This window comes from Solanum lycopersicum, chromosome 11 (assembly GCF_036512215.1).
Source record: "Solanum lycopersicum chromosome 11, SLM_r2.1".
Taxonomy (NCBI): Eukaryota; Viridiplantae; Streptophyta; class Magnoliopsida; order Solanales; family Solanaceae; genus Solanum; species Solanum lycopersicum.
In genome coordinates this window covers 57,092,782-57,149,063 of record NC_090810.1, presented here as the reverse complement: position 1 = coordinate 57,149,063, position 56,282 = coordinate 57,092,782, and the positions used below count along the sequence as shown (strand labels likewise).

Here is a 56,282-nt window from a genome sequence, read left to right as displayed (position 1 = left end):
TTCTCGTGTCAATATAATAAATATTATATTATTAAATATTGTTTATATAATTTAAATCTCGAAAAATAAATAATACCACTAAAGAAAGAGAGTTGGAGTATAAAAGACATGCATATGATGCATTATTATACATAATTTTTTTATTTGTACATCCAATAATTTCTCCACTTAATCAATCTAGAAAAGAAGAACGAAAAAACACGGCAAAAAACCTTAGGGAAACTAAAAAAAGCATGTTGAAAATATTCTGTCATATTTAGCTAAGGTATCACCAATATATGCATAAAATTTCAGAATTTTCACTAAAAAAATAATATAAAAATCATAATTATTATTCATTTTTTTACCTCTGAAATATAATTTTAAAAATGCTAATTTTTTTTCTTTTATATGATTTATATTCATTTACAGATATTTGTATTGTGCAATTAACTGAATTGCAAACTTGATATTAATAATATGCTGGCAAGAAAATAAAATAATCTGATACTGTATTTTCATTAAAAAAGTTTCGCTAAATTGCATCTGCATTTGGATTCAAAGGCAACTTGGTAAACTATTTCTACAAATTCAATTACCTAGGCCGAATCAGAATTAGGAGTTTGAGTTCTAAACAAGTTGATAAGGAGATCTGAACCACAACCCTTCCGTAGAAAGCATTTTCACAGTCCTTTCCTTACCACTAAGGTATCAATCAATTTTGTTAGGAGCTCACGAGTTAACATATGTAACAAAGTACTTTTACTATAAATACATAATGATCTATAAAAAAGCTATTGAATTTGTCTGAATTCACAAACCTCCACCTATCTCTGTCTCTGGCCTACGAGATGGGGTCAAACGTGGCAGCTATAGGTAGGTAGGTAGCTATATATATAAAATAAAATAGAGACCACAAGAATCTAATGAAAGTGATAGATTGATAGAAGACTGCCTCTCTTGTCGTTACCTTTGGAGGCTCTTGGGGACCCTTTTATCACTTGCTTCAATATGGCTTTTTCAACCATGCACCCCACAAAACCATAACCATTATCTTATCACTTTTTTCTTAACGCGTTTGCATGTCTCTTCTTATATGATTCAAGGATCATGTTAAAGAATTTAACATCTATACTAATAAATAATTATCTATATGTTACAAACATGCATGATGTAGTAACTTTAAAATAAAGTACTAACCTACCAACAATAATCATATGCTAAAATGTTTGCTCCCTTACATCAACAATAACAATAAAATACTCATCAATTAAATCTTACAAGTGAAGTCTAGTGATAATAGAATGTAAGCATATTACTTTGTAGAGGTAATAAAGAGACTGTTTAGAAAGACCATGAGATCAAGTGCAAGAAATTTCGATTTAAAGAAGATGGAGACAATGAAAAGAATATATTAAATAACAAGGAAACCATGCAAAAATCTACCAAAGAGGAGCCAAAACAATGATAAAATCATGTGATAATCGAAACTCCATAAATAAATAATCAACAACGATTAAAACAACAAAGAACTACATGAATATAACTAGATACTTCAACCTATCTCCCTTGGAGATATCTTGTGTGTCGAGCTTCACTTGCACGCCTACCTCATGCATCATTAAATTTTCACTCCACATATTTTGTCTTGATCCGGCTCAACCTGAACACTCTAGCATTCAAAGTTTGTCTACATACCTCTAACTTAACATTAACTTCATTTTGTATATCATCAATTAATACTATATCATCTACAAATAACATACACCACGACACTTCATCCTGAATGTCTCACGTCAAAAACATCTATCACTAAGGCAAATAGAAATGGACATAAGAGTTGACCCCCGATGTAATCCCATTTTCAAAGGAAAGTTCTCTAAATCTCCTCCCACCGTTCTTACCCGCACTTTAGAACCAATACACTGAAAATAATTACATGTACCAGGCATGGTACACGAGCTAATCAATATTAAACATTTATCATGTGTGATACCTGAACCAAGCGATAGATATTCCATACATATATCATATATGGTATCAGAACTAACTAATGTATGCACCACACATGATATTCGAGCCAATTAAGAGATATAATGTACCAGACATGGTAACCAAGTCAACCAATAAGATGTACTAGGCGTGGTATTCGAGCCAACCCAAAATCACACTTTAGACAATTAATAATATTTACAATAAATACAATCGCACTTGTAAAACACAATCGAATAGGACAAATTCATTGCATAAGATTGATGACAAAATATCATTTCAGTTCATTCGTTCCCTGTTAAGGGTCCAGCCCATTGATGGGTGACCCATATATTTTGGGCTTTGTTGACTTCTTCTAGAAGTCTTGGGCAGCTGATGTTGGGGGCTGGGGTTTTTTTGTTTTGGAAGAAAAAAAAAAGAAATAGAGAGAGGGTTTTGAGAGAGAAAAGGGTTGCTGGTTTTTCTGGACAGCGAGACAAAATTTCAGATTGCAAGAGATCCGACCGTTGGATCGTTCTGAAATTTTCACAGCTAGTTCACAACACATAGCACTACATCTTGACCGTTCAGATCGTCAATCGGAGTTCTTGATCGTCTGTTATCGCAGCTGGCGTAACCTGCATTTTTTTGGTGATATTTCTCAATTTCTCTTCTCTTTTGTGTTGGCTCTTATGTATGTTGTTGTTGGTGGGCTGTGACATCCTTGTAGACTGATTTGGGTGTTTTTACCCTCAATTTACATAATAAGAGAAGAAGAAGGGTGGACTCCTTCAAGTCCCGTGGTTTTTATCCTTCATACCGAAGGGGTTTTCCACGTATAAATCTTGTGTGTCACTTGCGTATTTATAATTCATATTTGCTTGTGATTCAATTGATGTGTTGCTGATTTGAGCTTGGTTAATATAGTGGTGAATTTCTTTTGGTAAATTGGTGAAGTATATTTGGTTGATTGTCTTGAAGTCGATCCTTGTAGGTGTTGTATCCTACTTGTGTTGTTTTGTGACTCCCCTCACATTCCCAACTCTCTAACCAAGTATTTAGAAGAAGTACTAAAGAAACAATTAACATAAACTAGAAACAATTTTAATCAACACCTACCTCGGATCAAGCCTAAAACCTCTACTGCACCTGAGTCTTCCCCCTTATTTTGAAGTCTAATTTATTCTTGGTCTATAAACAACAATATATCCCAAAATCAATACACAATTGCCTAAATATATCAAAATTATATCCTAATCATAACCCTAGTCCAATCTCATGAATACTCCATTCAAATTATGAGTTTTTCACCATTAAGTCAACTCAAACCCTCCTCTAAGGCCACTATCACAGATTTAAAGCTTAAGAATCGAATTACCAAGTTTTGTTTTTGGGGGGAGGGGAAGGGGTCAATTTACTTTCAAAAAGTCTTATGGAATCCTTGGTATCTTAGTAACAAGGAAAATAAACTCTACTTAGGCATTTCACTCAATTCTTTTCCAAATTGCTCTAGACTTCATCTTGCTCAGATTTTGTCCAAGTCTAGCCTAGCCTGAAATTTTCAATTCTTCAAATCCAAAGTTTTCTCACTTATTTTCTTTTACAAATAGCTCACTCATAAAGACATAAAAGGATCTTTATAATCACCCTTGTTTTTGTATAGAAAGGATACTAAAAGAACACACTTTTTAATTAGTACATTATTATGTCTACAACACATCCGTTATTTATGGACCTTGATTCATTTTATTGGATCAAACACAAGAATTCGTTCTAATAATGAATGACGGTGACTCGAATTGTAAAATTCTTTTATCTACTGTGATACCATATTGAATATATTGTTATTCTTTACTTGAAAACTTATTGTTACGAAGAATACACTTTTAATAACATAATTACGTCTTCCACCTAGATAGAGAATATATTATTGATGACTTTATTTGCATCCATAACCTACTAATCCAGGAAAAAAAGCTCAAGGATCAAAAAACAATAATGATGACATACTTTGAGGAACAGTGTGAAATAAATAATCTCCTCTCATACTATTTCAAAGTTCAAGGCTAAAAAAAGTCACATAAGTAATTGAACACTTAATTAAGACTCAATTATTTGCAATTAGAACTCACATAATGGTTGAGTTTGTTCCACGTGTTATTTCAAAACCAAATTGCCATGGACATACAAATGGAACGATATTAAAGTAAAATTAGCCATAAACTTTATAAAAATCATAAATAGACAAGAGCAAAAAGAAATAAAAAAAGAAGATAATGAGAAGAAGAAACCTAGCAATAGTGTGCTATTAGCTTTTACCAATTAAGGTACCATTAAAAGTAGAAATAGTACTATAGTATAGTAGTGAGGTAATAGCCATTACTTATCCCAACACAAAGCTAAAAAGGGGGTCCAAAGAATATGATCTATAATTTGTTCACTCATTTTTCTGCCCCCTTTGGAGTTTCAATTACGTAACAAGATCCCACCATTAGTTAATTGATAATGTGCACATTTTTTTTTTATCTTTCTTTCTTTATTCATGCAATGTAAGTGAGGAGTCACAACTCTACTTTTCTCTAGCACTACTATTATGAAAAAAGTTATATATTTGGCCTCTATTTAAATATAAATAACTAGTATGTGTAAAATATAAAAAGTGGAAAAGGATAGCTGAGTACGCTAAACATTTCATTGTTCGGAGTTTGGGAAAGAATCGGATCATAAGAGTCTATTGTACGTAAATTTACTCATATTTCTTCGAAGGTTGTTTCCACCAATAGAACTTGTCAAAGACGGATTAGATTTTGAAAATTTATGGATTCGAAATTCTAGAATCGGGATATAAAATGTTAGTAACTAGATCTCGACTTAATTAATTTTTGTACATAGTGAATTCGTTGACACAATACAGGGCTTGGCCTAAAGCTACTAGTTCAACCGAACTTGTATGTAACCTTATAGGTCGTGCCATAGAGCTCGTGATCTCTTGAGTACATGATCATAACTTTACCAGTTATATGTATTAATATAATACAAAATACATCCGAGTAGTATTTTAATGGATAACTATAGAGTATAAAAGTTTCCTATTATATATAAAGTGAGTAGTCCAAGGGCATCATCATCAATATAGAAAGCTTCAAAGTGAAGGAACTTATTCTCCCACTCAATTTTTACAAAACCCTAAAAAGATATAGTAATAAAAACAAAAAGAAAGAGATAAAGGAGAGAATGTGATGAAGGAAAAATAAAAATTAAACAAGCTAAAGTTCCTCTCTTCTTTTAATTCCTTCATCTTCTTTCTTCTTTTTTTTTCTCACTCCTTTCTCTTTGTTGGGGGACTCTGGTATTCCCTTCTTCTCTCTTTATTGTGATTCTCCACTCATATATTTACAAAAAAACTCAATCAACCTTTATTAAAGATAAAGAGTAAAGAGATATCAAAGAAAAGAAAAAGAATTAAAACCATGGCTTTCTCTTCTTTTCCAATCTATTTAGATCATCCTAATTTGCACCATGTAAGTATTTTAATCTTCAATTTTCACCTTTGATACATCAAAAAGAGTAATATTCATATTCATATTCATATTCCTCTTTCTTTTTTTCTCTACTAGTCTTTTTGTTGGATATACTATACCATATATATAGATGACTTGAGTTGTGAACAAATTCCCTAACTTGTTTTTTTTTTTTTTGGGTGTTTTTTTTAGTTACAACAACAGCCAGATCATCATCAACAAGGAAACCCTGGACTTGACAATCCTCAGCTCCTTCCACCACCCACTCAGGTGGGTGGCGGGCCGGGCTCAATCAGACCAGGTTCAATGGTCAATCGAGCCCGAATAGCCAAGCTTCCGTTGCCGGAAGCTGGGCTAAAGTGTCCGAGGTGTGATTCCTCGAACACTAAGTTTTGTTACTTCAACAACTACAGCCTCTCCCAACCGCGCCATTTCTGTAAGAATTGTCGCCGTTATTGGACAAGAGGGGGTGCCTTGAGAAATGTGCCGGTGGGAGGTGGCTGTAGGAGGAATAAAAGAAATAAAAGCAGCAGCAACAACAATAGCGCAAAATCAGGAGGCGGAGGAGGACTAATGGGTAATTCTAATAATGCTTCAACAAGTGGAATTCCTTCAATTAATTGTAGCATGGAAATGATTGGTCACCACTTTTCACAATCATCTACTCAATTCACATCACTTATGGGTGCTTTCCAAAACCTAAATAATTATGGAGGAGGATTAATTCAACCTCCTACTCATCAATTAGTTGGTGAAATGGGATTTCAAATAGGGAGTAACAATTTATTACCATCTTTGGTAGCTTCTAACAACTTTGAGCATCCAACAAATTTGTACCCTAATTTTCAAAATGAAGGTACTACTACTACTACAACTACAACTATTGAAGCATCAAATGGGGTTACTCAACAAGTGAAAATGGAGGATAATAATAGACAAGGTATGAATTCATCAACTAAACAATTTTTGGGTACTCTTGAAAATAATAATCAATATTGGGATGTTGCAAATGCAAATGCAAATGCAAATGTAAATTCTTGGATAGGGTTTTCTAGTGATCTCAATAATAACTCCCTTAGTACTACCAACCATCTTCTATGATCATATGTTAACTTCAATTCTTGAATTGAAATGATTCATGGATGGTAATTGACTTCGAAATGTTGAGCCCCTAAAGTTATAAGAAGGTGGAGATTCGCGGAGTCACAATGCTAGATATAGATTGAACAGAACTCGATCATAAACTAAAAGTTCTAGCTCTGCCTCTCCTCTTGTGATCTTGTATATCATCATCATCATGTTGTTGTTAAGGATGCAACTAGAGATGCATTGCATGGTAGGATTTGTTTTGTATTTCATGGCTCTAAGTTAAAATATCTTTGTGTTGTTTGTGTGTGTTGTATTTTTTTTTGTTTTTGGGAGGTTCTTTTATAATGTGTGAAGTTATATGAGTTTTTGGTATCTGACATTATTACATTTGTACTGTCCTTGATAAGTAGTTATTTGTAATAGTAACTTATTATTTCCCAAATTCCAACCCTAGCTACTGCAAGTTCATATATAGATATATGTTTGATATTCCTTTTAGAATATTTATGAAGATGCATTTATTTTTTATGTATATATATGAGATCAACATCTTATATGTTCAAGCTGCATGAGTATTATATGATTTACCTCTTTCATGGAAGATGATACATCCTCTGTGCACTTTTACTAATTTTCACGTCTCATTTTTTACGAGTCAAAACGATCTAGATTTTGATCAATATTTTAAGATATAATTTCTTCATATTAATGTAAAAAAATTGTAATTTATAGTTTTTTTCGTATAATATATACGATTATCCAAATTTTAAAATATTAAATTAGTCCTATTCAATTTAGTTCCAAAGATAAGTAAAATTTACTCTTGTGGATAGAAACGTGACAAGTAAAAATGCAGAGAGTATCAGATTTCTAGTACTATATGGAGGGAGTATCATATTTCTAGTTCTACTTGCCAGTTGATGCGCGTGGTATCAATCCCTGTGTCTTAATTTATGTAATCAGTTTGACTGAACATGAAATTTTTTTTTAAAAAAAAAGAACTTTTGAAATTTAGAATAAGATACAAGCCATAAATACAATTTTTATGTGTCATCCCATTAAGAATAAAATAAGAAATTTAAAGTTAAAGTATTTGTATATATAAAGATGTTTACAAAAATTTGGTGAACATCAGAATTTATCTTTGGAGAAAATTAGGAGTAGTATCTTTAAAAGTAAGGTCAAGAACCAGAGACATGTGGTTGTGTGAGTTTGAGAGATTCCCACTGCTAGGTTATATATATATATATATATATAACGAGAGATGAAGTTAAAATTTAAAGTTTATAAATTCTCAACTTTATTCGAAGTTTCCTAATATGAATACATAATTAGAGCAAAAGCTATCGGGTCATTGAATTTGTAGTTAATGCTCTAGATCTGTCTTTGTATAGGGTGACACTCACTCACGCTTTTTCGATTTTGAAAATCAAACTTTTTAAATTTAACCGTGAATTTGAATATAGAATATTAAATTCTTTTGAAATAATTTTTTTTATAATTAAAAACTACAGCAAAAAACTATAAGTCACAATATACAACAATTTAAAATACTTAGATAATACACAAGGTTGGAGGTGAAAACCTATAGATGGATGTGGATTCTATCAAAAAAACAAAAATTATTCTACCATTACTAGTAGAAAATATAAATTAGCTAAGAAATTTAATTTATTAATACTTAGTTAATATTTATCGCTTAATAATTAGTAGTTAATTAGATTTTCATACGATCCATAACTAAACAAAATTGCAAACATAAAAAATCTAATATTTAGCTATAAATTATAACTTTTTATTAGTCGTTAATTTCTTATTTTTCTATCACCTTACATCAAAAGTGAAATGAGTACACCTAAAATAAAACATAGTACTTGTATTACTACGTAAATAAACTCTACTAATAGTAGAAGAAAGGCATAATACATATATTTAACCTTAAACTTGACTTTAAATTTTAACTTTGACCTTCAACTTTCATAATGCATAAACAGACATTTTAACTATTCAACTTTTAAATAAATAAACACATGAGTCCTACATGGTACAATACACGTAGGACACCACGTAGGACAAAAAAATGACATGTAGGACATGTGTGTTTATTTGTTCAACTTTATACAAGTTTAAGTATCTACTTGTGCACAACCAAAGTTGAAGGGCATATTTATGTATTATGCCTAAAAGAAAATTTTTAGGTATATAAGTTAAATTTTTGTGAAATTCTATTATATGATGAGATTCTATTATATACTCTTTACTTTTAAAAAAGAATAACCTCCTTTTCTTTTTAATTTTTTTCAAAAAGAACGATCTTTTTCTTTTTTTTGGTAATATTATAACTTTGCACGTGACATGTTTAAGTCCACAAGATTAAATGACAGTTTTGTAGATTTTACATAACTTTGCTTTAAGACCACAAAATTCAAAAATTTAATTATTTTCTTAAATTTCATACCAAATCAAACTAAACCATTATTTTTAAAACGAAGGAGTATCTATTTTTTTTTAAAGTAAAAGACAAAAGAGATAAGATTAGTAGTCAAAAGAAAGAAGAAAACGCCAAAGTTCCACTAAAAACAATGCAACTGTTTCTTTTAACTAACTGCATTGCATGGAACCATAAAAACATATATAATGAGAGAAAAGAAAGATATATTTCTTATCATATTTATATGTAAAAAGATAGTATAATAAAGAGAACAATATTATCATGATATGATGACACCACTACCTTATTCTCCACACTCTACGTCAATAATATTTCAACTTTACATTCTCTTCGTCTTAATTTATACGAAAATATTTAAAATCACAAAAACTTAATAAAATATATTTTAATACTTTCTTAAATTTTTTTTCAAGTTAGTATCAGATACGCAAGTCAAAACAAAGAAAATATCAATTTTTTATATTGACTAAAAAGAAAAAAAAAACATCACATGGCATATAAATATTGATATTAATTAAAATTTAAAATGAAATAATTTGGAGGCAAAATTTTAAAGATTGATGATTACAATGTATGGAAATTACATCACAAAAAGGAGTGGTGGTCTAAAGAGAGAGAAAGAAAAAAATAAAGAATTGTGAGAGGATATTAAACTTTATGTAAGGACCAATGTTACATGTAGAGAAATAATGAAATTGATTAAAGTATATAAGAGCATATAGCTCTATTTATATACATGAGGTAAAATCTAAAAGTGACACTATCATCACAATAAAGCAACCCTTTATACCTCCTTTAACTCCTCAAAATACTAAAACTATTTTTTTTTTTAAAAAAAACTATTATTTGTTATTTAAAGAGTTCAGTTGGTATTTATGAACTTTAACTTTAAATGTGTATAAATACATTTAAACATATATAAAATTAAATAAATAAACATATTTATCTTATGTAACATCTTACATGACAATTATGTGTTTCCGTGTCATCATACCTGAATACACGATTTTTTTGGGTATGGCTTCAAGCAAAGATTCTTTAAGAAAACTACATGGAAATACTATATTATTCGTCCAATATATCTTCTGGTATTTAACTGAACAAAAAATTTAAAAAAATAAAGAAAAAAAACTCAGAGACTTAGCATATAAAACAAGTCATAAGTATTTCTTTGACGGTAAATAATCATTTTATTAAGATCATAGTAAAAATTTCAAAGTAAGTTAATTTATTTTTCAATTAAAAACTATGACTTTTTTTTTAACAGACAAAAAGTAATAATTTATGTAAACTAAATTGAGAAGGAAGCTGTAGTCTAAAAGTTAGCATTTATAGTCAATTAATTCAAACTATTTACAACAAAAATTGAAAAGAATATAATTTTTAAAAAAATATTTGATTCCCAAATAATATACTCATAAAATAATATAGTAGTAATTGTTCTAATGTCATTGTTGTAATTAATTAGATTTTAATATATAATAAATTTCATTACGTTATAAACACTCGTGAATTAATTATTGCTCCTTTAGCAATTCCACCATAAAAGTCATGAGTTACTTTCTTTCGCACGTTTTTGTATGATTTTATTATTGTTACAAAGAGATTGTATTTTAATTACCATCCAAAAGTTTTTTACTTAATATTTTTCACTTTTAGTATTGAATTTGGTCAAAAAATCAAAAAATTATTATATTTTTTTAATTTTAAAATAAATTAATCTTTTTTCTATTTCTTAGTTAAAAGATATTAAAATTAATATGGTAAAAATATTGAAAAAGGTAAAAAATATAAGTAAAATATTATTCTGGCTAAATTCTCACCATATTTTCTGACAAAAAGGATTTTTCGTTTTAGTAATTTATATAGATAAAATAGTATTTTAAGAGTATTGTTTGCTTCCAAATTACTACTACTTCGTAATAAGTGTATGTAAAGAATAAAGATAATTTAATTAAATTTGTCTTGAAATAAGTACCATTAATCGCTAATTTTTAATTTAGACAAATAATTATGTGGATAAATGTAATTAATGAAGAGTTGCAATTAATGTTTATATACTCTATTCATTTTTACTTCTACTTTTTCCTATAAATCTTCTTCAAGTACTCATGGTTTATAAGTGAAAAAGGAGAGCAATATTCTTGTTCTTCTAATTTTCTTTTGCTAAGTTTTCTAATTTTTTTCTCCTTTTCCTAAACCTCCAATGTGTAATTATTTTTTTTTTAAAAAAAATCCAGCATTCTTGTCTAGTTTATACGAGAAGCTAATCTCTTATTTTTTTCATTATACTAGGTTTGACCATAGATTTTAGATAAGATTTAAATTTTTTTATTTTCAATATACATTTGACTAGTATAAATTTTGAATCTCATTTTAAAAATCTATCTACAAATATTTCAAGTTCCAAAAACAGTTTCTAGGAGAAATTTACTTTCACCTCACAAAAGTGCAATTCTTCCCAAATAAAATCACGTCGGAAACACAATTTCAAAACTCAAATATTTGGAAAAAATTGTATTAAAATTTCGATCGGTTAATAACATAGTAATTCCCCTCGCCCAGTATAGGAAGTGATAATAAAAGTCGGAATGTTGTTACAAGAACGGATTACACAAATAGAGGTGATCTATGCATAGTCTTTCACTTTTGCCAGATCTAGAGAGATATTACAAATCCCCGTCCCAGATTACCATTTCCCCTACCAGGAAGTGATAGTAAAAGTTGAAATGTTTTTACGGATTGCACAAATAGAGGTGATCTGTGCAGCCTTTTGCTAGAGAGATATTACGAATCCTCGTCTCAGATTCCATAGCCGCGGGTTCTACCAGAAAATCTCATACTTACGTTACTGTTATTGATGTTAAGCTTCAACTTCAAAGTCAATGGTCACAGGAGTGCTAAGAATTAAAGGAAAATGTACAAAAGGTGAAAGCATTTCCTTCGATAAAAACTGAGGAAGATTACACTTGTACAAGTTTTACAACTTACAATGATACATCAGACATTTTGCACATCAATTTTCACTTTCTGTATGTTTTCAGTTCTTACCTTCATTACCATGGCCTATTTTCATGACACTATATGCTTCAACACCAAGAAAAACAAATAAAATAACTTAATGAACAGGATTGGTGATCTTCCACCTTTCCCTCACCCCACCCCCCATTCTCTAAAGCCATGTTAAATGTCATCAAATGCTTCGAAACGAACCAAGAAAGAAAACAACACGCGAACTAGACAATACAAATGAACATTTAGTTGTATTTAGTCGACATACCACAGCTTGTTTGGATGCATTCAACTCTCAATGGCATTAGTTGATGAGGCTGGTGACCGCGAGACCTGGTTTTGAGTTTGAGACTCGGCTTGCGCCTGGGGCTGTTTTGTCTGCTCAGCAAGTCTGTTCATTCTTTCAAGCAGTTGGGTAGCTTTCCTTCTGCCTCTTTCGGTTCCATTTTGTACTAAATCCATCAAAGGACCTATCAAACCAAGTCGCTGTGCTTCGACCAGATGATGTTGGTCCCCAGAGCAGAGGTGTACTAAAACTGCAGCAGCATTTTCTTTGTTTCTGGGAGAACCATTTGCGATCACGTCTACCAAAACAGGAACCGCGTCTGCAGCTCCGATAGCTGCCTTCCCTTCTGGATGACTTGACAAGATTGCTAATATAGCAAGTGCTTCATCAACCATACCACCTTGAGGTTTTGTGAGCAGCAGCATCAATGTAGGTACAACTCCAGCCCTTATTGCCCTGCCCTTGTTCCCTTGATAAATGCATAGATTGAAAAGTGCTGTAGCTGCGTCTTTCTTTCCCCTTTGTGTACCTTCACTTAGTAACGCCACAAGCGGAGGAATCGCTCCTGAAGAACCAATGGTGACCTTATTTTCATCGATAACTGAAAGGCTGAAAAGGGTGGCTGCTGCATTTTCACGTGCTTCCATGCTCCCCTTCCTGAGTACATGAACAATACCAGGCACTGCCCCTGAAGTTACGATGTGTCCTTTATTATTCTCACATATGGAAAGGTTGAGAAGTGCTGTAACAGCATGCTCTTGAGTTCGAGAATCTGGTGTGGATAGAAGATGGACTAGCAGAGGAATGGCACCAGCTTCAGCTATTGCAACACGATTATCAGTATTACGCTTAGCAAGAAGGCGGATTTCACCTGCAGCAGAACGTGCCTCTTCGGGGCTGCCAGATTTGAGCTTTCTCAGGAGATTCTCTATCATCGAGTGCTCAGCAGGAGTGCATGCAGATGCAGACTTTTTAGGTGGAGCACTACCTGGTCTTTTAGGTGGTTCAATCCCATTCGCTTCACACCACTGTGCTATAAGGCTACGCAACACATAGTTGGGTGTCAGAGATTTGCTTGTGAGGGCTTGTTGAGTCTTGGGACAAGTGCTATGTCCAGCTTCCAGCCACTTCTCAATACAAGAACGTTCATAGGTCTGCAGTAAAGTAAAATATTAACCTGGTAAAAATAATGATATAGAAATTCGAACTCCACCTTTAAATGAAGTACTGTTATCTAGTGGAAATCATATATGTTGTTTCTAAGGACATGAATGAAGGAGCCGTCACTAGCGTGAGAACCGTAGTAGGAGATACAAAGGAGTTTCCTATATCAGTGGGTCTGCACCAAGAATCGACATTGAACCCTACTTGTCCTTAGTTATGGATGAGCTAACCATCAAGATACAAGATGAGGTTCCATTACTATTTGCTGATGATCTTGCGTTGATTGACATGACTAGTGACTGCTTCAACCAAAAGCTTGGACTATGAAAAACTACTTTAGAGAGTATGGGTTTGAGTTTAAGTAGAGGTAAGCTTGGATACATGCACAACAAGTTCAGTCAACACGAGAAGAGGAAAGTTGAGGTAAGACTACACAGTATTGCGGTCCCAAAATGTATGCAATTTAGATATCTAGACTTGTTATTTCAAGAGAATGGAATGACAGATGATTTATAGAATTAAAGTCGGATGATTTAAATGGAGAAATGTTATCGGACTGTTATGTGATAGAAAGAAGCCTACCAAAGTCAAAGATAAACTCTACAGAATAGTTATAAGACCGGCAATGTCATATGGTAGTGAATGTTGTGCCGCTAGAGTCTAAGATATCCACAATATAAGTGTTGCGTAAAAGCAAATGCTAAGATGGATGCGTTCAAGATTAGATAAGATAAAATGATCAGCCAGAAGGAGCAATTAGCAGATATTAAGGATAAAATGAGAGGTCACTTGAGATAGTTTGATCATGTCTTGTGTAGAACTACAGATACACTGGTCGTAGGTATGAAATCATGGTGACAGAAGGTATTTAAAGGGAACGAGATAAAACTAAAATCACATGAAAATGAGTAATAAGACCTATAATTTCTTGAAATCAATGCAAACTTAGGTAAAGACAAGGCACAATGGAGAAAAAAGATCCATGTTAAGTGAAATCTACTAGTTCGGAATAGGTTCTAGTCTTGTTAGAGGACTTTGAATAATAACAGCATGATTATTATTACTATTACTACATTTACTTGCATAGGTTTTAAACTTTTTTCACTTTTTTTTTTGTATTTAGAGTGATGATGAAATGAGTTGCCCTTAAATGAATTAGATAGACTCATATAGCAGACCCCAAGTTGTTTGGGACTAAGACATAGTTGTTAACTTGTTTCTATTTATGTGTGATCAGCACGTATGAACCAACAGACTAATATGTAACCTTGCTCATACATGGTGATTTACACTTTCGCAGCTCTGCCCTAGAAAAAGCTATGACCACTAGTTGATGTGATGGTTCTTTTTTCTTTTCGATAACTAGTAGATGTGATGTTTCTTCAAAATCATTTCTTAAAGGCAAAATACATAGATAGGATCAAATAGACACACTGACCATTTAGACATATCTACTTGGCAAAGATGTGTACCTGGGAAATTACGTGTATTTTAGTTAAATGTGAGCGCGTGAGGCCTTCATCAGACCTTTTCCTCTCCTTTTTAGAAATTAAATAAATTTTGTACGGGGTTCCATACTGCATTATTATTTTTCCTTACTCAAAATCTCCCAACAATAATACCCATTCTTTTTCAACCAAAATTCCATGTGAACCTTCCTCATCCTAACATCAGTAGCTCTACCACCTTTAAATATAATCCTCCACCTCTCTTTCAACCTTGACACAAAAGAGAAATTAAAAAAAAAAAAAAAAGCTCACATTGAGTTCAGACATGGATAACCTTCAAGATCACTGGATTCAGCTCTCTTTTAGCCTTCGAGCTGGTCTAGTTCAAAGTAAGGAAAAAGATACGAGTTGTTCTTTAATTGGTTCATTTGACACGTCATTGACAAGTGTAACTCACACATAAGGTCTGCTGGACTTGGGTATTTATAAGCAACAGTTATTCCGACTTGTATATGGTCATACTGAATCTTAAAATGTTTTAAGTAACCGTTGGAGACAACTTAAAGGGGCTATCTATGTATTTTTCCTATCTTAAATACGTATATCTAATACTGCGCCTAAATGAAACATAGAGATTACAGATCTGCAGCAATCACTGATGAACTATAACTCTGACAGACAACTAAGAAGTACACATAGACACAAGCAAGTTATTAGTTATATATCATCTAAAAGTAAGGAATAATCTGGTAATAACATCTTTCGGTAATGCAAGAACAAGAAATAGATAGTTTTAACTAAACTTTATACCAATAGGTTAAAAAGACACAGCATCAATACCTGTCCAGTTGAAACAATGACGGGATCTGTCATCAACTCCAAGGAAATAGGGCAACGAAAATCATCCGGTATAACTGGGGCCTTCTGGCTTCCGTCTGCAGATGCTTGTCCACTAATATTTGAAGACTTATCTCTTCCATAAGAATCAATGTTTGGATTCTCAGTCTGTACAAAGTCCTTAATTTTCTTCAGTAGCATTGACATCTTCTCAATTCTCTCCTCAGGATCCCCATCAGTAGCAATGACCATTTCATGCAAAGCTAGTGATTCTTGTTTAAGGTCATCTAACTCGGTCAGCTGTAGCTTATCAACTAACCTCCTTAGGACATCATGATCTACAGCGGCGTCATTACTCCTGCTATAAAGAGACAGCAAATCTTCATGCAGTTCAGCATCAGGTGTTTCAACCCTTCCTTTGGCTCTTCGGAACTGAGAAAGGACAAGTGCAACCTGACAGCAGAAGAAGTTATAGATGGTGAAGAACTGCAGATGAAATGTGTTTAACCGTAGACTATTTATTCCATCATGAGCTCAGGTACTTATGTTGCTTCTTCCTGAAAAATCTCCCTTTTGGAATGAAGAAATAATTAGAAAATAATGTGTACCTGTTCCTTAACTTCGTCGGATATTTCAAGCTTTTCATAATAAATTCCATTCAAAGCTTGTTCAAGCTTGGATGTCAGCTCTTGAAATTTATTCATGATATGCTCCATTTCTAGCACCTGGAAATAGACACCATTACTTGAGTATTTAAATAAAATTATGTAGGACATTGTGTCACTGATGGTTCAAAGAATCTCACTGTATTTTACAAGAATTAGACATCCTACATGCAAGGAAAGCACAACTCACAATGAAATAGAAAACTGCATCATACAAATTGCCAGCTTTAATCCAAAATTGGTTTCTGAGAATATCATTAGGCAATGCAAATCGTAAATCTCACGTCAGACATCTCTTGACATCCTAAAGACCGAGTCAGTTTATCGTGTTTGGAAATCAGGTCAATCAATTAGTTAATGTAAAGTTCACAAGGGACCACATTCCTAAAGTTAATTCTCAAAGACATTTTGTGGCAAAAGAACAGGATCATCCCTAAGAGGCTAGGAAGAACAAGTAGTGGAATTTCTCCAAGAAATCTTCAGTCATAAGTTAGAGAAAATGACCCTCCTTCCAGTAGTGTTAGATTAATGTATCATACGAGCATCCTGAGTAGGAAATGATATCTAGATGTGAGAATACATGGAGATTTCAACTGAAAAGTTGGAAGCTAGACCATCAACCACGTGGAAATCAAACTTCCCGAAAAATTCGAATAATAACTCTAATCAAGTAATTGTGTGTTGTTGTATTATTAATTGCTTGCAATCCTGAACCAAAGTATGCATTATGGATTATCGAAATCCATCGGCATTGGGGATTACAGGAATCCAAAAGTACATCCAACATTAAAGCCATGTGAAACAAAATCAGAGTCCACAAGTGAGCCACATTTATTAATAGAATCTTCAACCGTCTAGCAGACATAGTTGGCAGGATCTATTATCCATTTGCTGTGTATTCCCATGTACGAAGAGAGTATTACGAGGGTCAAAATCTATAGGTCGCATGGATGACTCAAATATAATAAATGACTGCACACTAAAAGGACAGAAATACAACCAGAGCCAACACTTTCCATACACAGATTGAGTTAGCGTAGATTGTAAAGCAAACCTACTCGAGACTAACTTAAAGAGAAAATCTCTACCATAATCTCGAAAATCTTAGTTTACTGGCAGCAACAAGAAGCGTTATTATAAAGATGAAAAAGAATATTTCATTCACCTTGTCAGTGTACTCACTTATTTTTTGTAGCTAATTTGCAACATCATATCACGAGAAAAAGATCAATATTGTCCCTTATCTTTGAGTTTAGATTCAAAATGATCCATTATCTTTGACATGGAACAATAATAATCTTTCTTCTTTGACAAGATAATGCATTTCTAGTCTCCTCCAACATTTTCTGTCTATTTCCTTTGTTGGAGAAACCACGTGTGGCCTAAAATTGTACCCCGTAAAGCTATCTTAACATTAAAGGCCTGGTACAGTTATGCCGACCCATCTAGATCCAGGGAGGTGAGACCGGAACTAAAGCCCGGATAAGTCCTCATATATAACTGCTTCCGGTGAATCGAGGATTCTCTCCATCAGTCACTCAGTAATGGTTAAATATGCAATAAATGATAATGGTCATTATGACAGCTGGAATACGCGGGAAATGTTACTTAGGGTTAGGTCATAAAATACATCCCTTCCCCTCACTCCAAACCTATCTGATTTCATCGCAAGAACTACGTTACTCTCTGAATTGAAATGCAAGCTCTTGCTTTTCCCAGTGATGTTGCTAGACAATTACGCTGGAGACGACTAAAAATATTCTCATTTTCTCTTATATTCACTATTTTATTGTCTGTTATTATTGCTCATTGCTTGAACATACTCATTGACAAGTAATTTAGCATTAAAAACATACTATTTGGTCATTATAATTCAATTGTTACTTTAAGACTCAGTTTTAGGGGAAAACAATGATTTTCCCGTAAGTAAGTCCATTTATCTTTATTTTCTTCTTGTTGCTCACTTTTTTAAGTGTGACTGAATCTATAGAAAAAGACACAATTAGCATTCTCGGCAAGATTTCAAGTATCAAACTTTTGTGTTTTGCTGATCAACTTGCCAAAACTCTCACCAGAATTAATATCATTACATCGCAAAACTTAAATTTCTATGTGAATAGTGGTTAATAAAAGTGTAAGCATTTCCACAATCCATGTTTTGTATGTTACTTTATTTCTTACTTGAGTTCCATAAATTTAAAATTTGTACCTCTCGTTATTTTACTTTGGTAAGTTTCCTACGAAAAAATCATAACTTTTTTAGATCATAAATTTTCCTATTAGTCATAGATGGGAAATGTTGGAGGAGACCGAAAATGCACCATTCTTGGGCAAAAATAGAGGACTATTAGTGCTCCAATGAGAAAGATAAACGGATTATTTTGAGTCTAAACCCAAAATGAAGGATAATTTTGGACCCTTTTTTCTTTGTCACCGATCTAATGATTCATAACTAGAGGAGTTTATTTTGTCATTTGTCCCATATTTGGTTGACAGAGTTACATGATACCTATTGCTGAGCTGGCATGTATCACGTGGAATTAGTGAAGATGAGCCAGCTCAGGTAATCACATGGAATTAGTGAAGATGTGTCAAGCTGGCTCAGACATCACGCATACCAAAAAGAAAAACTAGAGGAATTTATTTCGCCATTTGTCTTATCTTTATCTTTAGTAGACAGAGTTATCTCATACCTGTTGCATTGCTGAGCTGGTAGGTATCACGTGAAATTAGTGAAAATGAGTCAGCTCAAGTATCACATGAAAAAGTGAAGATGCGACAAGCTGACTCAGACACCGCGAATACCAAAAAATGGAGGAATTTTAGAAAACAGTGAAAAAAATTCAAATCTTTTCTAGAGGTTTCATCTCAAAATTCTTCAATGTGGAAATTAATCAGAAACAAATCCATCATTAATCCTAAAAAATCAAACAGAAAATGTAAAGCATTTACTACCATTAAATTAATTACCCAATCATTTCAGCAAATAAACAAATTTTTAACCAAATTTCAAACAGAATCAGTTTAACAAACTTCAATTAATTTCAAACAAGTAAAACACAAAATCAAACTGAGAAAATCTAAGCTGAATTTAAAACATACGCACCAGATAAATCTTACTGCCTTCGCTACCAAATTTGAGCAATTCCTTGGCAGATTCAAGAGCTTCTTTTAATGAAATCAACGATTTCATAGATTCAATGGGTAATTTCTCTTTGCTATCACGAATCTCTTCGAACATTGGAGTCAACAACTTGAGCCTTCGAGCTAAATTACAGAACTGTTTCTTCACAGAAATTCTATAATCCGATATGCTCGATATATCATTAACTATTTCAATCAACTTTTTAGCTACTTCTCCTTTATCTTCTTCTCCCATTGCTTCAAAGATCCAAAAAAAAAAGGTTTGAAGAATCAAAATGAAGGTTTGATTTTGTTGCTAAATTTGAAAGAAAAGGTCGTCGGAGATGGTCGTCGTGGTCGACTTGGTCGACTCCATGAGTTAGAGAGAGAAAGAGGAAGTTGAAGAGAAAAAATGGCGTTTTTTTATTTTAATTTGAGTCTATGGAATTGAGAGTTTGAGAGTATAGAGAGAAATGGGGACAAGGAGGTGAAATGTTTTTTTATTTTATTTGTGTATATTATTTTTTTTATATATATAATTTCTTTTACATATATATTTTTGGTATGTGGCTCGGCTTGAGGTGTTATTGAGTTGGCTTAACTAGGGTTAGATTTTGAGATTATTCCTTTTTTGGCTTAACTAGGGTTAGATCAATACTTAAACCAAGGTTTTTGATGAATAATAATAACGTACACTTTCATCATCTTTTTTTTAATAGCAATCCTTGCATAGGGTTTATAAGGAAAAAAAAAATAAGTGAAATAGGGTGTATGTGGCATTCCACACTTATGTTCGGCGAAAATTTTTATTATTTATATATGATTAAAATTATTTTATGTATATACAATAGATGTTGAACTCCCTTCGATTCGTTCGTAGATTTACTTTTTCATATTTTAAATCCCTTATTAAGAATTTTAGCTTCGCCATTATTTGTATGGTTAGAAAAAATTATATGTGATTTTATTTTCATGCAGAGTTGAAAATAAAACGCAGACAATCTATTTTGATTAAGAATTTTTCTTTTTGATAAGTTCTTTTTAAAATCTTAAGAATAGATTACTATTAAGTGAGTCAGATGATTGATATTATGGAGGTTTAGGTTTTCTTGGTCAGATGGGTGAATGTTATCGATAGTTGTCTATTTGATCATGTTAAAGTTTGTTTCACCTTATTATGCATATCAATGTAACAAACTTTTGTAGTATGCGCGATAAGATCATCATTATGACGTGCTTTTATTTTTGTGAGCAAAAATTTTCGAGTCTCATAGATTCATGTCAGTTATTTTAAAATCGTCTTTCTGATGTATCAGTTAATTCTATTTTTATCTCTTTTATTTAATTAAAAGTGTGTTCAGAAAGAAATGTTACACTTGCAAGTGAGTTGAAAATATGAAATATAACTTTAAATTGAATTCAAAAGTTTATTGACCAATCACTAATTTTTAAATAATGTTTAAAAATATCAGGAAAAAATAAATATCATATATGATCAAGCGGATCTTTTTAAAAAAAAATTCTCCACTTTCTTTTTCTACAATTATCTTAATATATAAGTATTAATTTTAATATTTTTGCTTAGTTGTAGGAAGAAAAAAAATAATCTTATAAAGCTCGGCTTAGCAGCTTAAGTTTTTGTGTTTCTGACTGAAAAATAAAAAATTATAAAAACAGCTTAAGTTTATATTTGGGATTTTAGCTGTAACCGTTTGCCAGGTCAGTATGAGTTTGGTCCTAAAAGACATAGAGCTATAAGCTCTTTAAAAATAAATAAAATAAAATAAAAAAGACAAAATTTCGTCAATAATGCTAATTGCATCCAAATTTACGAAAATAACGAGATTTTAGTTAATAATAAAAATATAGCAGCATTTTGATTTGCGCATAATAATAGTGAATATTACTGTATTTGCGCACATAATAAGTGTATCCATACGCAGAATGTATCTAGGGGTTTATCAGATTTGCAGAATAATAAATTATATTCCCCTTCGTGTAATAATATATTTTTGTCGTTATAATAAAACTAAGGGGGAAATAATTTGAGCCAGGCTACTTCTAAGTAGTAACTTGGAAATTTTTAACCGATGTTAAACTCGCGTGAAATCTGAGTCAGGTGAATCTGATAGTGAATGGTGGACTTAATTATAAATTTTATCACATCAGGATAGCCAAAACGTTAAGAGTCGCTTTACGGAAACAAATTCGGGCGAGTAGAACTCCCAAACTGATCTTGATGTGAAGGGGTAATTTTAGAATGTCCAGGATTGAAGGTGTGTTGTGAAATGGGAGCTTGAAACTCAATTTCGAGGTTCTGTCTCCATACAAACCGTTGGGCTGCGTTTATTCTCGCCAGGGCGGGGCCGCTGTGGTGGGACGGGGTCCGTCGTGGTAGTCTAATCGCAAACTTAAATCGGGAAAAACCCCAAAATCATTATTTTATGTAAAACTTCCTTCTTGAGAGCTAGAGAAGATCTGGTGCATGTGATTCTTAACAATTTTCCACAATTTCTAACGATAAAGGTAAGTTAATTATTCCTTAATCCATATTTCGATTCTTAAATTTTTAAAATCTCGGGTAATTATCATTGGGGGAGGGTTTTGGCCCGAAGTTAATGGTGAAAAATCTCTAGTTGAATATTAGGACCTAAGGTTTGGATTTGGATTGATAGTTTGATTATAATACGAGTAAATTAGGTCTCGTTTATTGATCCTTGCGTTGATTACTTGTGTTTAGACAAAGAACAAGCGAAAAGAATCTGGTAAGGAAAGGCTCAATTAACTACAACAAAAATGACCATTAGCGGCATTTAATTCTTAATAGCCGCTAAATATGTATTTTTAGTGGCAATTGTCACTCTTTATATATGTCACAAAGCCTTTAGCGATATTGGTTTAATGACACTTAACTAATGCCGGTAAAGACATTAGCACTCTTTATTAGTGTCAATATTTAATATCGTTAAAAGTTATTTTTGTTGTAGTGATTGTCTTACGAGGATTCAAACTTGATTTCGAGATAGGTGATGATTTAATTTTTTTTTTTTTTGTAATATATGCCAGATAATTGCTTCATTGCTATGCATGCGTGTATGTGAATAGTGAAATGTAAATCAAATCTAATGAAATAGTTATATGCGAACAACTACACGTCAAACTGTTACTTGACCATGTGAATATATGCACTATTCATTTTAGTGTGGTTGTGATTGTTGTTGTGCTGATAATTGGATCAGGTGTCATATTCCGACACATACATTAAATCGGTGTCACATTTCGGCACGTATATTTGATCGGGTATCACATTTTGACACATACATTGAATTGGGTGTGACGTTCTCTATCACACTAAAAGTTTGGACATGGGTCCCATGATAAAACCACTTGTGATTATTATGTTCATGTCTATCTATCATTGACATTGAGAAATTGTATGTTGCTCCTGAAATGCTTATTGAACTATGCATTCAGTATATGTGTGTTTGCTATGTTGTAATTACATGTTTATACTTCGCTTACTGGAGTGATTTGTGTGATCCTACCAGTATACTGTGGTTGAGAATTGATTCTGCATTTGCTCGTTCTTTGTTGAGTACAGGGCGATTGCTGATAGATCTCAATTAGGAGATCACTAATTGAGACCGAAGTCAAGGGAGAGCCAATTCCAGGCTGTCATAAGTCCCTTATTGTTTAGTCCATTTTTTCAGCCTCAGACTCTATAGTTAGATCTATTAGTATGTTTAATTTCGGGATTGCACACCCCCCCCCCCTCTTTCCTTAGACTTGTTGATTGGTGGAGGTTTGGTAGAATAACTTTCAGGTTCTAGGGGTTGACCTCCGCAATAGTTTGTTTTGTTTATTTAAAACCTTTGGATCAAGTTTATGAGAACTACGTTTTTATTCATCATTTAAATCTGTTTCCGTATTTTTAAATGGTTATTTTTTCGTTAAGTTACTTAGTTGAGTCTAGTAATGCTTTTCACCGGAGGAATGTGGCTGTCAATCATGGCATGACACTTCCTCCCATTTTGTGTGAATTTTGAGATTCAAACAAATCTATCTTTAATGTAAGTTTTCATAGATCATTTAAACATTTTGAGTTATCAATTATTGTGACTTATAGTACTGTTTACCTAGTTTACAAATATATAAATTTCATTTCAAAAAATATTAAAGATTCTACGCCCAAATTTCTGGTCAAACTTAACTTATGCAACTCTCAAAAAAATAAAAAGTGTCACGTAAATTAAAAAAGAAATTACTAAGTATAAAAAGAGATAAATAGATTTTGAATAAATTGAACAGAAAAATAGAGGTTGATTACGTGGTTTCGGCTGTTCAAATATCGCCTTGAGTTTTCAAGTTCAATTACAATCACTATATTTTATTTGTAAAATTCACTAACTGAAATATTGAATTTATCACTGTTTATACGGATACTATATCACTGTAGCAGAATACAGTATATTGATAAGCATAACAATAGTAAAAATATATTATATCGTGCACTTAATAAGTATATATCATATCTATATTTATTACTTATGCACATTAATGTTCATGAATCATGATTAACTATTGTCTTAGAGTAATAGCTCGAATTGTAACCCTTTTCATGAAGATAAATTAACATGATGAAAGGAGAAGCAAATTTATTTAAATTTAAATCAAGGTGGAAACCTTTTCTAAAAAAAATCTAAAAATGTTCATGATGTATGTTTTTTTTTTTTTTTGGATTATTATTTATAGGTGCAGAGCACCTGCTATTAAACCACTAAATTGGCCACTGGTATTATATTTTGTTGTCTTTTATTTAGTTACTAATATTTTTTTTAGACATTCATTTAAAACTATAAATAAATAAAAGTATATTTTTAAAGTTAATTTTACGTTTAGCACATTTATTAGTTTTCGATGTATATAATGGTTTTATTGTCCATGGCTCGCTATTATAAGCACATAACTTATATTGTATTCGACTTACGACTCGACATTTGAATTAGGACCGGATATTCAACCCATTACCTGATCCCGACTCTCGAACTTGAACACAATTGATCAATTTGGAATTTAACTTTGACACTCAAATCGAGACCTGACTTCCAAATCAGGAACAAATTTGACAACCACAATTGATATGAGACGCAAGATTCAACTTTCAAATCGAAATTTTGACCCCATCTTTGGAACTGGGATCCAACCATACCCCACTCGAGACCCTGGGATTTAATATTTTGAGAAAAAGGACAAATATATCTTAAACTATCCTAATGCTATGCAAACACCCTCAGTCATACTTTTGAGACATTGGTACTCTTACCATCCAAAGCTAGATCATATATAAGCCCTTCACTCTAAAATCAGACTAAATAGGGACACATGACACAATCTTATCTGTCGATCTTATATTTAATAAATGTCGGGTCGATGGATAAGATTATGACACGTGTATGTACGACAATATAAAGGGTATATATATGCTCTAGTTTTTGGACGACAGGGACACCAATGTCCCAAAATTATGACGAAGGGTTACTATTTACGATAGTTTAAGGGTATATGTGTCCTTTTTCCTTTTTTATTTTTTTGTTAAAAAAAAAATTTAAGTTGTTTGAACCCAAACTCTTCTCCGATCTCAAAGGATCAAAATTACCCTTCATCCACCTGTTGGCTCCAAAATACCCTTTCCACCCACCTATTGGGTCCAAAATATCCTTGTCATCCACTTTTTGGTTCAAAATTGATCACTTATTTAACGATTTTATATTTAAACTATTTAAATATTTTTTTAAGATACGTGGCGCTCAACTATTTGTTATAATTTAACTTATTAGTAAAATATATAAATCAATCCACTACCCACTCATTACTAATTAAATTCCTCTAAGTTAATAAACCCGTCACATTATTAATGCAAGCTACTGCCAATCGAGTGTTTTTAAAAATTATAGGAGTAAATTATCATACGCAAGTAGCTAAAAGAAATCACCGATAAAACACAATAACTTGCATATGATAATTATCGTGTTTTAGAAGTGTTTATGACGATTTTGATATTATAATTGGATTATTGATTGGGTGAGGTTTAGTTAGCAATGAGTGGGTAGTGGGTTGGTTTATAAATTATATTAAAAAATTAAAATTATAACCAATAGTTGAACGCCAAATATTTTAAAAAATATTTAAAGAGTTTAATTTTAAAACAATTAAAAAAGTGGTCAATTTTGAACCCAAATATTGATGACAAGGTTAATTTGGAGTCAATAGGTGGATGAAAAGGACATTTTGAAGCCAATAAGTGAATAAAGGGTGATTTTATACTATTTTCAATACTTCAAAAGTATTTTAGGCTCTTCTCCGTTATTTTTATTACATAAGATAACTCACTTAGCACATAAAATGATACATCTCTATATATAATGTAATAAACTAATTATTATATATTTATGCAATTAACAAGCTTCCCAAAAAAATATTTTCTTAACAAAAATAATAAAAGTAAAATTGTGTTTCCTTTTTGTTTTTATCAAAGTGTAATTGTCAAGCAACTACAATGAAACCTTAACTAAACAAAAAAAATAAATAAATTATAAGAATCACTTTTTAAAGAAAAAAATATATAAAAAGAGATGAAACTCATTGTTATGAAAAGCTAAGATACCTTTTTATTATTCTTTTGGATAGTAATATTTATTTTTAAAAAATAATTAAGATAATAGTTGCAACTTAAGTTGAACCGCGTTTTATAATTAAGTTAAAATAAATTATGATTAGATACGACAAATCCCACCTAAATGACTGCTATAATGACAGTTGTGTTTCTTTACTTTGTTTAATTAAAGTTAAGAAAAAAGGGTCATCCAGATCATGTGAGCTTAGCTAAAGCAATAAAATTAATTAATATATCTAATTATGACTTGGCTTCTTTCTTTTTCCACAAAATAATAATTAACGGAAAATAGAAAATATTTAACTACACAACAATGACAAAATTAAATATTATACTACACAACAATGACAAAATTGAAATTTATAACTGCCAGGGTTGTTTGGAGGTAAGTTATACAGATATTTAAAATCGCATAAGTAATAACAAATTTATTAGTTGGTTAGGAGAAAATTATTTACGTATAAGTTATATGGTGTTTGATCTGAATTTAAAGAACTATACCTCTAATATATTCGCAGAATAGAAAGTAAAATAACTAATACATTTAATGAAATAAAAAAAAACTAACACATGAACAACGAAATTCTACATAATTAATAGCTCCGTAAGCTATTCGATGCATTACTAATATATGTATCACTCAAATATTTAATCCTCAAAAAATACTTATTCAAAAAATTTAATTTTGAATAATATTAATTATTGTACATTAAAATAAAAAATTCAAATAACTTAATCATATGGTTAAGGGATTCGATATAATTATCGGCTTAGTTCGAGTAAGCTTATCCTTTAGCTGTTTTTTTTTTTAAACCTATGATTAACGTAACTTTTTATGACTATTAATAATATTGTGAATCTTTTAATCATGATAATATAGAAATTAGAAAAAGTTTATGAGGATAACCTTTAATAGTAATTTTTCTTTTTTAGGATCATTTGTCCAAAGACATCAGAATTAGAATCTTGAAAGTATCTACTTGATAAATTATAATGGACTTAACTATCATATTAAGTAGTAGCAATTACTCCATATGTTTGCATTTTAGTAAATTTATTTCTTTTATTGATTATGTGTTTTTTAAAAAATAATTAATTTTTCTAGATGATAAAATGGTTGAAATATGGATAAAACTAACAATAATAAAATTTCAACTCTATTAATTAGCTAAAAGCCTAATCAAACTAATCTTGATTTCAACGAATGCAATAAAAATTTCAAATAGTAAGCCATTTATAAGATAAATTTTAAATTTTCAATATCAATACATTTCACTTAATGTTTCATCATTTTGTCCAGTCCATAATATATGTTTTTATACAATAAGTTATGAACATAAGCTAAAGTCTCAAAAAAGTAAGTTAGGCTCATTAAATACATCATGAACCCTCACATGATTGTCTTTCCTTTGTGTAAAGAATCTCATAACACTCTCAAACTATCAAAAACATGTCATCTTTGCTAGCTTATATATGCGTGACATTGATATATTTTTCGTTTATCTTCTTACTCATGCTCTATCGAGCACTACTTTGTTATCTTATGCATAGTAGTGGATCATTTCAGTCCTAACATTTGCTCTATCGAGCATTATTTTGTTATCTTATGCATAATAGTGGATCATTTCAGTCCTAACATTTGCTCTATCGAGCATTACTTTGTTATCTTATGCATAATAGTAGATCATTTCAGTCATAACATTTTTTGATGTGACATGTTTAACGCTATAAGATTAAAAGACAATTTAATACATTCGACAGAACTTTAATTTAGAACCACAAATTGAAATATCTTCTTTATTTTTTAAAATTTCATATTAAATTAAATTAAGTTATTCTTTTTAAAACGGAAGAAATATTAGATAAGTATCATCGTATATATACTTGAACATGCATGTCTTGTTTATGGAAAATCATGAATACTATGTCCAGTCCCACAATTAGATCCACTGTTTGGTTACAGTATTGTTTTATATTGGTGGGCACTAACTCTTACTCTGTGGTTGAGCCTGTTTTGTATTTTTCTATTTTTGTGTGTATGAATTTCAAAACTGTCTTATACTCAACTAACATGTGACATTTGTCTTTAAATTTCTACTTCATCCCACTGTCTGTGTATTAACAAATCAAACAAAAACTTACACATGTTTACTCCTCTCTGAAAAAAGTTAAGTGTATTTTATTTTTAGTATTTTGAAATAAAATATTATTTGGAAAATTATGAGGATAAGTAAATGTATACTAGTTAAGTAGGTAATATAGCTATAGTTTATTTTAATTACAATTCACGGTCTATTTTTAGGTATAATCATATGGTTCAATTTTGTAGTTTGTATAATTTACATATTTGTATAATTCGAAATTTTATATAATATAATTTTGTATTACTTTTGTATAATGTATATTTTATAAAATATAATTTGTATACACAATTGTTTGAAATCCAAATGTTTGTGTTTGTATAAATTCGTTATTTCAAATTTAAACAAAGATAGTTTGATTATACAAATATACTCGTGAATTATACAAACTCATGACCCGCGAATTATATAAACGAGACAGCTTAAACTGTAGTTACAACTCGCAAATATGCAAATTATAGATATGGAGCATAATTAAATTTACTATAGTGATTATTTGTGAAATTCCCTATTTATAAACACAGAAAGTAATTTGTTATTTCCTTTCGATTTAACTTTCATAAATTCCACCAGTAAAGAAGGTAATTATCTATATATACTTTAATTTGCAATATTATTATTCTTACCAAATTTAGTGTGTTCAGTATATTTAGATACATCCTGACACATGTATCTCGAAATATATGGGGGTCGAAATTTGATGTAATTTATTGTAGAAACATTGTATTCAAGTGAATTGACATGTATGGAGGATACATAACAAATCTCGCTCACGTTCCTTGCTCCCTCACATCTTGCCACTCTCCTGTGCATTTGTTATCATTGATACATGTGAATTATACCGCATTTAATATATATATATACATGTATCAATGTGTCTCGTGTTTCACATGTATATGAAATATATAACTAACCCAGCTCTTTTCTCTTTCTATTTTAACGTATTTGATGATAATATACAAGTATTTAGATACATTTTTCTCAATATATGATAGAAAACTCTAATATATGTAATATTTTAAAAATAAATAGTAAAAATACATATACTAATAGAGTATGTCATATTTATGTAATTTTCTTGTTACTTATTCACTTTATTTTTTGCACATTCAAAATCATAGATAAGAAAAGTATTTTACTAATCCTAAAATTCATTTTAATACATTTTATCCCTCAAGACTAATAATGAAGGATCTTTTAAAAATATTTACAATTTTATATTTTTTTAAAAATAATAATTTAACAACAAAATAGAATAATTAATTTTATCTGATTTTTTTATATATATATATATATAATATAAGACGGAAAAAATATTTTTATGTGGCTCAATTTAACATTATTGATAATTTGGCTTGAAGCCGCAAAAGAGCTGCCTAGTGCCTCTTGTAGCATACAAACAAAAACAAGTGCACGTGGTAGACGTGAGATTTAAACGGTGTTTCTATGACTTAACGTGTCGTGATTAATTTGTATTTTTGTAACACTTTTGTAACGGTTGATATTTAATATTTATGATTTTTTTTTTATATTTTTTTGTCTCTATGTGATATTTTTGTTCTAATTTATATGTATAAATAAAAATATATTTCTTTATTTTTTAAAAGTGTTTTTTTCTTGCTTTAATAATAAATTTATTTAATTTTTATTATATTTTTAATAAGAAAGTTTTTTTATAGACATATAAATGGTATGACAATTGTAAAAATATAAATTTTAAATTTCTTTTATCTATACGATAATATGTCACATTCAATACTACACATTTTTTGTGGCCGTCTAGTCATGTTTCAAAAATATTAATTTTTATTTTCAAAAAGTGAAAAATGATATTTTAAAATTGTACAGTGTTTCGTCATGAATATAAATTGAAGTTGCTGTTTTTCTCCTTATTTTTGTGAGTAATTTAGAGTGGAAAAAAAAAGTGAAAATACTTTTTTATTATTTTTTTAATTCTTCAAAATTGTGCAATTCAACTATACATAAGTTAAAATTCTAAATGTGTAAAGTCAATAATGTATGATTAGTATAGAAGTTCATTTAATAAACTAAAACTCAATATCACAACTTAAATAATTGAAATAATATCTTCTAATAAAGTCTTGCATTGAAATAATATCTCATGCTATTGGAGAGTTTATAAAGGAGATGGACTATCTTATTTTATAAAAGAAAAGAAAGAACCTACTCTATCTCCTAGAATATTTAAAAATACCAAAAAAAGGAAAGAAGAAGAGTAATTCAAAAAATGGCAAAGGGTCAAATTAGTCATGTGTCATGCGAAATAGATCATTTATGTATTTTGTTATATTTTGAAATTAAAATATTTTTTCAAAGTTAATAATTTAATTTTTTTTAGTGACGTACAAGTCACGTGAAACTAATCCTTCCATTTAAGTGTTGACGATTAGGATGCACTACAAAATATCAGACTTTTACCAACGAAAAAAGACACCACAAAATCTCACAATATTGCCACAAAAAGTTTTGAGTGATTTTAATCGGCGACTAAGGTTGCAAATTGTGTAAAACCTAATTTTTTGTAAAACACCATAATTAATTTCAATTACAATCTAATTTTCTAAAATAGACAACATATACATTAATTAATATTATAAAATATCTAATATTATTACGAAAAATATTATAATTATTTTTTACTCAAATCTTCTAATATACAACACATTTATTGTACATTTTATGCAATTACATATGACATCAAAATAAAATAAATAATGCCTGAAACTCCTTACAGATCGATGTCATTTGTGATTTTTTTAAAAACAATGGAGAAGAAAAACACAAAATCATAATCTAATGTGAAAAAATCAATGAAAACTTTAGTAGCGATATTCTAGTCTTTGAGGCGATTATTATCGTTGTGTAAGGTTTTCTTTTTTATTGTTGTAGTTAGTCCTAGTTGGCAACGCTTAGGTGGAAGGATTAATCTTACGTGGCTTGTCACTTTATTAAAAAATTGGGATATTCACTCTTGAGAATAACAGCGAGACATTTTTTATCCTAAATATAACGAAGCGTATATATAATCTATTTCACATGATTCAAGGGCAATTTTTATCCTTTTTCATTCAAAAAATACTATGTTTATCAGAATATTACCTATGAGGGGAGCTAAAAATATCATATATTAATGAAATTGATGCATGATCTTGTCCAATTGTTCTTTAAACTGTGCTTTTTTCATCCTTAACAAAATATTTCGAAATTAAATCTTTTTGATACGAATTTATCTTTATTAGAAAACGTTTTAATCCTCGCGTAGGCAACCAATATATAGCTGTAGGACCAAATTATAAAATCTAAACATATCTTCTAATAAGAGGATTGGGAGACATAATACATGTGAATCGACAGCTTGTGTTCTAATTTACATGCATGCATGTTGGCTGTTATTTGTTGACAAATATTATTTGGTGGTTGAAAATTTATTGGTCTTATATTTAGCAAAATTCCCTAAATTAGTAATTCAGCTTTCATCTCCTTTCTTTAATTTGTCCCATGAATATGGTTATGTCATCTCTCCTTGGGATTAGAGTCGGGGTGTATGCAAGAGGGTCGCTGGATTCACGTAAATTTATTTTTTTAAAAAAATTTATATATTATAATGTTATATTTTTTAATTTTTGTTAAATATAAAAAAATTAATTCACATTCAAAGTATTATGTAATGTAATAATGACAATCATGTGCACCTAAATAAAGTTCGAAATTTAAATTTTATATCTATCTTGTTTTATTTTTCATTCTAAAATTGAATAACCCCTCTCTAAGTTGTTATTGGTAGCACTAAAAAGTGTTTTCACTATATATACATACACGTCCATATATTTTTTGGACCTATAATTTTAAAATTTTAAATTTTTTTAATTATAAGAACCTAACGCTATGTTAAGATCATATTGTATTGTATCGTGACTATACCTATTTTATTTGTTTTGATTGTTACTTGAAATATATTATATTGTATTATTAAATTTCGTTGTTAGGTAACAATGAAACGCATACCATAGAATAATTGAAAATGTTTTAGTAAATTTATTAATTACAATAATAAAATCAAACAATTAAAATGTTGTTAAACAACAACAAACAATATGGTCTAGCCAAACATTGTATCTACCATATCATATAATACAACATAATAGAGTACAATACAATACAATACATTATGAAACAATGAGTAACAATGATTCAAACAAAATGTAAATGTCAAAACTGATCAAGTTTGTATCTTAGACCCATCTTTTCGTAATATTGCACCCGTCATTCAAAATCCTGGATAGGCTCACATGAGTAGCAAAACTAGAATTTTCATTAAAAGTGTTCTAAATAGATAGTGAAGCTATATCAAAGAGGTTCAATATACAATATATAAATATAGAGATAAGTATTGAAAACACCCTTTCTGAACTTGACGTAAATTATCATCTTTGTTCTCAATAGTCCCAAGCTATTGAGAGCCTTAATTACAATTTTATATTTGATTAACTAAACTTATATATACCCTCAATCTGTCACATGACATAACAAGTGATCTCAAACTTTTATAGGAGCATGACTCTCTTAATAAAAAAAAATGAGAGAATTGTTGAAAATACGCCTAAGCTTGACGAGAATTATTTAGGGGTGTATTTCACTTATGTTGCAACGCCAGGTACTTAAATTCGTCAATTTGTCAAGCAAAGAGATATTTTAAAAACTGACAATAGTTCGAGAATAAAACTAATTAATAATTCAAAGCAAGTTTAGGAGTAATCTTCAATACAGTTCTCATAAATATACTACTCTCTTTGTTAAGTTTTACTTGGAACGGAGTTTAATAAAAAAAAAGATTTTTTAATCTTGTGATTCTAAATTAAAGTTATGTTAAATGTATCAAAACGCCTTTTAATTTTGTGATCTTAAACATGCCACGTGAAAAGTTAAAGTTAAAGTATTGCCAAAAAAAAAAGAAAACATTATTTTTGAAACAAACTAAAAAAAATAAAAACAATCTTTTCAAAACGAGAAAAATATCATATTTGATCTTTACATATACAATATACTTTTTTCATAAATAGAATTTCGATAAATCTACTTTCACCATACTGACTCCACCCTGCATGACATGACACACGTGATTACAAGTTCCTATGCCTAAATTATTTTTGCATACATCTCGGAGTGATTTAATAGTTGTAGAAAACATTATTGTAGACATTTTATTTATTTATAGAGTTTTTCAAGGAAGAATTTTGCCTTTATCATTGGACAATGTTGCACAAAAATCTATTCTACCTTTTATTTGTCCAAATGTTTGCATATCTAATTTTATTTTATTTTTTATTATGTTTTGCATATCCAATTTTATTTTATTTTTTTATTATGTTATGCATATTCAATTAATCATCACAAACTTGCAAATTACTCCCATAATGCTCTTCATCGCGCAAATCGAACAAGTTGCCGTTACCCCAAAAATAAAATTGAACAATCGTGAAAATTGGATTTTTAATTTCAAATATAAAAAACGGGGTTAATAAAATATGTTGAAAATAATTACAATTCATAATGAATTTGTTAAATTTGTTGTTATTTTGATAAATAATTATGGAGGTTATGTTTCTAATTTGAGGTTGCTCAGAGTAGATTTGAATGTTAGAATTTTGTTAAATTAGTTGTACTTCAAAAATTGGTATTTGACCTTTACAAACAGTTACACGTCAAATAAAATTATTTGAAGTCAGATTCAAATTTTTAATTTCGAAGTTATGTATATTTGAAGTTGTTCTCAAAGTAGGTAAATTTGTATATACTTTTTAAAAAACCAGACACAAATATAATGACGGCCCTAATAGCAAGTATTTGTTCCGTTCCCCATCGATTACACATTTAAATTAAGGTGATAAAACTAAAATTAGCTCATGAAAATATGATCGAGCCACGACAATTCATGAAATCAAACTTATTGATTTAGTCAACACCTCATTTGAATGGGTCACAACTCATATGAATGTTGGATAATGTGTAATGTCTTAAACTTTCTTCTGAATAATGCAGTAGGGGGAGGTACATTAAAATATGTACAAGTGACCATGAATGTGGTCCTTTAGAAAAATATCAAAAGAATGTTTTGATGTGACCACCTTATAGAAAAACGTTTACAAAATCAACAACTTGATATATTTTTTTAGCAAAACAAATACCAAGTTGTGATAAAATTAAAGACTCGTGATTTCAAGATTCAATCAATAGTTTATTTATGAAGTTGTTTTTTGCATCACTTATTATGACATATAAAATGGTTTCATAAGAAATAAATTATTGTTGACATAATAATAAAGAGATTATGAATTATGTGTGGGGTGGGGTGGGGGGTGTAAGTTATATATTTGGCTAGTCGGCGAATATACACTTGTTTAAATGAAAATGTATATTTCTATGTATATCATATATTAATTTATAAAAGATGTACATTTTCTATCTATTATTTTACGAAAAAACTACCTAATTACACAAATCCTAACATATTTACTAATTCTCCCTTTTGTTTGAAATAATTACATATTGTCTCACTAATTAGTAATTCAGTATCAGATTTCAAGTCAAACAATTAGCTACATGTATTTTTGTTATCACATACATTGAAATAGGGAAAGAGGTGGTGAGATAGTCTAGATACATTTGAAATACATTCTAAAAATGCAGTTACATAGGGAGAGAGGTTAGTGTGTGTGTGTGTGAGAGAGAGAGAGAGAGAGGGAGGGGGGGGGGGGGGAGAGAGAAGAAAGGAGAAAAAGAAAGTCAAATACATTTGAGTTCACTTGAATAATTCTATTTGAAACAAATTACATTTAATTTTGACCTTATGTATTCAAAATACATGTATGTAGACGCTCCAGATATATGTATCCAAAGTCCAAATTCTGGTAAGATTAATCATATCGAAAACTCGCGAGAAGGAAAGTAGTTTACCCCTAAATAGATAGGATTTGTATTGTTTGCCCTTATTTTAATGAAGGAATATATACAACTTAGTTTTTCCATCAAATTACCCATGTCCCATTTTGTATGCATGCACACTTTCTCCTTTTGGGCCTTGTCACGTTTAGTTAATTTTGACAAAGTTTTGTAAGCAATGAATAGCCAAATTAGCTTCATCAGACACCAAAAACACATCAAACTTAAGGAAGTAAAGTGACCAGATATAATTAAATTGAATTAATTCACTAAAATTATGTTTACATGTGTATATCACGTGTATATCTCAGACACATGTATATGGATACACATATATACATGAAATATACTAGGGAGATATACAAAGGAACACATCGATATACACATCTTGTATTCTTTCCTATTCTTCATCCACGTTGAATTTTCGCCCAAAACCGGATCAAATCTACTCTAATAGAATTTAAACTTCAGGTTTAAATCCTTATAAGTTAGATATCTATGGAAAAAATAACAATGTAAAGGGCGAATGACTTAATTTCCCTTGTTATCCAACAATACCCACTTGATTACAAACCATAAATTTCAAATCATCAAATTTGAACCAAGTAAGTTGAGAGTTGGGCCTAAAGTAATTAAATATTTTGTTTGGGCTACCAAATTGCTAATTTCCCTTGTTTGTTTGATGATATAATATTTTTAAAAAAAAATTTAAGGAATCCCATAGTGTAATTCAATAATTACATTCTGTCCCGACAAGTTTAGTAATTACAAAAAATCCCTTCAATTTATTGAGCCGTGATACTTTAAACTATAGTGATACATGGTAAATGATACATGGTAATCTTAAACTGTTAAGAAAAAATAGGGGGAAAAACGGTACAGTTACAGTTGTTACTAAAACAGCTTAATTTGTGGAAACAGATCATTAATCAGCATTAAATCAGCACTTAATTGGATATTAATTTCAAATTTTGAAAATCAAAGATTATATCATCTATTTTGAAAACAAATTTTTTAAACAGTCTGTTAAAATTGGAACTACAGTAATTTTATTGTTGTTACAGTGGATTTTTCAAGGTGAATACTTCGATTTTGATGAGACATTCTGAAATTTGGGTGAACGAATTGCAGTATCAAAGTTACAAAATCGACGAATTTCAGTTTTCAGAATTTCATGCTACATGAAAAACATGTGATACATGTCTACAACATGTATCAGTGAATTAAATAAACATTATAACATGTGATACATGTCTACTACATGTATCATAACTATCGACTAAACAACATACACACTGATTCTATATGTATCATCAAGTACAGCTGATGACACATTTATTAAACTTAGTGAAATGATACATTATAACAATTTTCAAAGCATGTATCAGTGCATCAACTAAACAACTAATACCTTACTGATACATGATATCAGTTTTCAGGAATTCATACTACATGCAAAACATGTAATACATATCTACTACATGTATCAGTGCATTGACTAAACACTGTACACACTGATTCTATATGTATCATCAAGCACAATTGATGACGCATTTACTAAACTTATTGAATGATACATTATAATAATTTTCAAAAACTTCATGATACATATAAAATATTATGATACACAACAAATTCATGTATCAATTCACCATCTAAAACACTATACACACCTATTCAAATGTATCAACAAGCACACTTGATTCCTTAAAATTTTTACTAATTTAAACAATAGTTTTAAGTACCAAAATACTAACCCGAGACAATGTAGGCCTAACAACAATGTTTGTTGCTTCTTTTTTCCTTTTTTGTTGTATTTTGACAACCTTTGATTTTGATGTTTCGCCTGAGTCTATGTTTAAATCCTTCTGAAGATTCATACGATCATGCAAAGACTTTTTCCTATTTTCTTTCCAATTTTCATCGTCGGAATCATATATCCTTCTATTAATTAACAGATCCATTACTATGAAGAATATACGAATTGATGATGGATTAATAATAAAAAGATGCTGGGTTCAAACGATTACAGATTAAGAAGAAATAGACGAAGATGGATTAAGACTAAAAAGAAGAAAAGAATAAAATATGCTGGGTTAAGAAGAATGAAGATGATTATGGAAAAAAAAGAACTGAAACTTGATGGAGTAAGAACAAAACGGTAGAAGTTAAGAAAAGTTGTCCTGCTTCCTGAAATTTTTACTTTTTTAACTTTCAAATTTTTTGAATTTTGAAATTCAAAATTTCAAAATTTAGTCTTTTATTTAAAATTAATTAATTTTAATAATTCAAAATCAAAAAGCTGATTTAAAAGGTTGAGTGTTTAAATGGATTAAATTCAAAATTCAAAAACTGATTTAAGAGGTTGAGTGTTTTAATGGAGAAAAAATAGGCATTAAAATGGGTAATTGTGTATTATAGGAGAGAGAATGTAATGTATCTACAAACTTACACTAAAATTAAAAAAAAAGAATTATGTAATATTTAAAAAAAGTAGGAAAAATTAGAGAATATAAAAATTATAGTAATGTATTTAAGTTATTTTTCCTTCTTCTTTTTTTAGTAATTAAAATGTTCACCATTTCCAGATTCTCACAAATTATCTTGGAGGAGGTTGAATATCATCTGAGTTGGAATAAGTTTTAGGGATTAATTTGATTTGTTCAGATACATAGTAGTTGAAAATTGTTTTAAAAAAGGGTTGTCAAATTAGTTTAATAAAGAATATCACATAAATATTTAAGTTTAGTTAGTTAAATGAATTTGATTCTCTGATCAAACATCTTTAGGTTGATTTAAATAATACAATTATTTTTTTTTGAAAAATTGTATATAATAGCAAACTAATAACCTAAAATAAATGGAGTAACTAGAGTTTGATTTAATTGTGCTCCATAGCAAACGTTTGCAAAAAATTGTCAGGCGCCTCTCTCCCAAATATCTCACTCGCCACTCTCCTCCAATCTCTCCCTCGCTTCCTCACTTTTTATACAAACACAAGTGTATAAAAATTATTTCTAATTGTATAAAACAGACAAAATTGTATAAATACATATATTTTTGTTCCCCTCTCTCCCCTCTTCCAGATTTCGCTCGCCACTCTCCCAAAACTCGCTCGCCACCCTCGCCTTTCTCACTTATACAAACAGAAGCGAAATGTATAAATTACATTTCTGTTTGTATAAAGCGTGAGAGAATTGTATATACACATGCAAGTATATATATTTTCGTCCTATACACTTATAATTATACAATAAAAATACTCCCCTGCCCAGTTTCTTTTGTCTTTCTCTCTTTCTCGTTTTATACAATTTTCAAATTGTATCTAATTTCTCTCTTTCTCGTTTTATACAATTCGATTCAATTGTTTATTCCTTGTCAAGTCTCTTTTGTCTTTCTCTCTTTCTCATTTTATACAAATTCAAATTGTATATAATCGTTCTATACACTTATAATAATACAATTCGTTTTATACACTTCGTAATATACAGTTCTCTGCCCAAGTGTCTTTCTCTTTCTTGTTTTATACAATTTGCTTCAACTGTATATGTATAATGAATTATACAGTTTCTATGTTTGCTATGGAACACAATTATGCAAACTTTGCTATAGCATATAAATATAATTTTTTTATTTGTTATATGTAAAAGTTGCCCTTATTTTTTTTATAAGAGAAACTTATAATATTTATGACATTACAAAATTAAATAAAATAACTTTTCATTCAATTATGGACATAGAAGCAATATTTTGCTTCTATTTTTGTTGATCATTTGATTAGTTTATTAGGTAGCGTCTTGAAATAAGTATCCTTAGAAAAGGACATTCAAATTCAAAATAAGATGATTAGGTGCGTCAAAATAAGAGTTTTGTTGAAATGATAAGTATTTGTTTATTTTTTTAATTTCATATTTATTATTTAAGTTTTTTTATAAATACATAATTGTCAGTACTAGAAAGTGTTTTATTCGCAAGTTAAAATATTTCACTATAAATCTAAATTTAATCATATTTTAATATAAACATCAGATATTAAGCGGAAACAATAGAAAATAATACTAGTAACTATAGTAGTTGGTAGTTACTCCAAGAAATAGAATCTTCAAGATACTACCACCTAACAATTTGCAAGATTCAATTGGTTGTCTTATATCAACAAGAAAGAGAAAATGGAGAACTCCAATCAATGCCTTCTTCTTTTCTTTTTTTCAATTTAATCATTCGATAATATGAAATGATTTGATCATTTAAATCAAAATTTAATAATCTGATTAATCGAAAGGCATATCTAATACATCTATTGAGAAGAATAAACGCTGGTTATGAATTGGTTCTTCAAATCTGAAATCTCTACTTCAAAATGAAGAAATCTCAATCAAAATAGTATTTTTGCCAGATTTGTTATAATACTATATATAGAAGCAGAGCTAGAATGTTCCCTAAGAACCTAATAGATTTGCTAAAAATTCTATATTTATTTTGAAGATTCATTAAATATATAAATATTATTAATTTAAAATTATTAAAATCTATAGTACATAAATTTCAAAATTTTAACTCCATCTCTGATAATTACACGGTATAACGTCAAAATTAGGGTTGCCTTTTCTTAAAACGAATAAAAAAATAGAAGATACTTTGATTAAGAAATGAGTAAAGAGGAAAAGGGATCCCACAAGTCAAAATCAACAATACGTGCACAATTTATCCTCTTGTCCTAGTTAATTTTTGTAAATGATAACTACATTAGCTTTACCCAAAACACATAAACAAGTTCCTAGTACTTAGTATCTTTAACGTGTAAATTAATTTATAATAGTCCTAGGATTATTGTATAAATTAGTTACAACATAAGAAATCGAGATTAGGTAAATTTTCCTCGTTTAAATCGGGTCAAGTTAAAAACTATGGCCCTAAAATGGATTGATGTGATATTTTGTCCCTCGTGAAAAATATCTAGCAAAATTAGCCTCCATCAGACACATCTTGATTTTTTGATCGATCCTGCTTAACACTTTTTTCTCATTTCTTACATGTTCTAACTTTTGCTTATAACAATAATGTTCAGGATATTTTAAGACGGTGAACCTGTACAATTGACTTAAGTTTTGTCTTAGGTGTATTTCTCATCAGACATAATAATTTGCTCATCCAAATCACGATAAAATAAAATGCATATCAAAATATATTATAGGTTAGTTATCATGGGCTCCTCGCAATTAGCAATATAATTAGATTTTAGCTAGTTAGTTCTTCTATATCTATCTTAAGGGCCACAAATTTTTCATAATATTATTACAAATAAATCCTCATTTTACGCACCACTTGTCTCAAAGCAAACAAAAAAAAAACATTAAATTTTGTAACGTTATATATTTGCTACAAGTTGTTTTGGTGTATTACGTGAAGAAGAATGTAATCATTTGTCTCAAAAGAATATAATCATCAAGGACATAAAGAAATAGTTGAGTATACAAAATATCTCTTAGTTTGGTTTGGGAAAGACACATTTTAAATAGTGTGATATAAACAATTTAAATTTAACAAAGTGTTAGAAATTATTTTTACGATTTAAGTATGTGATTTATAATTTTTTTAAATGAGATAAGTGTCAAAAACACACCTAAACTATATCATTTTTTTTTAGTTTCATACTTAAATTATTGAAAGTTTGAGTTTCATTCCTAAACTATTGCTTTTTAGTTTGAGAAACACATCTTTCTTTTATACCACTCTCATTATGGTAATGTAACACACTCTCTCTTTCGTTTTAAAGAATTTCAACATCACATTTCACATGGACAAAACATTGAACCTTGACAAATAAATAAATAAATTATTAATATTAGTTAAAATTAAAAATTAAAAAAACTATCATAAAAAAATAATATTTTCTTTATAAAATAAAATATAAAATATTTTTCTTACCCACGCCATCACTCTCTGTCATCCCCCCCCCCCCCACCTAAAAAAAAGAAAGAGAAAAAACCCACCCCCACTATTTTTTAAAGTTTTTTATTTTGTTTAAAAATTTTTAATAAAAGTATTTCATTTTTTACTCCATCTCCTCCTCCTCTTTAATACTAATTTAGATATTATTTTATTTTTTAAAAAATAATAGTTCTACCTATCCCACTTAACCCTCCACTTCCTAATTTTTTTTCAGTGTTTAGATATATATATCAAAAATAATTTATATTTGCCTTTACAAGTCTTTTTAATTTTTTTTAGTTATTTATGTTATATTCGATACATTGGTAAAAAAAATAATCTAAAAATATATGTACGTGCATATCTAACACAAAATGAGAAGAACGTAAAAAAATAAAATTAGGAGCGGGGAATTAAATAGGATGGGATAGTTTTTTTTATTTTTTTTTAAAAAAATGATGGGGGTTGTCAGGCGCCGGGGGGGGGGGGGGTACGTGAACGATGTAGTGGAGTGGGTTAAAAAAATTAATTTATTTTTTTATATGTATAGTAACACTTCAATATTTATTTTTAATTAATATCAATATTTTATTATTTTTAATTTTTATATAATTAAAATATTTTATCTATGTGGAATGTCACGTGTCAAGGTCTTTCAAATAAAAGAGAGGGTGCATTACAACACCACTGAGGTGTGTTCTCAAACTAAAAGGTGATAGTTTAGGTATGAAACTCACACTCTAAATATTTTAGATATGAAACTTAAAAAAATGAATAGTTTAGATGTGTTTTTGACAGTTATCTCTTTTTAAATTGATCCATGAAAAAACTTATTACAGAAAAGGATAAATGATAGAAATCTCACCTTTAATTTCTCTTATTACCATTATCCCCTATTAGTTTTACAAATTTTTAAAATCCCTCATTTTCACGCATTAGTTTAATGTATCAACACATCAAATTAATATATCTCGCGCATTAGATTAATGTATCTCGCGCATCAGATTAATATATCATGTATAAAATGTACATCATATTAGTGTATCATGTATAAAATGTAATGTATCTTACTTAACAATTAATATATCACGCACATCAAATTAATATATCAATGTTTATATTATTATATCATTTTGAGATATTTCTGTAATTATAAGGGACAAATGATAATCTTACCTTAAAAGTATGTGATTTCTGTACTTTGCCACTTTTCAAAATTGGATGGCTTAAGTTATGACTGTCGTTTTTAGCCCATTATAATCTAATCCTTTTCGATTCAAGTAATTTAACTCAATCAATTCTGACATGTCCAAATTTAACTTAATCACCCAATTTAACACTCCTATTTATAAAATGGGGATCGGGTGGTTTGTGATGGTAGTTGTAATAATTTGTGGAGGTACTTTAAAGGTGGAATAAATGTATAGATATTGTGTATCAAGTGTATATATTCATATATATATTTTACGTGTATATATTATACATAACATGATTACATATACACCGACATTTAGTGTATATGTCATTGTATATTGTGTGCATGTCACATGTATGTATGCGTCAATGTATATCATTGTACGTCATGCATATGTTAAGTATATGTTAAGTGCATATATTGATATACAATGATATACACTTATACATGGAGAGAAGAAGTTGTAGAAGTCATGTGAGAGAATTCCGATAGGAAAAAATCCTATCAAAGAAAAAAAGAATAGTCAAATGAATAATATTACTTAGTTATGGTGGTTATGGTTTTCCTTTTATATTATTAGGAAACTTTGGTGTAGCATATGTACATTACATAACAATAATAATATATTCAATATAATTTCGTAAGGTTTTGAGAGGATAGATAAAGTGTTTGCAGAAAATGATAACCTTATTGTGAAAGTTTAGAGGTTGTTTCCAAATAAATCATCGTACGGCAAGTCAAAGCATTTTATGGAGAAGATGTAAAATTAAGTATTGAGTCTAACTCACACCTCAAAATCTAGTTCAGAGGAAGGAAGATTGCCCAAACTTTCTAAAGAAATCGTCTATCTCATTGACCATCGACGTCAGACTATTTCATTCTTCAAAACCCTACATCACGTGGGCCCACGGTGGGACATCTCGTGTGCGAACAAATTTAATTAGGGTTCAAACATTGGGTGAGAAGGGTCATGCTCTGATGCCATATGAAATTCGATTTTAAGCCTACTCACACCCCAAAAGCTAACTTAACGGAGGAGAAAGTCATCCATCTCATTAAATATCAATGTGAGGCTTTTTCATTCTGCAACAACAACAGAAAATATATGCTACAATGAAGAAAATATTATAACCGATAAGAAAAATAGAATATGACATTCATAAAAAAGAACATTATCAACAATAAAATTGTATGATAACCAAAATACAATAATAAAAAAATGAAAAAGTAAAATTACATAAAATTAATTATCATAAATCACTCTTATTTTTAAAATTAAAATGTGTTTTGATCAACCTTTCACGCATTTCAATTCTTTGCTTTCCACATATTCTTTGTGTGTTCATTTTGTCAAATTAAGTAGGATATCTTTTTACTCATATGTTTTCGATGTGTTTAAGGAATTAGGAATCAAATCCCTACTTTATTCATGCCTTGTCTACTTTCTTTTTTCCCCTTACATAATCAGACAAAGTACATTTTAATTACTTTTTTATTTTCTTTCTCTTTATTTGTTTCGAGAAGTTATTCTTTCTGTCTCAATTTATATAGTTTATATACTTTTAATCAATCTAAAAAAGAATGACATATTTATAAACATATAAATATATATCACGTATTTTAAATTACAAATTTTAAAATTCTTTCTTTCTATACGAAATAACATGTCAACTTAAACTAAGTCATATATGACAGAGGCGGAGAAAGTAATAATTTTTTAATTATCAAATTACTTTTTCTCCCTTTTTGATTTTCCTATGTCAAGGGAATATGGGACAATTCGTAAATTAGTCAGAAAGGGGGAAAAAAAAAAAGAGAGAAAAGAAGCTGCATATGATATCTAACTCAATTTCATTTTGAACCTTTTAATCATTATCATTATAATTTATTCGTAAACATTCCTTTAGTATAACTATTTTTTAGTCTTGAATATATATATATATATATATAGAAAATCCCAAACGTTGATAGTACTTTTGCGTATATGTGTTGTATCTACGTAATTTAATACTACACACATGTTTTTATGTGTAATATACGAAATATAAAAAAAAAAGACGTAAACAATAACACATCCAATGTACCTTTTTTTACATTTTTCGTCTATTTATGAGCGTACGTTATATATCTTGATCAAAAAAGAATTTCGATGATTAAAAAAATCAATGTTACATAAATATGTCTGGGGAAGGGTTTGGCCATAGATTTCCCTAAGTAAAAGTTAGGGGGGAAATTTGACAAATAATATTTGTCTAGAAAGTAGCTCATTCACATTTTCTACTTAATTTATTTTTGAGACAATCTATCTTATTTTTGTACGAATCGACTCCTTGTAGAGCTTGCAAATAGGACCAGGGCCGACTCAACAACGTTGGGACCTAAAGTAAAACTTAAGAGAGAGACCCTAATATATTTATTTTCATCATATATACTTTTTTTAAAAAATCTATTTTTTTAGTTATTTTTTATGCTAAGTCATTATGTACCATTTTATATGTGGGGCTCATTCGGGGGTGACGTTTCCAACGGGATTTTTTCCATATCGAGGGCTCGAAACCAAAAAAATTGGTTAAGGGTGAATTACTCCCACCAATGCACCACAACCCATGTTGGTGAGACATTGTTGATCTTAAAGAATATTTCATCAATTTTAATTTCGAAAAAAAACTTCTTTTGACTTAAGAATGGTTACATGAACGACTAACATTATTCTATAAGCAATATGAGTATTTGAAAAAGAATCAAGTCTTTTTATTTGATTGAATATTTTCATTAGATCATTATCTTTTACTTGTACTATTTATCTTGACACTTTTAATTCAAAAATCATCAATATCAGAATAATTATTATGTGTTAAAGAATGTTCAAGGTTAAGGCAATATTTTTTAAAAAATTATCATCATCTAATGGTCTCAATATTTTACCACTAAATAAGAACAAAAATTATTTGATATGCTTCAATTGATTCAAATATATTTTGAATTGAAAAAATAGGTTTATCTACTCTACATATATAAAACAATCAACTCGAAATAATTCTTCAAGGGATTCTGTGATTTCGTTATTTATATTTTCATCAAATTATTTCCTAAGAAACGCATGTCTATTTTCATCTCAAATGCAATTTTCTTCGTCGAAATCATAACACTCATAGTACATATAATTTAATTTAATTTTTAAAAAATAACATAGTAATTTTTAAAAATGAGGGCCCTAAAATATATGAAGTCCAAGCGATGACTTTAGTGGCAGAGGGGTTAAGACGGCCTTTAATAGGACACAAGTCCAAAGTATTGTTTAATTTAGTAGTATTAGAGATTGAAACTAAAACTTAATGTATTAGACAATATTTATATCCTAGTTTAGAAAGTTCTTTAGCTAAAAAAAAGTGCTCATAGAATTGGTCATATTAATTAGTAATGTGAAATTAGGACATCAAAAGACGAGTTGAATTTTATTCTTTTTACCAAAATTAATCTCACTAAACAACCGTCTAATTGAGTTGCTAACGTACTTTTAATCTTAATCAAATTAATATAAACAAGAAAATTGTTCATTTAATTATACTCGTGGAGTTGTTGGACACACATATTTGAAAGAGAAGGTGAAAATATTAGTAGAATATTTATCTTAAGTTATAGTATGACAAGTTTATTTTTTTTTAAAAAGAGATAATTTGATATACTAATTTTTCGTTATGCGGGAAATTAATAGACCGATTCACAATCGTTTATATATGTAATTTTATTCTGAGTTCTGTAAGAAACTGTTTTTACAACTTAAACTTATAAATCTTTTGATCACGTAATAATAACTTTACCAATTATATCATTGTCAGGTTCTCTTTTTCCGTATTTAATAGTTGGCAAAATAATTCACAATTTTTTTTAAATAATGATATAAGTAAAAAAAAAAAGCAAATATTTCTTTGAAGCACGTGAAATTCTCATCAAACATAAATTATCGCTCTAATATTATAACATAATTTTCAAATTAATTAGTTAGTCAACTAAAAATTGCTAAATTTCGAAGTTTTTTCTTTTTCTTTTTTAGATTTATTTATGATTAAACAAAAACCCTTCTGAAAAACAAATAAATTGTAAAGATTTGGTCAAATGTATAACTAATTACATTTGCACTTAGTGATTTTGACATTTATCTTTTTCCCCTTTTCCCTTTTAATTTATTTATGGAAGTTTTACCTCTAAATGTTTAGTCAACAAAGAGGAAAGAAATAGGGAAGAAAGAAAAATCTAATGTTATTATAAGCATCAAGTCACTGCTTTATTAGTACTCCCTTTCTCTCTTCCGATTTATATGACACATTTTATATTTTGAGAATCAAATAATTTAAGTTTAATCAAAAATTTACACATGAAATCTTCAATTTTATTTTAAATGAAATTATATATTTGTAAGTTACGTAAAAAGTATTATGAGCCATAATTATTTATATCTATAAAAATGTTTATAAGATCTTATGAAAAATTTATGATCAAAAATAGAATTCTTTAACTCTTGAAATCCGAAAAGTGACATATAAAATGAGACGAAATTAGTAGTCGTTTAGCAAAAGACAAGTTGTTCCCAATAAATAAAAAATAAATAAATGGATAGTTGTTTATATTTTTATTTAAATTTATATACCAAAAAAAATTCTTTTTTTGAATTTTCCTTTTGATGCCCAATATCTTTTTTATGTCCGATGAATTTGGTTGATATCCCGAAAAAGTTATAATACTTCTTATCAAAGACAACTCAGATAGGAAGGATACATCTTTTGAAATAATATTCAAAAGACTGTGGAAGCATGCATCTTTTTAGTTGGTTAAATTAAGTGAAAAGACAAACTTGTTAGGCTCTTTTTCTTGGCTTTTAACAACAAAATTATTTCATGTAATGTATATTTTTCTCAAAAGAAGTTGTTTATAAATGGAAAATCTAGATAAAGTAGAGCTAAAGATTAAGGAATATAAAGATTGCATGACACAATTTGCTTTATTTTGGGAAGCTTTTGTTAAGTGCGTAATATTTTACATAAAGGTAGGAGCTAATTACATAACATTTATATCTTTTTCTTAATTTTAAAAATTCTTTAAAATTTAAGTATTTTTGATATATTATTTAATGTCTTTGATATCATTACATTCTGGTTTCGAATACATTATTCAACGTTCGATACATCGTATCTTGATATATTATCTTATTGATACAAGACAGTTGTCTCAATATATCATTCAACGCTTTGATTTATCGTATATCCCGATATATTGTTTTTATTGATACAATACACATATGTTCTGATACATCCTGTAAGAGTGATATATTCAAAAATAAAAGAGAGTAAAAAATTTTGTAATTTTTTCATATAGTAAGAAATTTTAGAGCATTTGATAAAATAAATTATGTATTTAATAATTTTTTTTCTTTTATTACCTTTCCTACTACTAGGATGAGAGGTATTGATAAATCTTTTCCATAAAATATATAAATAAATTAAATATTTAATTAAAAAGTTATTTTTGGTATAAATAAGGATTAGATAGTCAAAACTTTTCTTGATTAATATTTGCTTAAAAACGTACTATTTCCAAAGGAAGAAAGAAAGCTCTAAAGCTATCTTTCGAGAGCCTCTTTTGTTGGACTCGGCGGAAAAAAGAAATACCACAAATAATTGATAACTAATGAAGTACTTATTTATTTGGGTGAATTTCAAAATTTTTTAAAAAATATTTTCTTAAAATAAGTTTTTTATAAATAAGAAAAATAATTTTCTTAAGAAAATAAAAGAAAAAAAAATCTGTAGCGGCATTACACATTCATTTTGTCCTTTCATCTCACTATAACCCTATTCTAGGATTGGTGGATGATTGAGTTTAACCCACAAAATTTTTAATCTTCTTCACTTTGTATAATAATTCTTTTTTAATTTTTAATCCGTCCTACTTAGTCCCGCATGATTATTTTTATATTTTTATTTTTTAGTTAAGTTTGATATTAAAAATAAAAGTCATAAAAATAATTTTCATTAATTTGTATAATATAATGACTTAAATTTATTTTTTAGAGGTCAATTGAAAAAATGTAAGAAATTATATTATTTTTTAATGAACCATTTTTATTTGCTATTTTAAATATTCTAGCAGTTTTCAAGAAATTATCTTAATAGACAATGTTCTATTTTCATCCTCTCTTGTCCCACACAACCTTAAGCCTACCTCACCCCGTATAGCCTAAAATTCACTCACTACACCCCGCATAACCTTAAACTCACCCGCCCCACCCATTGTTATTATTGGGTATGTAGCAAGAATTGATGGGAAATAGAGGGAAGGAGAGGAATTTGAAAAGTTTAGAACTTGAAAGGTTGGGAATTTGAAAAGTCCTCTAATGCTTTAGTAAAAAAGGCAATAGTCCCTCATCGGTAATGGAAATGAAAATAGGAGAGTTTAAATAAATAAACACTCCTATTATTTGTTAAAAGGGTTGGAAAGAGGGACCCCCCTCGCGCCGTCGTCGTCGTCGCTCGCTTCGGCTTTGGCTTTGGCTTTGGCTTTGGCTTTGGCAAATGATTGATCGAGAGATAATTTTTTGGACAAAATTTATTTTAATTATTTATTTAATTAATTAAATGGCCAAAAATTATTTTCAATTAATAAGTTGATAACAGAAATTAACCGAAATATTTTCAACTTTTTAGTTAACCCGACCCGACTCAGATCCGCGCGCGTGACCCGTTTTAAATCCGTTATATTTAAAAAAAAAATTCCCGCCACTGTTCTGAAAGGTTGCAACTTTCAGGAACAGTCAATACCATTTGAAAGTTTGCAACCTTTCATTAATGGTCGTGTCAATTCTGAAAGGGTTGCAACCTTTCAGAATATATTATTCTTGCCTATAAATACCATTCAGTCTTCAGGATATTTACTAACGAAATTTCCTGATCTTCCTTCTTCTTAAAAACAAATATTTCTTCGTGTACTTTTCTGCTGTGGTTTGATTCGCTGACAATAGAGTTTTTGGTATCTATACTCTACTGATTAAGATCATTTTACCCTGAGAGGTAATATTCCAAATCAAACCTCGAATATTAGAAGGGAATAATTTCCTTAAGGGGACACTGTGAATTCAGTGGACTTGATTTCTTCCTAAATTATCAAAAAGAGTATTTCAGATTCTGGTAAGTTTTACAGATTAAATTATTTTACAAATAAAGTTCTGTTCATCTTATTTACTGGTTCTAAAAATCTCAGTTACTTCGTGTATCTGAATGATTTATTACAACCAGTAATTTCTGATTTTCTTAACACAGATTGGCAACAATCTTAAGGAAATTATATAAATCTGTGTTTCTAGTGGAGACAAAAATCTTTGTGATTTTATACTCCTTTAAGTCTGCAATTATAATTTATTGCTTACTTATATTGTATCAATTTTATTTATCAGAAATGGAAAACACTGGTGTTACAGTGGTTGTTGCTGCACCAACCCAAACTCTTGTATCACAAGAAGAGAAACCGGGTAAATTCACAGGTGTGAATTTCAAAGGATGGCAGTAACGAGTATTTTTCTAGCTTACCACTCTTGGTCTGCAGAAATTTACAAGTGAAGATACTCCAGTACCTGCTGATGATATGCCAGACAGGGAAAAATTTATGATTGTTGAAGCATGGAAACAGTCAGACTTCCTATGTAAAGGTTACATTTTGAGTGCTTTAGCGGATGACTTATATAATGTCTATAGTGCAATAACAACTTCAAAAGAGTTATGGAATGCACTTGAGAAGAAATATAAGACAGAAGATGCATGATTGAAAAAATTTGTGGTCGCAAAGTTTTTAGACTATAAAATGGTAGATAGTAAAACTGTTGGATCACAAGTGCAGGAACTTAACCTTATTCTCCATGATCTGATTGTTGAAGATATGGTAGTAAATGAAGCTTTTCAAGTGGCTGCAATGATCGAGAAATTGCCTCCTTCGTGGAATGATTTCAAGAATTATCTAAAGCTGTAACGACCCATTTGGTCGTTTTGAGTGTTAAAGCCTTGTGTTTCATAAAATATTTTTTTTGATGGATTCTAATTGGATTTTGGACTATTCATAATTATAATTATGAAATTAGTGGGGTAATTTTATTAATTTATTTAGTTGGTGGTTAAAGAGGATAATAGTGAAATAAATAGTGGGTCACTTTCACCACTCTTATAATTAGTTATACGATATTTAGGAAAAACTATTCTGTAAAAGGAAAATAAGGGTTTAGCCAAGAGAAATCATATCTGCAGCAGTCACGAAACGATTGTTAAACAAGATTGAAGCGTCGGTTTAAGGTATTCCATGAAATTTTCTTTCCTTTACAAAGAGATATTAATTGATAAGGTAGGAAAATTTATATTATCATGTTTAAACATAATCGAGTTACGATTGTTGTTAGCGTAGGAATTCAGGTTGACTAGTTAATCTGTTATTCTAGAGTTAATATATTGTATATAAGCATTCTAATTACCACCCACAAATTGCTAAGGTTGACAGTTGTAAATCCGATGTTGTTGTTGTTGGTATTGACTAGTTAAGGAATTAATTAACAAACTAGTATTATGTGATGAAGGATTTAGATATTAATTTAGTATGGGTGGCATCAGCCATCAGTTGCTGAATGATGGAAGGAAAAGATTGACAATTAAATTAAAATTATATATATGGAATATAATTAGAAGTGAGTTATTAATATTGATTATTTATCACTGATGGCTAATGGGACGTGGGGAAATATACTAAGGTTATGGGATAATGTATTAGTGGGGGTAGAAATTGTTTTGATGGCTGGGAGGTCATTATTAATTATCATAACGTTATGGTGTTGGGAATTTGGAAGATGTGAGACATATAAAGATGTAGAAGCGACTTCAAATAAGCTACTGTACGTCAACATGTAGATGCAACCTGTGTTTTCGGTTGAAGTTTGATTGTAAGATATTATATAATAAATCAAGTTTTTATATATTGAGATAGGTAATTAAATATTAAATGTATCGAATCATTAGAGTTTCAATAAAGATATGATAATGGGAAGAATTGAGACCTATCCATAGGTTTGAACTTTAGGAAATTGATTATAGGACTAGTTGAGTTTTGGGTCTAGGCTAGACATATAATAAAATGTGTTTATAGACTTGTGTACTTACGAATTATGCATATATATTTGATAGATCGGAAGGGTTCGGAGGCAATAAGGAAAGGAAAGACATTGGAAAAGTAGTTGCTTGACTTTGATTCTTCGGTGGAGGTAGGTTATGGTTTATGCTATTTGATAGTAAACTCTTAATAGTGATTGATATGCCTTGAATTATATTGTGAAGTTCTCTATGTACTTGGTTGTGTGATTGTGTGATTTGGTTGTGTGGTTTGTGATAGGTCTGAAATCTTGAGACCGTAGAATTTATATTCTCTAACCCTCTCTATCGAAGTGATGCCTTGAATAAAGAAGGCTTGATGAAAATCATATAACTATGAATTGAAAGCGGTGATAATAAAGGATAAATTAAAAGTATAAATGGATCGGAGTGTCACGTTCCGACACGTAGTAATAGGGGATCGGGTGTCACGTTCCGACACGTAGTAATAGGGGATCGGGTGTCACGTTCCGACACATAGTAATAGGGGGTCGGGTGTCACGTTTCGACACGTAGTAATAGGGGATCGGGTGTCACGTTCCGACACGTAGTAATAGGGGATCGGGTGTCACGTTCCGATACGTAGTAATAGGGGATCGGGTGTCACGTTCCGATACGTAGTATTAGGGGATCGGGTGTCACGTTCCGACACGTAGTAATAGGGGATCGGGTGTCACGTTCCGACATGTAGTAATAGGGGATTGGGTGTCACGTTCCGACACGTAGTAATAGGGGATCGGGTGTCACGTTCCGACACGTAGTATTAGGGGATCTGGTGTCACGTTCCGACACGTAGTATTAGGGGATCGGAGTGTCACGTTCCGACACGGTAACATTAGGGGATCGGAGCGTCACGTTTCGACACGATAATAATAAAGAGAAGTAATCTTGAATTATGTTAGTATACTCAAATTCGAAGAAACTATCTCCCAAAATGGTTTGGTTTGGAGGCATGAGTCCTCATGTGTGATCTTAATATCATTGACTTATTACGAGCTTACTTTAATGTTGTTGATACTTGTTCATGTTGTTTGTTGTTATCACCTGTTAAGTGCTATAGTTGAGTTCATACTATTATTTATTGTATATTAATTCCTATTTTGGGTTGGACGATGATATCTACTTAGTACATGTTGCCCCCGTACTGAGTCCTACTTGTGTTTTTCTTTGTTTTCCTTTTATGAAATGCAGCGAGTGTACCTATGACTTCAGATGTCCCTCAGGTCTAGCCAGCCTCCCGCATATCAAGTTCCAGGGTGAGCTATTCATTCAAGCTCGCGTTGGATTCTTTCGGTCATGACATGATGTCCTATACTTTCAGACACATACCATTTTATTCATTTATTTTGGTGTCTTTGATACTCTTAGACTTAGTAATTAGAGATTAGATGTCCTTGATGTGATGACTTTCAGGTTTTGGGAAACGATAGTTAATAAATTTCGAAGCTTCGGCAATATTTTGTTATTCACAGTTGAATTATTGGTACATGTTGGGATTTAAGTTTCTTGGTTCGTCCACCTAGGTAGTTAAGTGTGTATGCAACTCACGACTCATTTTGGGTCGTGACAAACTTGGTATCAGAGCTTTAGGTTCGTTGATCTCATCACACAAGGACAAGTCTAGTAGAGTCTTGCGGAATGGTAAGGGGACGCCTTTACTTTTCTTCGAGAAGCTATAGGACTTTAGAAAAGCTCATTTCTTTCTTTCTTTCGTGCTACTACTTGAATCCAATTGGTATCTGGGTGATACCAATTGGTATCTGAACTTCTTCACTCTATTTCAAATATGGGTACTACTAGAGTATTTGAAGTTGAAATAGCAACAACAGAAAGAAAAAAAATGTCCTTAGAAATAGATATATTTTCTCGATCGCAAAATGTGGTGGTAGTCTCATGTTGAGTGTCGGTTAATAAAGACACTACTATGACTTCATAGAGTGAGGGTATATTCGAGAAAGTCATTGATGCTTACTTGGTTCGAGTTAGGAAGTGTGTTATTTTGTTATTGAATTGATCTAAAAAGTAAAACAAATTGTTTGGTCTAGAGAGAGAACATATTCGATAATGTTTTGCAATTATTCAATGGGTAGAAATGTGTGGGCTATTTGGGTACGATATTATGGACAGGTATGATGTGTTCTAGTAAGGTTTCTAATGGACTTTCACGGTGTGGCAGTACTAGGGTTATGTTGAAACAGGTACGTCGATTGTCAAGTGTGAATACAAATTACTAAAGGAGTTACAAGTTGTACGACATGGTCAGATAATAAGATTTAGTGTTGCATTCACATTTGAGAAACAAACTAGTTTATTACTACACGAACTTAGATTGAACATTATTTTGAAGGAAAATTGTAGTGATTGAGCATTATTTTAAAGGAAAAATTTAGTGGTGGATCTTTGGGTTGTGAAATGTATCTTGCGGGTTCTGAATGAGTACTGACAATTTTATCTTAAGCTTCAAAAGGTAGATTGATACTAAAATGACAAATTTATAGGGAAAGAAAGTCCTAGTGGATATACTTGGGTGAAGTAAATCGAAGATTTAGCAAGAAAGTGCATATAAATCGGGTTAGTCTCTTGAATTTGAGTGGTATACCTAAGTTTAAGGTGTCAGATCAAGGAAAAGGTTCACTTCGTGGTGATAACAAGGACTAACTGAGCATGATGGTGAAAAGAGTTTGTGAGGGGTTGTGATTGAGATGATACTATATAATAAGGATTTGTTGGTTAAATGATTTTTTGCATGATAATAAAGACTTGTGAGCATCTAAGATTGTGAATTTCTACTATTTAGTAAAGTAATGTGATTGTATGGAACGTTTTAGAAAATATTGGGGCACCGTCGTATAGAACTTAAAGGAGCTAAAGTCATAATTGAAAATAAGTTAAAATTTATGGGATGTGTAGCTTTCAGAATTAGGTGAGAGCAAGGATTATTTTCTTTGTATGCTTGGATTAAAAATGTATCTTCGAAGGGCTCGAGAATTGGGTTCAAAATTGCGTGATTTCATCTATTTTGTTTTGGTTAAGGTAATAGCATAACAGGTTAATCAGCTTGGTTAAAAGCTATTGAATAGAACTTAAGAGAGGGGTGTACAGACGTTCAGCTTGAGTGAGATGATAAGTTCTGTTGTACTGTTGAATTTAGAAATGAGTAGGGTTGGATTTTTAGTGAAGCATATGGTATGGTTGATGGAGAGGCAATCAATGATAAGCTAAGATAAAGTAATTATAAAAGTCTTCAAAGTATAAGCAAATGTAGATACATAAGGGCATTGGGTTTACACAATTGGACTTAAAATTCAAACTTTTCATTATAAGTCTGCATTCTTGGTGATATGGTTTTTTTTTTCAAGGTATGAATTTGTAAGGTAATAAATGATTGATTGCATAGGTATTAAGCATGTGAAAGAACTAATGCATGTTTTGGATCATAAAGTTTATTACTTTTGATTGCTAAAGGATTTAAGGAAGTATTTCCCTCAGAGTTTTGATTGAGATTGGTAAAAGGATGAGATCGTTAAGGGAGCCAGAGAAGCAAGAGTCTGATATATTGAAGAGTCGAGATATTAAGAATTTTGTGCCATGAAAAGAATTTGAAAAGAGTGAAAGAATAAGACCTCTCGTATAAATCCATGGGGTGTAGTTGATGGTTGTTTTAATTTTTGCCTATGAGTTTAGATATAATTGTGAGATGTGAACTAGTTCGGTACAGACTTACTAGGAGTTTATCATCGACTTCTAAAAAAAATGAGTTTTGGTTTAGGTGACAAATAATGAGGTATGAAAATTTTAGTATTTTATAATGAGGTTAGATTGCTCAAATTAGGATAGAAGACTTAAGAATGATGTAAAAGGTGAGATATAATTCTACATGGTTATTAAGAATAAAGTTGGGTTAATACTACTCTATTGATGGGACTCATAGAAAGTTATGATGTAATATATAGTTATTTGATGGTGAATAGAGGTTATGAGCTTATAGTATTCAAAATCATTTGAGTGACCAAGAATTCCTCAAGTATTGACATGAGGTATATGATGGTGTTAAATGGTAGCTAAAGGATAGTATTTGAAGGTGGTGTAGAGTTGACTTTGGGTGTGATTTAATAGTTTTGTCTCAATGAAAAGGTACTATCACATTTGAAATTAGTGCTATAGGCCTTATTTGGGACTCGTATCTGTCAGGAAATGCTTAAATAGAAAGAGATAGCCATAGTTTGAACATGTATTTGATAAGCATACTTTGATACTAATGATGGTTTGAGAGTAAGGTAGATGATCGATGTAGTTATACGTTTTGTTATTATTAAGAGTGTTGACTTCAATGAATGTGGAGTTTGATAAACCAAGTATGTGTGCAATTATATTAGAGACATTCTATGAGGGGAGGTGTAGATCTCTAGTTTTTTATACTATTGAGATGAGACAATGGGTATTTAATATTTTGAAATAATCATTGAGATAACTATCCTTTCTTGCCTCGCCTTTCTTTTTGATCGTTCGAGGACGAACGATGGGTAAATTGGTATCTATTGTAACGACCCATTTGGTCGTTTTGAGTGTTAAAGCCTTGTGTTTCATAAAATATTTTTTTTGATGGATTCTAATTGGATTTGGACTATTCATAATTATAATTATGAAATTAGTGGGGTA

The 56,282-nt window shown here is 30.0% G+C and overlaps 2 protein-coding genes and 1 long non-coding RNA gene across 3 annotated transcripts; 2 read left to right on the top strand and 1 right to left on the bottom strand.

Annotated features, from left to right (window-relative positions):
* The first annotated feature begins 5,073 nt into the window (after positions 1-5,073).
* Positions 5,074-7,002, top strand: LOC101256250 (dof zinc finger protein DOF5.1). The gene is made up of 2 exons (XM_004250915.5): positions 5,074-5,471; positions 5,664-7,002. Exons 1-2 carry the CDS (start codon positions 5,421-5,423, stop codon positions 6,570-6,572), a joined length of 960 nt encoding a protein of 319 aa, XP_004250963.1. The 5' UTR covers positions 5,074-5,420; the 3' UTR covers positions 6,573-7,002.
* Positions 7,003-11,936: 4,934 nt separating this feature from the next.
* LOC101255460 (U-box domain-containing protein 13) lies at positions 11,937-20,064 on the bottom strand. The gene is made up of 4 exons (XM_004250912.5): positions 19,531-20,064; positions 16,368-16,484; positions 15,763-16,212; positions 11,937-13,464 (listed from the first exon to the last, which is right to left on the bottom strand). The coding sequence occupies exons 1-4, from the start codon at positions 19,801-19,803 to the stop codon at positions 12,313-12,315; spliced, it is 1,992 nt and encodes a 663-aa protein (XP_004250960.1). The 5' UTR covers positions 19,804-20,064; the 3' UTR covers positions 11,937-12,312.
* Positions 20,065-21,948: 1,884 nt separating this feature from the next.
* LOC138339533 (uncharacterized) lies at positions 21,949-23,463 on the top strand. Its single transcript, XR_011212350.1, has 2 exons — positions 21,949-22,073; positions 23,149-23,463. It is a non-coding gene; the product is annotated as an uncharacterized lncRNA (long non-coding RNA).
* Positions 23,464-56,282: the final 32,819 nt, after the last annotated feature.

Excerpts from the sequence above, each read along its gene's own strand:
- LOC101255460 (XM_004250912.5), bottom strand. The coding sequence starts at position 19,803 with ATGGGAGAAGAAGATAAAGGAGAAGTAGCTAAAAAGTTGATTGAAATA. Across the intron at positions 16,213-16,367 it reads CCGACGAAGTTAAGGAACAG|GTTGCACTTGTCCTTTCTCA; the intron begins GTACACATTATT and ends TTCTGCTGTCAG. Across the intron at positions 13,465-15,762 it reads TCATTGTTTCAACTGGACAG|ACCTATGAACGTTCTTGTAT; the intron begins GTATTGATGCTG and ends ACTTTACTGCAG.
- LOC101256250 (XM_004250915.5), top strand. The coding sequence starts at position 5,421 with ATGGCTTTCTCTTCTTTTCCAATCTATTTAGATCATCCTAATTTGCAC. Across the intron at positions 5,472-5,663 it reads ATCATCCTAATTTGCACCAT|TTACAACAACAGCCAGATCA; the intron begins GTAAGTATTTTA and ends TGTTTTTTTTAG.